This window comes from Rutidosis leptorrhynchoides, chromosome 8, assembly GCF_046630445.1.
Source record: "Rutidosis leptorrhynchoides isolate AG116_Rl617_1_P2 chromosome 8, CSIRO_AGI_Rlap_v1, whole genome shotgun sequence".
NCBI lineage: Eukaryota > Viridiplantae > Streptophyta > Magnoliopsida > Asterales > Asteraceae > Rutidosis > Rutidosis leptorrhynchoides.
The window spans coordinates 188,914,118-188,986,206 of NC_092340.1; the positions used below are offsets into that span (position 1 = coordinate 188,914,118).

The 72,089-nt window shown below is 32.7% G+C and overlaps 1 protein-coding gene across 1 annotated transcript; it reads left to right on the plus strand.

Annotated features, from left to right (window-relative positions):
• The first annotated feature begins 21,433 nt into the window (after positions 1-21,433).
• On the plus strand, positions 21,434-36,314 carry LOC139863974 (uncharacterized). Its single transcript, XM_071852569.1, has 3 exons — positions 21,434-21,619; positions 21,668-22,153; positions 36,015-36,314. The coding sequence occupies exons 1-3, from the start codon at positions 21,434-21,436 to the stop codon at positions 36,312-36,314; spliced, it is 972 nt and encodes a 323-aa protein (XP_071708670.1).
• The last annotated feature ends 35,775 nt before the right edge of the window (positions 36,315-72,089 follow it).

The window sequence follows — 72,089 nt, forward strand, 5'->3', positions numbered from 1 at the left end:
GTATTTTTTTGATTTTTTTTTTATAAATCAAACAAGGGTTGTTATGGTTTCTGAAATTTGTAATTGGTATTGTGATATCATATCGTACTCGTTATCACTGGATTGATTGGGTTTATATATATTTAATCGACAGAAAGGTTAACCAGTTACAGAAAAAAATAAAAAAAAAATTAAAAAGCTGTTTGGGTTGTTGACAGGCTTTGTTTTATAGCAGATGGGAAATCTTTAAATATCAAACATGGTACAAATTAGGAGCAGAAAAATGGTTGTCAATAGGAATCAAGTAAGAATAAAAATTAGACTCGGATTGGGACATGAAACAGATTTTCGGGGTATATGGAAATGGGATTCGATTGTTGAGACAAAGAACAAAAATCAGAATAGTTTTGATAGCTATGGAAAACTGAATTGACTCCAAATTGTACGTATGATCCTTTTTTTTATATAATTATTGTCATTAATTAATAATAAAAATTATATTGATAATAATTTAAATATAAATAATAATAAAATGTCAAAATAACACTAGTAATAATAAAATTAATGATAAAAACAATAAGAGTGATGAAAATGATAATAATAATAATAACTAATATTATTTACACTACCATTAAATTAATTTTAGTTATAATAGTAACTAAATTCATTATTTTTCTACTACTAATAATAATAATAATTATATAACAAGTCAATTATATCAACTTAATAATACTGATATTAATAATATTTATAAGAGTAATAATATTAATATAACAATTATGTTTTAACTTGTATCATATATTAATTATGTAATATTTATTACTCATATAATAATTTTTATTAAATATTTATTATTTATAAATTATATATATTTTACAATATAATAATAATTATCTATAGAAATCATATATGTTTATATATGATTTATTTTAAAATACACATAGTTATTTTATATCTTATTTTTACATATTTCATTTTAATGTTTAAGTTATATTTTATAATTTCAAATTACTATATATATATACTTACTTATATATATATATATATATATATATATATATATATATATATATATATATATATACATATTTATTTACAAATAATTCTTCGTGAATCATCGGGCATGGTTAAAGGTTCAATGAATGTATGAACACATTTTAAGATTTTTGAGATTCAACTTAACAAACTTTGCTTATCGTGTCGGAATAATATAAAATAAAGTTTAAATTTGATCGGAAATTTCCGGGTCATCACAGTACCTACCCGTTAAAGAAATTTCGTCCCGAAATTTGAGTGAAGTCGTCATGGCTAACAATAAAAATGTTTTCTTGACGAATATGAGTTGATAAATAGAGTTTTATCATTATTGAATAATACAAATAAAATAATTCGATTATTCGAAGAGCACGAATGAAGCTATCACAAAAGAGTGAAATGAATAAATGAAGTTTCGTTTTAACTTTTGACGTTGTCTTGGTTGAATTCCTGAATTCAAGGGATTTAAAGAAAATCTTTGAAATCTAAAAGATTTGATTCATCGGCGAGTAAGGAAATTAAGATCTCTATAATTAAATACGGTGATCTGCCTCGACAACTCTGTCTGATATTTTCATTATAAATGAAGCTCTTCCTTTCTATTATTCTCACCATTCCTATACTTTCTTTCTTAGTTCATACATCCAAAAGATTGTGAAAATGCTTAATCCAGTTCTAATCCTTGATATTTTCCTAATTATCATTTCTGCCATCCTTCTTTTCAGTCTTCCACCAAAACATTTTTTTTACTTCTACTATTACCTTGGGTGATACTATTCTTAATTATACCGTGCCTTTATATTTTTATTCGTATTAATATCTACGGTTTGTAATTTCTGTGTTGTTGTTGGGTTTTATATCTTTCCTTATATTTCGATGTCCTTGCTTCTGTCTCCTATAATCATTGTCATCCACAGTTAATGTTCTCTCCTATTTGCTGCGATTTATACCCCCTTTCTATTTCGTAGCTTCATGCTTTTGTTTTCTTTCGCAAGTAACGGTCCAGAATTCATAGATGTGGAGTTTCGAATGAGCTTAATGTTCTAAATAAGAAAGAACGTAATAGCACGATTTGATTTGTCAAATTACTAGAATCACTGAGAATAGAACTATCAAGAATATATTTTCTTGATGTGTTCAGAAGTTAATCAGAATGAAAGAGTTATGTAACATGACACATGATGATGTTATAATCTGTGAATCATCATGTTCCATTTAGAAACTCAGCATGACTTACTGTAATATAATCACGTTGATCAAGTGTCATTATATTATACTAACTCATGCATCAGTTCCCAACATTACTTCATTAGCATTCATATTTTAAGCTCGAAAGTTTACAGAATATAGAAACTAACAGTTTCTATATGATGTAAAACTTATAGCACGAAGAGATTATTGATTTCAGTTAAGAATAGTTATGAAAATATCTTCGAAAATATGGAGGATATTTGTAATGAAAGATACGATAATATCTCGGAATATCTAAGATCAGAGGATGATAGAAACTATTGTCTGCAAGGGTTTAGAGTAAGGAGCAAGATATTCACTAAAGACTTTAGCAGACATTGAATAATTTGAATTCTTTGAAGTCAAACTTATTCTTTGTGATTTGTCCACGGCTTTCTTCATAGTTTCGCATAATCCGCTTTTCGGTACTAAATTTTCTATTGAATGTTTCCAATATAATGATACACAGGAAACACAATTAGGTATATAATTTCGGACAAGAATATTTATGAAAATATCCTCAGAAATATCAAAGATATTGATGATGATATTTTAGAATTTCTAAGTTCGATGGTTGATGAGGAAGATTTTTACGCAAGATTTCAACATGAGTACGGAGCAAAATATTCATTGAAGGTTTCATCGGATCCAGAATTATCTGGATTCTTTGAATATATGGCATGGTCCTTGTATTTTTCCTTGGTCTCCTTCGTGGTTAGCTCAATCCGTTTTCCAGTTCCAACCTTTCTGAGCTTTTCCAACATACTATTCTTTATCATCAAACTTCCAATGATTAAGGGCGTTTATAGTTGTCTATGGTTTCTGCTGCTTCATTCAGCTTTTTCAACATTCATAGTATTGATTTGTGACTGAGTGCTTTTCAGAATTTCAGAATGAGAGATCATAATTCTAAGCGATAAATGTCATACATATAACTGTTGATGTAGATATGCTGTAAGTTTTCAAAGTACTGATTACTGATTCCCGGTAATTGGTATGGCAGTTCTCGTTACAACATGTGGATGAGTATATGATAGAGTTTCAATGAATAAATATAATGATTTGTCAGAGAGATTTAAGTCAAGAAGCAACGAGGTTGCTGGTACGTCTGCTGGTAATATGGTGGAATATAAAAGAATTCTCCGGTATTAAAAGGGTAATCGTATATATATCAAGATTTATAGTAAGGTTACTTCGAATGAAAAGTCGAAGTTGAATTGCTGAAGATGTGACAAAATTGGCTAATTTCGAAAGGAATTGCAAAGTTATTTTCGGTGATAATAACGCCAAAGGAGCTAGCACAGATACGTGTTAAACGTTTATACAGGTTCTGAGAATTTTTCAGGTGTATAACTATATGCATAAATCTTTCCTTCTGTAGATGAAGTGCGGTTGGTTCATTCTTTCGATTGAGGTGTTTTCAAGGATTATGAAAGATTTGAACGCAGATTGTAATCGTCAAGATACAAATAAGGTTTAAGATGAAATCAAGTGGCAAACTTAAAGAATTGTTTAGTTTCATATGTTATAGTCAATATTTTAATTTATTTTAATTGTCCAATGTTGGTAGTCCACAGTTGATAGTCCACAGTTAGCAATTCAATAATTTATATATAGTTTAATATATAATATTTTAATTAATTAATACGTATCGTGACCCGTATTCGTCTCAGACTCGATCACAACTCAAACTATATATATTACTGTAGAATCAACCTCAACCCTGTATAGAGAACTCGATTATTACTGCATATAGAGTGTCTATGGTGATTCCAAATAATATATATAGATGCGTCGATATGATATGTCAAAACCTTGTATACGTGTCCCGATATTTAAAGTACGTAAAATAAATACAAAAATTAAATGACAATAAATAAAATTGCGAGAATGTAAATTGCGAGAATGTAAATTGCGATAATTAAATTGTGATAAATAAAATGTAATCAGTTAGCTAGGGACAATTAGCTAGGAACAGTTAGCGTGGATTCTTAACACAATTTCTCATAATTAATTAGTCTGTTTCTAACAAATTTTATTTTATCATATGTTTTCTTCATTATGCCACTTGTTGGATTCTGATAGGTCAAAATCCAAATATGAAATTGAAATAAAATGGTTATTCTATGGTGAACGGATTCGTATTTCTGTGGACGTAAGTAGGATAGTAGATGACTGTTGAATCAGATTCGAAGAATGTACAGTGTAACTTATTAATGTGAAATTTAAATATTCCTTGGGTATTACCTACCCGTTAAAATATTTTCATCATTAACAGTTTGTACAAAAGAATTTTTAATTACAATCCTTATGAAAATATATATACATATATATTTTCTTCAGATGTAGTCATGGATTTAATGAGTTAATATAATATTAAACTCATTTGATTTACCATTAGAATAAGAATATATAATCTCTAAAACATTAGAGATTATATAATCGCCATGTCGAACGAAGATAAATGATGTAGAACGATTCGTGGAACGATAATTATACTCGAGGTACAGAAAGAGATGTTGAGGCATGGATTGTTGATAGTACTGGTGCTTTTACTGATGGTACTGTTGGTGCCGGTGATGTTGCTGAAGCTGGTAGATTTTGCACCATATTCTCCAAATTGATTATTCGAGCGCGAAGTTCGTTGACTTATTACTCCAGGATGATTGTCGGTCGGAACGAGCGGATGAATAAGGTTCAGAATTATGGATAGAATATAATCTTGTCGAGTTACCCTGGAAATGAGACTGAAAATGGTGTCTCGAACAGTTTCGCCGGAAAATGCTTCAGATTCATTGTCAAGAGGTGAATTCAGCTGTTTGGAAGGGATTGCCTTCTGCACGTTTCCATTAATTAAGTAGACTACGAACCCATCAGATGAATTGATGATGGCTGGTTGGTTGATCCATTCCGGTCATGCTATTTTCAGAGCTCGGGTGGAAATCCATATCGGAATAGCTGTCGGAATAACTATCGGAATAGCTGTCGAAATCTGAAGGACTCGAACTGGTTGAGGGATTCATCTCATACGATCAGCTAAAGGATTTTCGATAAGAAACAAATTATAGGATGTAGATTAGTACCCTGCAATACATAAGTTACATATGCATATATAACACTAAAATCCCATAAGTTACGAAGGGATATACGGAGTATGTCAGGCAGAGTTTACAGTAATAGATATGCTAAGATATGAATTAGCGGATATGCTAAGATATGAGTTTTGTCTATACACGATTTATGCAATCAATGCAGTAAGATGTGTCTAGACTAAGAATGATAAGCAGGTAATTTTCTAAGGAGGATAAGCAGATGATTTTCGACTAGAAATGATAAGCAAAACTTTTGACATGCAGACACGGTCGAAGTCCAGACTCACTAACGCATCCTAAGGACTATCAGTTAGACTCACTAATGCAAGACCTGGTTCGCTAAGACCTCCGCTCTGATACCAACTGTGAAGACCCGTCCTAATCCATCCAGACAAAGTCCATATCGATTATAAACGATTCACAACAGTTGATTACATCGCTAGGTACTTGACCTCTATATGATACATTTTACAAACATTGCATTCGTTTTTGAAAAGACAATCTTTCATACATCGAAAGTTGACAAGATGCATACCATTTCGTAATATATCTTACTATAATTATCTCAATAATATTCTTGATGAACTTGACGACTCGAATGCAACGTCTTTTGAAATATGTCATGAATGACTCCAAGTAATATCTTTAAAGTGAGCAAATGCACAGCGGAAGATTTCTTTCATACCTGAGAATAAACATGCTTTAAAGTGTCAACCAAAAGGTTGGTGAGTTCATTAGTTTAACATAAATAATCATTTCATAATTTTAATAGACCACAAAATTTCATAATTCCATTTCTCATAATCATACGTCCCATGCATAGAGACAAAAATATCATTCATATGGATTGAACACCTGGTAACCGACATTAACAATATGCATATAAGAATATCCCCTATCATTTCGGGATCCACCTTCAGACATGATATAAATTTCGAAGTACTAAAGCATCCCGTACTTTGGATGGGGCTTGTTGGGCCCGATAGATCTATCTTTAGAGTTCGCGTCAATTAGGGTGTCTGTTCCCTAATTCTTAGATTACCAGACTTAATAAAAAGGGGCATATTCAATTTTGATAATTCAACCATAGAATGTAGTTTCACGTACTTGTGTCTATTTTGTAAAACAGTTATAAAAGCAGCGCATGTATTCTCAGCCCAAAAATATAAAGGGTAAAAAGGCAAATGAAACTCACGCATATAAGTATTGTAAACCAGTTAATAAAGCATTTGCATGTATTCTCAGCCCAAAAACGTAAAGAGTAAAAAGGGCAAATGAAACTCACGCATATAAATATTGTAAAACAGTTAATAAATCATTTGCATGTATTCTCAGCCCAAAAACGTAAAGAGTAAAAGGGATCAAATGAAACTCACGCATATAAATATTGTAAAACAATTGATAAAGCATTTTGCATGTATTCTCAGCCCCAAAATGTATAAAAAAGGGAATAATGAAACTCACCTAATGTATTTTGTAGTAAAAATACATATGTCGACATTAAACAACTGAACAATGCAGGGTTGACCTTGGATTCACGAACCTATTTTATTTGTATCTCTATTAAATCATATAATCGTAAACGAACAAAATATATGTATATTATTATTAGTGATATAATTTTTATATTAATAATTTTATAGGTTTCATTATTTAATTAAATATATTCATTTTATATATTTTAAGTAATTAAAGATATTAATATAGTTAAGTTATGTGTATTAAATATATTTTTATATAAAGATTCTTTATTTATTAATTTAACAATAATACTAGAGTAAGGATAGTAATAATAATGATAGTAATAATGGTAATAATAATAATAATAAAAATGTTAATTTTAGAAATGATAATTTTAATAAAGATAATAACTTTAATAATAATAATAATTTTACTAACAATGAGGTTTTTAGTAAAAAAAATAAAATGTTAGTTTTACTAATAATGATTTTTCTAATACTACTATAGTTGTAAAAATAATATCTTTTAATAATAATAACATACTAATAATGATAATAATAACTCTAATACTTATAACTATAATAATATTAATAATTGCAATTACACTATTTAATAATATCAACCATAATATTAGTCATACTACCAAATTTTAGGAGTAATTAACAACTATCATATTAATAATAACAATAATAATAATAATGAAATGATAACAATAATAATAATAATAATAATAATAATAATAATAATAATAATAATAATAATAATAATAATAATAATAATAATAATAATAATAATAATAATAATAATAATAATAATAAGATATAGGAAGTTACCTTCAAGGAAATAGGCCAAAAAAAATATTTCTGCCTGAACAAGGGCTTGAACCCCAGACCCCTCGTAACCCACTAACACTCAAGACCGTTGGGCTATTGCCCATATTTCTGATTTTATAAGCATTCCAATTATATTTATCATGTATTATTCTTGTCTCATATTTCATCTTCTTCGATTCAACCGTATTGACCAGTGATCAATCCAAGTATCCACAATTTAATTCTTCTGTTTTTTTTAAAACCCTCAACTAAACAGAAACAATTATAACTCGTTTGAATTAAATTCTATAGCAGAAAATTAAAGTTTATAGCTGCACAGTCGATAAAAAAAAAATAAGAACACCACATCGGCTTTTGAAATTAATAGTGTTTTAGACCTTGATTATAACATGAAAAAGGTTGATAATCCATATTAGAAACTTTCACAATCATCAATTTAATCTGAAACTTAAACACAACTTCGAATTTATCGATGAACAAAAACGTTGACCTTTGAAATACAAAGTTTGACTCAGGAAATTTGATTTCGATATCAACAATTAGCATTAGGAATTTTGTAGAAAGTTTAAATGAGATAATCCTAACAAGACTGCAATTCCACATTTTGAAAATATATTTGAAATCAATTCCAAAAAAAATAAAAAAAATGAACAGAACAGTACATCTGTTCTTCAGCGTATTTTTTTGATTTTTTTTTTATAAATCAAACAAGGGTGGTTATGGTTTCTGAAATTTGTAATTGGTATTGTGATATCATATCGTACTCGTTATCACTGGATTGATTGGGTTTATATATATTTAATCGACAGAAAGGTTAACCAGTTACAGAAAAAAATAAAAAAAAATTAAAAAGCTGTTTGGGTTGTTGACAGGCTTTGTTTTATAGCAGATGGGAAATCTTTAAATATCAAACATGGTACAAATTAGGAGCAGAAAAAGGGTTGTCAATAGGAATCAAGTAAGAATAAAAATTAGACTCGGATTGGGACATGAAACAGATTTTGGGGGCATATGGAAATGGGATTCAATTGTTGAGACAAAGAACAAAAATCAGAATAGTTTTGATAGCTATGGAAAACTGAATTGACTCCAAATTGTACGTATGATCCTTTTTTTTTATAATTATTGTCATTAATTAATAATAAAAATTATATTGATAATAATTTAAATACAAATAATAATAAAATGTCAAAATAACACTAGTAATAATAAAATTAATGATAAAAACAATAAGAGTGATGAAAATGATAATAATAATAACTAATATTATTTAAACTACCATTAAATTAATTTTAGTTATAATAGTAATTAAATTCATTATTTTTCTACTAATTATAATAATAATAATTATATAACAAGTCAATTATATCAACTTAATAATACTGATATTAATAATATTTATAAGAGTAATAATATTAATATAACAATTATGTTTTAACTTGTATCATATATTAATTATGTAATATTTATTACTCATATAATAATTTTTATTAAATATTTATTATTTATAAATTATATATATTTTACAATATAATAATAATTATCTATAGAAATCATATATGTTTATATATGATTTATTTTAAAATACACATAGTTATTTTATATCTTATTTTTACATATTTCATTTTAATGTTTAAGTTATATTTTATAATTTCAAATTACTATATATATATACACTTACTTTTATATATATATATATATATATATATATATTTTATATATATATATATATATATATATATATATATATATATATATATATATATATATATATATATATATATATATATATACATATTTATTTACAAACAATTATTCGTGAATCATCGGGCATGGTTAAAGGTTCAATGAATGTATGAACACATTTTAAGATTTTTGAGATTCAACTTAATAAACTTTGCTTATCGTGTCGGAATAATATAAAATAAAGTTTAAATTTGATCGAAAATTTCCGGGTCATCACAAAACCGGTGCAGATGTTGGTAGCAGGACAATACTCCCTGCTTCAATTACCGGTGGGCCGTACTATATGTATAGTCATTACTTGGATGCTCTTGCTATTTGTAGAGTATATGGAAATCCTCAGTTTTTTATCACATTTACCTCTAATGTTAAATGGCTGGAGATCGCTCGGTATTTGCAACCATACACGCTCCTTACTCCCTCGGATCGGGAAGATGTTGTTGCTTGTGTATTCCACTTAAGAGTCGGAGAGTTTGTCGCATTCTTAAAAGAAGAACAGCCTTTTGATGTATTCAGAGGAGGTATTTTTCAATTCAAACTATTTCTACTTATACCATTTTGTAAACATTCACATATCTTTGTTGTGTTGTATTGCATGGATAACATAGCTCATGCTTTCCTTTTTGATGTTTCAGTCCTCTATACGATCGAGTTTCAGAATTTGCCGCATTCTCATACGTTATTGTGGGTTCATTCACCTCCATTGTCTCCTATAAATCTTCACATAGATGATTACATATCAGTCGAGTTACCCAATCCTAGAACTGATCCAGTTGGCTATGCAGTTATCTGTGCAACTATGATGCACGGCCTTGTGGCCTGCCAAAGCCAAGTGCACCATTAATGGAACTATCTTCTTGCTCAAAGAAGTTCCATAAATTATATAATAGCAAAACTTATTTTGACGCTGATGGACGCGCTCACTATCGGCGGCGTAACACTAGGATTTATACCACCAGAGGCGGGGTGAAGATCGATAATAGTTACGTTGTCCCCTACAATCAGCTTCTATGTCTAACTTTTCATGCTCATATAAATGTTAAGTTTTGTGGTTGGACAATGCTCATCATCATGACCCGTCCTAATCCATCTGGACGAATACATTACATTTGGTTACATCGCGAGGTACTTGACCTCTATATGATACATTTTACAAACATTGCATTCGTTCTTAAAAGACAAACTTTCTTTGCATTGAAAGTTGACGACATGCATACCATTTCATAATATATCCAACTATAATTGACTTAGTATTAATCTTGATGAACTCGATGACTCGAACGCGACGTCTTTCGAAATATGCCATGACTGACTCGAAGTAATATCCTTAAAATGAGCAAATGCACAGCGGAAGTTTTCTTTAATACCTGAGAATAAACATGCTTTAAAGTGTCAACCAAAAGGTTGGTGAGTTCATTAGTTTATCATAATCAATCATTTTCATCATTTTAATAGACCACAAGAATTTCATTTCCAGTTCTCATAAATATACGTCCCATGCATAGAGACAAAAATATCATTCATATGGATTGAACACCTGGTAACCGACATTAACAAGATGCATATAAGAATATCCCCTATCATTCTGAGAAATCCTTTAGACATGATAAAACAACATCGAAGTACTAAAGCATCCGCCCCAACGGATGGGGTTCGTTAGGCCCAATAGATCTATCTTTAGGATTTGCGTCAATTAGTAGACTGGTTTACTAATTCTTAGGTTACCAAGTAAAAAGGGCATATTCGGCTTCGATCATTCAACCATATAATGTAGTTTCGATTACTTGTGTCTATTTCGTAAAACATTTATAAAAATTGCGCATGTATTCTCAGCACAAAAATATAAAGGGTAAAAAGGCAAATGAAACTTACCATACTGTATTTTGTAGTAAAAATACATATTACGATATTGGTCAAATGCAGGGTTGGCCTCGGATTCACGAACCTATATCATTTGTATATATATATATTAAAACATATAATCGTAACTGAACAAATTTATTTATTATATCTTTAATTTATATATTATGTATGTTTAATTTGTGTATATATCCATAATGGTTAATATTTTTATAGTTATATTAATATATCCATATTTATATACATAATTGTTTAATGTTATATTTAAAAGTCCATAGTTTGTTATTTATATGTATTTATATAAATAATATTTGTAGGTTTGATATATATAGTTATGTGAAATTTTAATATAAGTATAGTACGAATATATTTTATATACAAAATATCTTTCTGCTTAAAAAGGTAGCTTTTGATATTAATGTTTTACTAGTGATAAACATAATAACTTTTATTAATAATGATAATATTAATAATAATAATAATAATAATAATAATAATAATAATAATAATAATAATAATAATAATAATAATAATAATAATAATAATAATAATAATAATAAGAGTGTTACCCTTAAAAATTCTGCCTAAAAAAAAGTTGTCACCAGCCAGGCTCGAACCCAAGACCTCTCGAACATTAAACACTCCCTTAAACCATTGGGCTGTCGCCCTTTTTCTGATTTAATACCGACTGTAAAAGTATATACCCCGTATTTATTTTCTGTTAACCTTCTTCTTCTTAATACAATCTAGTCGATCAGTGTACCATTCCAAACACGATTCATTTACAAAATAATTTTAGGTTATTCAAACTAATTAGAATTATCAATAATTAGTGTTTATATTATAGAAAAACGAGAAAAAAAAATAAAAAAAACTGGGAAACCGCTTTTGCTGTGCGACGGTAACAAGAAGAAAAAATACAAAGTGAAATCGACGTGTAAATACATATTGTAGCTACTATAATTGATCATAACTACTAAGTGAAATCGACGTGTAACTAAAAGCAGACATGAAGGATAAGGAATAAGATAAAATACAAAGTCTCAATGAAACTGCTAACAAATTTTTGGCTGTTATTGGGATCTTAGAGTCGTGATTTGTACTAATATCAATTAGAAATAGGAACCGAATCTCCAGCAATTTGATTTATATCTGGAACTGAATCTAGTGATTTTTATTTTTTATTTTTTAAAATTATATTAATAATTAATATTAATATATATATATAATTATATTAATAATAATAATTCTATTACTAATAAAAATACTGAATTTTATAATAATAACATAATAATAATTCTATTAATAATAATTATCCTAATAATAACAATTTTTAAAATAATAACACTAATAGTTATAATAATGTTCATAATAATATTATTAATACTATTATTAATAAATTATATTATTTTTATGATGATAATAATAATAATAATAATAATAATAATAATAATAATAATAATAATTTTTATTATATTAGTATGAAATACTGATTCTTAATAATTTAAATGATAATTTTGATAATGTTAAAGTTAATAAGAATACTGAAGACATAATAAGTTACATGTTTATATAATGATATTAATATTACTTGTACATATTAAAAAAATAATAGTACAATTATTAATGTTAATATTAATAGTTATAATACAGATAATAATAACATTGTTAATATAATATTTATGTTTTAACTTGTAATTACATTTAATATTACAATTTATTAGTTATGTAATAACATACAATTAATATTTAATATTTATACATTATAATATGTATACTAATAATAATAACAATCTATTTAATAATATTATTGATAATATTGCTTAATAATAATACTAGTAATGATAATAATAATATAAATGATAATAATAATCTTATTAGTTATAATAATATTAGTATTATTAATGATAATAATAATATCATCACTTATACATATCAAATTTTATATATATTTATATATATATATATATATATATATATATATATATATACACACACACATTTATTTATAAATAATTGTTCGTGAATCGTCGGACATAATCAAAGGGTAATTGATTACATAAACACAGTTCAAAGTTTTTTTTTGAGATTTCAACATTACAGACTTTGCTTATCGTGTCGAAAACATTAAATCATATAAAGATTAAGTTTAAATTTGATCGAAATTTCCGGGTCGTCACAGTACCTACCCGTTAAAGAAATTTCGTCCCGAAATTTGATTGAGATCGTTATGGTTGACAATAGGTATGTTTTAATGTCTCACATGAGCTGATAGATAGAGTTTTATTACTGTTGAGTAATATGGATAGGATAATTCGATTACTCAAAGTGTACGAGTGAAGCTATCACTAAATAGTTAAATGAGAAAGACATGTTTCATCATAACTTTTGATTAGTCATGGTTGAATTCCGAAAATCAAGGGATTCAAAGAAAATATTTGAAATCTAAAAGATTTGATTCTTCGGTGAATAAGGAAGATAGAAACTCTTTAATTAAATGTGATGATCTGTCTTGATTGCTTTGTCTAATATTTCACTATAAATTTACCCCCTTCATTTCCTTATTTTCGCACTCCTACCTTCTATACTTTCTTTCTTAATTCATACTTTTGTTTTCTCTTCCCGCCTTTGTGTGAAACAAGTAATGGTTTAGAATTCATAGATATGGATTTCGAAATGAACATAGTTAATGTTCAAATAAGGAAATTGTAATGGCACAATCTTGATTGGTTAAATTATCAGAAGTTACGAGAAAAGATAGAACTATCAGGAAGATACGTTCTTGATATGTTTAGAGATTAGATAGAATGTAAGAGTCGTGTAACATGGCACATGATGACGTTATAGTCTGTGAATCATCACGTTTCATTAGAAACTCAGCATGACTTACTGTAATATAATCACGTTGATCAAGTGTCATTATATTATACTAACTCATGTATCAATTTCCAACACTACTTCAAAATCATTCATAATTCAAACTCGAATTTTAAAGAAATTTAGAAACTATAGTAGTTTCCTTTAGGATGTAATATAGATAGCACAAAGAGATAAATAATTTCGAACGAGAATATTTATGAAAATATATTCAGAAATATCGAAGATATTTATGATGATATTTTGGAATTGCTAAGTTCGATGGTTGATGAAGAAAGATTTTTTCGCAAGATTTTACCGTAAGTACGGAGCAAGATATTCGTTGAAGGTTTCATCGGATCCAGAATTACCTAGATTCTTTGAATATATGGTATGGTCCTTGTATTTTTTTTTGGTCTCCTTCGTGGTTAGCTCAATCCGTTTTTCGTTCCAACTTTTTTGAGCTTTTCCAACATACTATTCTTTATCATCAAACTTTTGGCCGTGTAGACCATCTACAATTTTTTAGTTTCCTCTGCATTTAATGCTACCATATCTGAATCATCGGTTATCAATCCAAGGTGGTTTCAAGAGAATTGTGTTTTTAGATGATTAAACGCTGATGGTAATATGATGGAATATAAATGGTTCCCCGGTAACACTAGAAGAGGAAGCACACACATCAAGGTTATAATAAGGTTGATTCGAATGAAAAGTCGAAGTTGACTTGCTGAAGCTGTGACAAAATTTGATACTTTGAAAGGGATTATCAAGTTATTTTGGGTAATAATAACACTAAGGAATTAACACAACTACATGTTAAACGTTTACTCAGTTTTCGAGAGTTTTTCAGGTGCATAACTATATGCATCAATCTTTTCTTCCGTAGATGGAGTGCGGTTGGTTCATCCTCTCGATTGAGGTGTTTTCAAGAATCATGAAAGGTTTGAACGCAGATTGTAATCGTCAAGATACAAATGAGGTTTAAGATGAAATCAAGTGGCAAACTTGAAGAAATGTTTAGTTTCATATGTTATAATTAATATTTTAATTCATTTTAATTGTCCAATGTTATTAGTCCACATTCGATAGTCCACAGTTAACAGTCCAATAATTCATATATATATATATATATATATATATATATATATATATATATATATATATATATATATATATATATATATATATATATATATATATAATATTCGAATTAATTAATACGTATCGTGACCCGTGTACATGTCTCAGACTCGATCACAACTCAAAGTATATATATTATTATATAATAAACCTCAACCCTGTATAGAGAACTCGATCATTACCGCATATAGAGCGTCTATGGTTATTCCAAATAATATATATAGATGCGTCGATATGATTTGTAAAAACCTTGTATACGTGTCCCGATATTTAAAGTGCGTAAAATAAATAACAGAAATTAAATGACAATAAATAAAGTGCGTAAAGTAAATAACAGAAATTAAATGACAATAAATAAAATGGCGAGAATTAAATTACGATAAATAAATTGCGATAAATAAAATGTAATCAGTTAGCTAGGAACAGTTATCGTGGATTCTTAACAAATTTTTCTCATAGTTAATTTGTTTGTTTCTAACAAATTTTATTTTTGTCCAATGTTTTCTTCATTATGCCACTTGTTGGATTCTGATAGGTCAAAATTCAAATATGAAATTGAATGAAAATAGTTATTTTGAAGTGAACGGATTTGTATCTTTGTAGATGTAAGTAGGATAGTAAATGAATGTTGAATCAGATTTGAAGAATGTACAGTGTAACTTATTAATGTGAAATTTAAATATTCCTCGGGTATTACCTACCCGTTAAAATATTTTCACCATTAACAGTTTGTACAAAAAAAATTTTAGTTACAATCCTTATGAAAATATATATACATATATATTTTCTTCAGATGTAATCATGGATTTAATGAGTTAATATAATATTAATCTCATTTGATTTATTGTTAGAACAAGAGTATATAATCTCAAAAGTATTAGAGATTACATAATCGCCATGTCGAACGAAGATAAATGATGTAGAACGTCATGTAGAATGAAGATAATCTATGTAGGACATCATGTAGTATGATGATTATGCTGGAGGTACAGACTGTGAGTGTGAGACATGTAGTGTTGAGGCTTGTGCTGTGGATGTTGTTGTTGGTGGTACTGGTGTTACCGGTGCTGTTGCTGAAGCTGGTAGGTTTTGCACCACATTTTCCAAATTGATTACTCGAGCGCGAAGCTCGTTGACTTCTTCCATTATTCTCGTATGATTGACGGTCGTAACGAGTGGATGAATATGGTTTAGAATTTTAGATAGAATTTAATCGTGACGAGCTACTCTGGAAATGAGAGAGAAAATGGTATTATGAACAGGTTCGCCGGTAAGGGCTTCAGGTTCTTCACCAAGAGTTGAATTTGGTTGGTGGAAGGGATCGCCTTCTTCGCATCTCCATTGATTAAATAGGCTATGAACCCATCAGATGAATTGGTTGATTCATTCTGGTGACACTGCTTTCGGAGCTTAGGCGAAACTCCATATCAGAATAGCTGTCCGAATCCGAGGAATTCGAACTGGTTGAGGGATTTATCTCGTACGATCAGATGAAGGATTTTCGATAAGAAATAGATTATAGGATGTAGATTAGTACCCTACAATACATAATTTACATATGCATATATAATACTAAAATCCCATAAGTTACGGAGGAATCTACGGAAGCTGTCAAGCAAAGGTAACAATAACAGATACGCTAAGATATGAATTTATCTATACACCGTCAATGCAATAGAGGCAATAAGACATGTCTAGACTTTAAGGATGATAAGCAAATAATTTTCGACACTAAATGATAAGCAAAACTTTTGACATGCAGACACGGTCGAAGTCCAGACCCACTAATGCATCTAAACAACTATCAGTTAGACACACTAATGTAACACCTGGTTCGCTAAGACCACCGCTCTGATACCAACTTTCATGACCCGTCCTAATCCATCTGGACTAATACATTACATTTGGTTACATCGCGAGGTACTTGACCTCTATATGATACATTTTACAAACATTGCATTCGTTCTTAAAAGACAAACTTTCTTTACATTGAAAGTTGACGACATGCATACCATTTTATAATATATCCAACTATAATTGACTTAGTATTAATCTTGATGAACTCGATGACTCGAATGCAACATCTTTCGAAATATGCCATGACTGACTCCAAGTAATATCCTTTAAATGAGCAAATGCACAGCGGAAGATTTCTTTAATACCTGAGAATAAACATGCTTTAAAGTGTCAACCAACAGGTTGGTGAGTTCATTAGTTTATCATAATCGATCATTTTAATCATTTTAATAGACCACAAGAATTTCATTTCCAGTTCTCATAAATATACGTCCCATGCATAGAGACAAAAATATCATTCATATGGATTGAACACCTGGTAACCGACATTAACAAGATGCATATAAGAATATTCCCTATCATTCCGGGAAATCCTTCGGACATGATAAAACAACATCAAAGTACTAAAGCATCCGCTCTAACGGATGGGGTTCGTTAGGCCCAATAGATCTATCTTTAGGATTCGCGTCAATTAGTAGACTGGTTTACTAATTCTTAGGTTACCAAGTAAAAACGGCATATTCGGCTTCGATCATTCAACCATATAATGTAGTTTCGATTACTTCTGTCTATTTCGTAAAACATTTATAAAAATTGCGCATGTATTCTCAGCCCAAAAATATAAAGGGTAAAAAGGCAAATGAAACCCACCATACTGTATTTTGTAGTAAAAATACATATTACGATATTGGTCAAATGCAGGGTTGGCCTCGGATTCACGAACCTATATCATTTGTATATATATATATATATATATATATATATTAAAACATATAATCGTAACTGAACAAATTTATTTATTATATCTGTAATTTATATATTATGTATGTTTAATTTGTGTATATATCCATAATGGTTAATATTTTTATAGTTATATTAATATATCCATATTTATATACATAATTGTTTAATGTTATATTTAAAAGTCCATAGTTTGTTATTTATATGTATTTATATAAATAATATTTATAGGTTTGATATATATAGTTATGTGAAATTTTAATATAAGTATAGTACAAATATATTTTATATACAAAATATCTATCTGTTTAAAAAGGTAGCTTTTGATATTAATGTTTTACTAGTGATAAAAATAATAACTTTTATTAATAATGATAATAATAATAATAATAATAATAATAATAATAATAATAATAATAATAATAATAATAATATTGTTATTAATGATACTTACGTTAATAATAATCATAATAATCTTAATAATTATAACAATGATGTTAATACCAGTATTAATGAAAATAATAAGGTTAATTTCAATAATAATACTAATATTAAATGATAATAAAACTAGTTTGTGTTATTTTTATAGTAATAATAATAATGATACTCCTAATCATAATAATACCTATATCAATGTTAATATTACTAATAATAACACTAATAATACTTAATGATGTTGATTAATAACAAAAGAGATAATGATATAGATCATATTATTAATGTTAACCTAATAATACTTATAACTAATAAATATAACAATAACAATAACAATAATAATAACAATAACAAAAATAATAACAAAAACAATAACAATAATAATAATAATAATAATAATAATAATAATAATAATAATAATAATGATAATAATAATAATAATAATAATAATAATAATAATAATAATAATAATAATAATAATAATAATAATAATAATAATAATAATAATAATAATAATAATAAAAATAAGAGTGTTACCCTTAAAAATTCTGCCTAAAAAAAGTTGTCACCCGCCAGGCTCGAACCCAAGACCTCTCGATCATTAAACACTCCCTTAAACCATTGGGCTGTCGCCCTTTTTCTGATTTAATACCGACTGTAAAAGTATATACCCCGTATTTATTTTCTGTTAACCTTCTTCTTCTTAATACAATCTAGTCGATCAGTGTACCATTCCAAACACGATTCATTTACAAAATAATTTTAGGTTATTCAAACTAATTATAATTATCAATAATTAGTGTTTATATTATAGAAAAACGAGAAAAAAATAAAAAAAACTGGGAAACCGCTGTTGCTGTGCGACGGTAACAAGAAAAAAAAATGATTTCTCTTTTGAGCTCGTTTTGGCAAAGATTGTAACACGAAATAGTTTGTAAATTGTATATGGAAACTATTGGAATCGTCAATTTACCTTGAAACATCAAAACGATTACGAATTTTGCTATGAACCAAATGTTTGACTTTTTGAAATAAAAGTTTGACTTCGAAATTTGAATTCGTTAGAAAGAGTTGGAACTTGAGATTTTATAGGGAGTTTGAGTGAAGGATTTCTAACAAGATTACATTAATACATTTTCAATTTTGGTTCAAATTCAAATTTTTGATGAACTCCTCAAGAACAGAAGAAACGAGCCTGAAACTTTTTAATTTTTCTGTTTTTAATTTGATTTGCAGTAGTGGCTTATAAAGAGTGATTAAATACATATTGTAGCTACTATAATTGATCATAACTACTAAGTGAAATCGACGTGTAACCAAAAGCAGACATGAAGGACAAGGAATAACATAAAATACAAAGTCTGAATGAAACTGCTAACAAATTTTTGGCTGTTATTGGGATCTTAGAGTCGTGATTTGTACTAATATCAATTAGAAATAGGAACCAAATCTCCAGCAATTTGATTTATATCTGGAACTGAATCTAGTGATATTTTTTTAAAATTATATTAATAATTAATATTAATATATATATAATTATATTAATAATAATAATTCTATTACTAATAAAAATACTGAATTTTATAATAATAACATAATAATAATTCTATTAATAATAATTATCCTAATAATAATAATTTTTAAAATAATAACACTAATAGTTATAATAATGTTCATAATAATATTATTAATACTATTATTAATAAATTGTATTATTTTTATGATAATAATAATAATAATAATAATAATAATTATTATTATTATTATTATTATTATTATTATTATTATTATATTAGTATGTAATACTGATTCTTAATAATTTAAATGATAATTTTGATAATGTTAAAGTTAATAAGAATACTGAAGACATAATAAGTTACATGTTTATATAATGATATTAATATTACTTGTACATATTAAAAAAAATAATAGTACAATTATTAATGTTAATATTAATAGTTATAATACAGGTAACAATAACATTGTTAATATAATATTTATGTTTTAACTTGTAATTACATTTTATATTACAATTTATTAATTATATAATAACATACAATTAATATTTAATATTTATACATTATAATATGTATAATAATAATAATAACAATCTATTTAATAATATTATTGATAATATTGCTTAATAATAATACTAGTAATGATAATAATAATAATATAAATGATAATAATAATAATAATCTTATTAGTTATAATAATATTAGTATTATTAATGATAATAATAATATCATCACTTATACATATCAAATTTTATATATATATATATATATATATATATATATATATATATATATACACACACACACACACATTTATTTATAAACAATTGTTCGTGAATCGTCGGACACAGTCAAAGGGTAATTCATTACATAAACACAGTTCAAAGTTTTTTTGAGATTTCAACATTACAGACGTTGCTTATCGTGTCGGAAACATTAAATCATATAAAGATTAAGTTTAAATTTGATCGAAATTTCTGGGTCGTCACACATCAAGTATCTGTTTAAGTACATTTCAAAAGGAACCAATCATGTTGCTGCTCGCATAACAAGGCCTGTGGGCAATACCGATGGTCAACAATCACAGGTTCCCAAGGCCATCGACGAGATTCCGAATTTCATTGACGCCCGCTTTATTTGACCTCATGAAGCTTGCTGGCGTATATTTAATTTCCCTATTCATCATCATGAGCCAACAGTCCAGATTCTTGGTATACATTTAGATAATATGCAACTGCTGACATTTCATGCATGTGAGCCGCTTGAATCCATTGTTCAAACAAATCAAACGAAGAAGATGATGCTCACTCAATGGATGCATTATAATGCTTCTTTTAGTGCAGGCCACCATCTAACTTACCTAGATTTTCCTCTGGAATTTATTTGGTATGATGGAAACAAGTGTTGGAAATAAAGGGCAAACCTGAAGAAGCCTTTTATTGGAAGGTTAACGTATATACATCCGGCATTTGGGGAGGCTTTTTTCTTGAGAATGCTCCTTTGCCATCAAAAGGGCTGCAAAAGCTTCGCAGATATTAGAACAGTCAATAATATTGTTCATTCTACATATCGATCGGCATGCGAGGCTATTGGCTTACTCGGTGATGATAAAGAATGGTCAACTTCTCTTGAAGAGGCTTCTATATCTGCGTCTTCGTCTGAGCTCCGCTCACTTTTCGTAAACATTTTGATGTACTGTTCGGTAACAAACCCATTAAATCTATAGGAAAAACACTGGAAACTTATGTCTGATGATATTTCTATTCGGGCTGCTGTTTCATTAAACATGTCAAAATTGCATATAAATACTAAAGAACTCCATAATTTTGTTTTGTATGAGGTTGAGCTTCTTTTAAATCAATGTTCAAGGTCAATAGCTGAGTATGGGTTACCTTCGTTGCCGCCAGACCTCCGGTTAGATCTTGCCAATCGGTTGATTATGGAGGAGAAAAATTATGATCGGGAATCACTTGAAATGGAACGCATACAACTTGAGAGCATAATGAATTCGAAACAAAAAATAGTGTACGATCTGATTACACGAGCCTCGTATGCTCAGGCAACTGAACTGATATTCGTTTCTGGGCATGGCGGTATGGCTAAGACATTCTTATGGAAGGCGATTATTACAGTATTGAGAGCAAGGGGTAAAATTGTTCTTGCTGTAGTATCATCTGGTATTGCATCCCTTCTTTTGCCATCAGGGCGAACGGTACATTCTTGATTCAAACTTCCATTGGTTCTCACTTATGAATCGATGTGCAATGTCAAGAAAAATACTCAAATGGCAAAATAATTACTGAAGACCGACCTAATTGTGTGGGATGAGGCACCGATGAACAATAGACAGTGTTTCGAGGCACTAGATCGAAGCCTTAGGGATATTTTAGACAACAATTACTAGCTGGATGCCTCCATTACTAGCTCATATTTGTGGCAAAAATTCAAGCTCTTTACTGTGACAACCCGGAAATTTCCAACCAAATTTAAACTTCAATCTTTATATATTCCCGACACGATAAGCAAAGTTTGTAAGTTGAATCTCAAGAATTTTAAACTGTGTTCATACATTCATTTAACCTCGACCAAATTCCAAAGATTCACGAACCATTATAGGAACGGATATGATTATATATGTATATATGTATATATTATAACTTGAAAACATTAACAAAGTATTAGACGTATAATACTTTACATAAACGTATTTGTTTCGAAATATATATTCAAATATGTTTATCGACGGAATTAGAAGATAATATTAAATGGTTGAATTATTGGATACATTGAATTATGATTACGAGTCTCTGTTGAGAGATCCACTTTAGGAAACCTTTCTTTAACGGTATTCGGAATATTTGGTAAAGTAATTTAAATGTAAGAACAAATGTGTCAATTGACAAAGGTTAGACAAAAGTTAGTGAAGAACTGGATTTCATAATATTCGCCTGGCATATTTTTTCAAACATAAGAAAATGATTTCAAAAACTGGGTTATTGTAATCTATTATTTATAGAGGTAAATTGATTATATAAATAATTAGCAGGAGTTAAGCTTTATATTATAAAGGTATATATATAGTGTTCCTTAAATGAAAACGTTTTTCGATATAATAGACTTCTATTAGTAAGAACGTATTATGACGTAACAACCTCTATTATTGTAACCTTTGTAATAAAATGATTTTTTTGATATAAAATAGTTTGATTATTAAAATGTTTTATGAACGTTTGTATATAAATGAACTATATCAATTTCTAAACCTTAAAATACAAATGTTACGAAATAGTAATTCTTAATATTTAAACGAGTTCTAAATATATAAGTTTTGAATGACATTAGCTTTGAAAAACTATATTAAGAAAATAGTTCAAACTTATATTTCGAAAAGAAAATATAAATATATATAACTTAGTCATAAAACGTCCTGATTTAAAATAATATATTCTGATAAACAGCGAGCCCCTGATTTATAGAAGCAAATGACCACAACACTCAATTATGTAAGATACATTTTTATAAAGTAATTTGTTGATGAGAAAGTCAAATTATTAATAAGGGTACGCGTCGCGTAACGTAAAAGGTTAGTTTTCTAAACGTACGAAAGTGCGCTCGAAAAACCGAAAGTGGTACATGAGTCTTGAGATCACGTCCGTGTCATTTTAGTAAAAATTACATTTTTACTACGCACGTAAATATAATATAATATTTAATTAATTCTAAAGATTAAATATTATATATTAAATAATATATAAAAACTAAATCATATGCGTAATATAAGGGAATGAAGAGTGTCGGCAATGGTTTATGAGCTGGAAGCATGCCAGCAAAAAAAAAAAAAAAAACTTCTTTAAATACTCGAAGTCGTCAGTTCCTTCATTTTCACCAACCTCTCTTATATTACTCTGTATCAATTATTTATTTATTTATTTATTAATTTTATTATTAAGATTAATTATCTTATTATTATTAGTATTAGTATTAGTATTATTAGGAGTAATATTACTAGTATTATACATAAAATACTACGACAAGGGTACGCGCGAGTTATTTTAAAAATGAGTTTTTATGAGTGGGATAGGGCTAAGGAAATTATGGGTTATAGCTATGGAGGTTATGGGTATGAATCATGGGTATGCTCGTGAGGTCAATTGGGTATTTATCGTCTCCGTTGCGTCTACGTACCTTTCCTGCAATATTGAATCTCAATATTGATACGTAAGCACTCGTAAATTAATTTTTACATATTAATATTGTATCCCTGACTAGTGCTCGAGTATATAGGATTATGCATGCTTGTACTTTTGATATTGCCCTTAGATAGGTTATGTTGAATCTTGAATTAGTTACACCTGTGGTTAAGATAAGGTATAAGATATGCATGTCGTTGGAAAGCTAGCGAAAAATAGTTGAATCTTGGTTTAAGAATCGCTTGAATCCAAGTAACGGTTAGAAAGTTATGAAATAAACAAATTGCAAAATAAATTTCGTAATTAAAATTGCTGATGATAATTAGTGAACTAATTTTTTGGGTTATAAAAAATGGTTATTTGGATCCTACTCGTCGAGTAGATGAATTTTCATATAAAGCACGTCTCGTTTCGTTGAACGGTTGTCAAGTTATGGACAAAAGAAGTTTTGCAAATTTTGATGAAATGTCAAAACGGGAACTGAAATTCTCGCTGATCTGCGTTGTTTCAGATAAAAAAAAATACCACTGAATTCTTTGCTGTAAGGTCTAACAAATAACTCTGGCCGTTTGTCAATTCGAGTCTCGACAATTTTTTTAAAAATCGTCAAAGTTGACTGTTTGGTTACATTTTAAAATCCTGAAAAGAGCTGAAACTTTTTATTTAAAAATGTCAGTTTTGTATCAGTTGTCATGGTCGGTCTGATGTGTGTTTACTTTTGCCAAAAATCATGTTATATCTTTGTGGTAACGAGAATTTGCAGGCTTTGACCGTTTGTCAATCCGAGTTTAGAGGAATTTTCTAAAAATCTCTAAAGTAGGCTACTCGGTCATTTTTGTAAATTTATTAAAGCTGAAAAATTAACTTTGAAACGCCAAAACCGCGTTGGCAACTATGAGTTGTCTAGGTTTGGTTTACTTCTGTAACATTTATGCTTAATCTTTTTGGTAATGTGTAACTTTTATCTTTGGCCGTTTATCAATCGGAGCTCCGATAATTTTTCTAAAAATCGCTGAAGTGGCCCGTTTAGTCATGTTTGACCGAAAATCATTTTTGTATAAGTTATTGTATATTTGCATGCGACCTCATTTTTACTTTGACCTTTGACATTTGACTTTAACCTTTGACTTTTGACTTTTAACTTTGACTTTTCCCGTTAACTTTTCAGTTAACTTTTTGTGTGACTTTCTCTAAAAACTAAAATACTATTTTATGATTATGAGACCATTTGCGTTACGTTGTTTCACACGTCACCTTTTACTAGAATCTTAATTGAGCATGAGTAATATAACATGTTACTATACTGTTGAGTTAGTCTCGAGCATTAGGATTGTGGTACACTATGACTTGACCTAATTTGTTAGACAAATATTGACCAACATATATATATATATATATATATATATATATATACATACATATATATATATATACATATATATATATATATACATATATATATATATATATATATACATATATATATATATATATATATATATATATATATATATATATATATATATATATATATATATATATATATATATATATATATATAATTAATTTAGGTTCGTGAATCCGAGGCCAACCTTGCACTTGTTCAATGACGTTATATGTATTTTTACTACGAAATACAGTATGGTGAGTTTCATTTGCCATTTTACCCTTTATATTTTTGGGCTGAGAATACATGCGCAACTTTTATAACTGTTTTACGAAATAGACACAAGTAATCGAAACTACATTCTATGGTTGAATTATTAAACCGAATATGCCCCTTTTTATTAAGTCTGATAATCTAAGAATTATGGAACAGACACCCTAATTGACGCGAACTCTAAAGATAGATCTATCGGGCTCAACAAGCCCCATCCAAAGTACCGGATGCTTTATATCATGTCCGAAGGAGGATCCCGGAATGATGGGGATATTCTATATGCATCTTGTTAAGGTCGGTTACCAGTGTTCAATCCATATGAATGATTTTTGTCTCTATGTATGGGACGTATGTTTATGAGAAATGAAAATATGAAATTCTTGTGGTCTATTAAAATGATGAAAATGAATGATTATGATAAACTAATGAACTCACCAACCTTTTGGTTGACACTTTAAAGCATGTTTATTCTCAGGTATCAAAGAAATCTTCCGCTGTGCATTAGCTCATTTTAAAGATATTACTTGGAATCATTCATGGCATATTTCAAAAGACGTTGCATTCAAGTCGTTGAGTTCAGTAAAGATTATGATTAAGTAAATGACATATTAGATCATTTATAGATAGATGTTATAAAATGGTATGCATGCCTGTCAACTTTCCATGTAATGAAAGTTTGTCTTTTAAAACGAAAGCAATGTTTGTAAAATGTATCATATAGAGGTCAAATACCTCGCGATGTAATCAGATGTTATTGTATTCGTTCTTATGGATTAGGACGGGTCTTTACATGTGGTATCAGAGCGGTGGTCTTAGCGAACCAGGTCTGCATTAGTGTGTCTAACTGAAAAGTTGTTAGGATGCATTAATGAGTCTGGACTTCGACCGTGTCTACATGTCAAAAGTTTGCTTATCATTTCTAGTCGGACTTCATCTGCTTATCATCCTTAGGAAATTACCTGCTTATCATTATTAGTCTAGACACGTCTTGCTACATTAATTGCATGAGTAGTGTATAGACAAAAATTTATACCTTAGCGTATCTGCTAAATCATATCTTATCGTATCTGTTACTTTAAACTTTGCCTGACATACCCCGCAAATTCCTCCGTAATCTACGATATCTTATGATTTATATATATGGATATTCTATGTAAATAGAATACCACCCGATAGCCGAAAAATCATTTTATATCGAAAAAAATCCTTTATCCAATCGTACGAAATGGAATTCGTCATCAGTTCAAGTCACTCGGATTTCGAAATGGAATCCCATTCAAGCTCCGAAAGCAGTGTGACCAGAATGGATCAACCAATCAGTCATCACCTATTCTGGATGAATTGGGGATGGGTTCGTAGCCTCCTCAATCATTGGATACAAGAAGAAGGCGATCCTTTCCATCCACCACATTGCCCTCTTGATGAAGAACCTGAAGCACTTACCGGCGAACCTGTCAGAAATACCATTTTCTCTCTCATTTCCAGAGTATCTCGTCACGATTATATATTACATCAAATTTTAGATTTTGTTTATCCGCTCGTTCGAACCGACAATCACCCCGGTGTAATAGAAGAAGTCAACGAGCTTCACGCTCGAGTAGTGGCTTTGGAGAATATGATGCAAAGATTACAAACACCAGCAGCAGCACCAGCAGCATAACCAGTACCACCATCATCAACGCCAACAGTACCATTACCACCCCTCAACCACAATCGCATCGTAAACTTCAACTTTACAATCTGTCCCACGAGCACCAATCCTGTAAATACCAAGAAATACCAACAACAACAAACGATGAAGTGTTGATTCATAACTTCATTGGAGAAACATTCTGTGACAATTATGTAGTCTCTAAAGTCTTAGAGATTATCTATTCTAACCCTAACCAAAATCAGATGAGTGAACCAAAATGATAGAAGGAAGAGTAGAAATCCTGACAAGAATGATGCGTGATTCACAAGCTAGACTTGTTTTACCAACAGCATCAACAGTACCGTTAACATCACCAGCACAGTCAGTGCCATCAACATCGTCAGAATCAGCAGCACCTATAACATCAAAAGCTCCGCCAGTTCAAGAATCACTGTTGACATCATTACAAATCAATAACACGTATATTGTATCGATGAGTTATGAAGAATTAACTCATTCCCTCTGAAGAAATTATATGTATATTTTATATATATATATATATTTTTTTTGAAATAAAAAAAATAAAAATAAATCTTTCCGCGCTAAGCTATTGTGTGTGAATCTTAACTACTCGGTTAATTCATATTACAAATATGCAATAATGTACGTCCTTCAGCTGCAACTTAACCAGCGTTAACTACAATCTCTGTTGCAATTTAACAAATTCCAATTCATAATAAATCAAGCATATATTTGATTTTACACTTTCATCATCGATGTACCCGAAACTTTTCAGATAACATCATTCGTACTCTGCGAAGTTCACAAGAATTTAACGAAAACCAACATCACATCTCAACAAATAACGAAGTATTGATTCATAATTTCAATATTATTGAAGAAATACTTATGTAATCTCTAAAGCCTTCAAGGGATTATTCAATTCTGGTTTCAACCATAAATCGAATGAGTTTAATTTAGTATTGACTCATTGAAATCTATGTTATATCTGAAGAGAATATATACATATATATTTTCATAAAGACTGTAATAAAATTCTTTTATATAAAATATTAATTGTGAATTTTTTTTAACGGGTAGGTAATACCTGAGATATATATATATATATATATATATATATATATATATATATATATATATATATATATATATATATATATATATATATTCACAATTAATATGTTACATTCTTCGAATCTGATTAAGCAAATTATCAACTATACTTCCTACTTTCTCAATAATATGCATTCTTTTATAGCAATCAAAACAACAATACTCATTCAAACTCAATTACATATTCTGAATTTGAAACCTCAGAATTCAATACGAAATATAACCGGTACCATCACTTTTAGAGTCTTACATCCTTCAAAGCTATACTTTGACTTCAAAACTATGTTAGAACATCAAATGTATATTAACGATTACAATCTGTGTTCAAACCCTTCGAAAATTTCTGAAGACACTTCAAATAATGAGCAATTGAGATGATGATCCAACCACATGTTACCCACAGTTATGTACCACAAAAACTCTTGAAACCAAAGTAAAAGTTTAAACAACGTATTCGCGTCAGATTCTTTGGCATTTATTAGCAAAAATAACTTTGCGACTCCTTTTCAAAGTAGCCAGTTTTGTCACAGCTCCAGCAAGTCAACTTCGACTTTTCAGTCAGGCTAACCTTATTATAACCTTGAGATATACACCATCGTTACCAGAGAACCTTTTACATTCCACCATATTATTAGTAGATGTACCAACAACTTCATTACCCTTTGACTTTAGCCTCTACAAAAAGTCATTATAATTATTCATTGAAACCCCATCATTTACTCATTCGCATCTTGTACCGAGAATTGCCATACGAATCATTGAGAATTAGCAATCAGTATTTTGAAATCTTGCAGTAGACAGGCCAACAGTTATATGTGTATATATAACGTCTATCTTCTGGACTTAATTTGAATGTGAAGTTTCTGAAAAACACTCCGAACTACGAATTGGTTCTCCGAAAATGGAAAAATGCTAATGAAGCAGCAAAAACTATAAACGACTTTAAATGGTAAAAGCTGGATGATAATGAAGAAGTGTGCTGGCAAAGCGCAGAAAAAGGGAAGTTTTGGAACTGAAAAATGGATTGAGCAAAGTATGAAGGAGGCTGTGGACAAATCACAAAGACTGAACCTGACTTCAAAGGATCCAAATGATTCAGTACCTGCTAAAGTCATTAACGAATACCTTGCTCCTGACTCTAAACCCCTGCGGACAATATTCTTCATCATCCTCTGATATTAGAAATTCTAAAAATATCATTGTATCTTTCATTATAAATATCCTCCATATTTCTGAAGATATTTTCATAATTATTTTTATCTGAAATTATTTATCTCTTCGCGCTATCTGTATTACATCATAAAAGAAACTATTTTAGTTTCTAAATTCTGAAACATTCGAGTTTAAAATAGGAATCTTTTTGAAGTAGTGTTGGGAGCTGAAGCATGAGTTAATATAATATAATGACACTTGATCAACGTGATTATATTATAATAAGTCATGCTGAGTTTCTAAATAGAATGTGATGATTCACAGATCATAACATCATCATGTGCCATGGTATACGATTCTTTTATTCTATTTAATCTCTAAAATATCAAGAAAATATTTCTTGATGATTCCGCCTTTTCCAAGGTATTCTGGTAATTTGACAAGTCAGGATCGTGCCATCACAATTTCCTTCCTAGAACATTAACAATGTTCATTCCGAAATTCATATATGCTAATTCTGGACCATTACAAGCGGTGCTTAATAACAAGAAGAAGAAACGAAAGGACAAAACTCCGAAATAGAAATTGGGGTATAAATTGCAGCAAAATAAAAGAGAGCATTAACTGTGGATGACAATGATTATAGAAGACATAAGCAGAGACTTTGAAATATAAAGGAAGATATAAAGCCCAATGACAAACCAGAAATTATAAACCATATATATCGATGCATATAGCAATATAAAGACACCGGAGAACTAGAAACACTATAAACCCAAGAGTATAGTAGAAGTAAATAGATTCTTCCGGCGGTAGATGAAAAAGAAGAATGACCGATATGAAAGTTAGAAGTATATCGAGAATCAGAACTGGATGGAGCATATTGATGAATACTTTAAAATATGAGTTTAGGGGGAAAGAATAGAAGGTGATGAAACTTGACTAGGAACTTAGAAATCAACAGATTTAACTCACACAATGGCGGAATAAGTGAATCAAACCCTCTAGTGAATAGGTTAAACTTTTTGGGATTAATTTAGTCAAACCACAACTAAATCAAGTGTGATTAGATCAACACCTAGAGCTATTATTCACCACCTGGGTGATTTGGATTGAGAGAGAATCGGAGGAGCTCACCAGATCTGAGTGTGTGTAACAAATGAGAGGCTTAACCTAAAATGAAGAACATAAGACTTTATATACCTCTGCTGTTGACTCACCCGTATGATTCATCCATCACATGTACGAATTGGCTTCATCAGTTGTACCGGTGATCACTCACTCGTGTCTTCTCATTTAGGTTGTAATTGTGACTTAGCTCAGCATCAACCGTGCGTATGAGCATGTCAGCCGTACGAGTGAGGCTTCACTCGTACGTCTGACCTAGTCTAACATAGTAAAACATCCAAATCTCATTCCTACAGTTCTTGTAACCACATACAAACACGGATAGGATAATAACGAGCGATCATGGTGGCCTGTAAACTGTTGTACCTGTAATGGACGTGGGTAGATGTCTAGGGACTTGCATAAAATGCATCAACAGAAGGTGTGAGTTGTAAGGAAACGAAGGAGGTGAATTTATAAAAAAAAAATCTCCGACAGAACAATTAAAATGGACGATCGTATTTAAAGCGGATCCTAATTCCATTGGTTACCAGAGAATCAAATCTTATTACGAAGATTTTCTTCAAATCCCTTGAAATCTGAAAATCAATCATATCTACGTCAAATGATAAGATGATTCTACACTTACTCATTTCACTCTTCTATGTTAGCTTAATTCGTACTCTTCATATAAATGGATTGTTTATCCAAATTATTCGCTGATGATAAAACTCTAATTTTCAGCCCGTATGCATCATGAAAACATACTTATTATCATTCACGAACTTTCCACTCAAATATCGAGACGAAATTTCTTTAACGGATAGGTACTGTGACAACCCGGAAATTTCTAACCAAATTTAAACTTCAATCTTTATATATTCCCGACACGATAAGCAAAGTTTGTAAGTTGAATCTCAAGAATTTTAAACTGTGTTCATACATTCATTTAACCTCGACCAAATTCCAAAGATTCACGAACCATTATAGGAACGGATATGATTATATATGTATATATGTATATATTATAACTTGAAAACATTAACAAAGTATTAGACGTATAATACTTTACATAAACGTATTTGTTTCGAAATATATATTCAACTATGTTTATCGACGGAATTAGAAGATAATATTAAATGGTTGAATTATTGGATACATTGAATTATGATTACGAGTCTCTGTTGAGAGATCCACTTTAGGAAACCTTTCTTTAACGGTATTCGAAATATTTGGTAAAGTAATTTACATGTAAGAACAAATGTGTCAATTGACAAAGGTTAGACAAAAGTTAGTGAAGAACTGGATTTCATAATATTCGCCTGACATATTTTTTCAAACATAAGAAAATGATTTCAAAAACTGGGTTATTGTAATCTATTATTTATAGAGGTAAATTGATTATATAAATAATTAGCAGGAGTTAAGCTTTATATTATAAAGGTATATATATATATATATATATATATATATATATATATATATATAGTGTTCCTTAAATAAAAACGTTTTTCGATATAATAGACTTCTATTAGTAAAAACGTATTATGACGTAACAACCTCTATTATTGTAACCTTTGTAATAAAATGATTTTTTTGATATAAAATAGTTTGATTATTAAAATGTTTTATGAACGTTTGTATATAAATGAACTATATCAATTTCTAAACCTTAAAATACAAATGTTACGAAATAGTAATTCTTAATATTTAAACGAGTTCTAAATATATAAGTTTTGAATGACATTAGCTTTGAAAAACTATATTAAGAAAATAGTTCAAACTTATATTTCGAAAAGAAAATATAAATATATATAACTTAGTTATAAAACGTCCTGATTTAAAATAATACATTCTGATAAACAGCGAGCCCCTGATTTATAGAAGCAAATGACCACAACACTCAATTATGTAAGCTACATTTTTATAAAGTAATTTGTTGATGAGAAAGTCAAATTATTAATAAGGGTACGCGTCGTGTAACGTAAAAGGTTAGTTTTCTAAACGTACGAAAGTGCGCTCGAAAAATCGAAAGTGGTACATGAGTCATGAGATCACGTCCGTGTCATTTTAGTAAAAATTACATTTTTACTACGCACATAAATATAATATAATATTTAATTAATTCTAAAGATTAAATATTATATATATTAAATAATATATAAAAACTAAATCATATGCGTAATATAAGGGAATGAAGAGTGTCGGCAATGGTTTATGAGATGGAAGCATGCTAGCGTAAAAAAAAAAAAAAAAAAAAAAAAAAAAAAAAAAACTTCTTTAAATACTCGAAGTCGTCAGTTCCTTCATTTTCACCAACCTCTCTTATATTACTCTGTATCAATTATTTATTTATTTATTTATTAATTTTATTATTAAGATTAATTATCTTATTATTATTAGTATTAGTATTATTAGGAGTAATATTACTAGTATTATACATAAAATACTACGACAAGGGTACGCGCGAGTTATTTTAAAAATGAGTTTTTATGAGTGGGATAGGGCTAAGGAAATTATGGGTTATAGCTATGGAGGTTATGGGTATAAATCATGGGTATGCTCGTGAGGTCAATTGGGTATTTATCATCTCCGTTGCGTCTACGTACCTTTCCTGCAATATTGAATCTCAATATTGATACGTAAGCACTCGTAAATTAATTTTTACATATTAATAGTGTATCCCTGACTAGTGCTCGAGTATATAGCATTATGCATGCTTGTACTTTTGATATTGCCCTTAGATAGGTTATATTGAATCTTGAATTAGTTACACCTGTGGTTAAGATAAGGTATAAGATATGCATGTCGTTGGAAAGCTAGCGAAAAATAGTTGAATCTTGGTTTAAGAATCGCTTGAATCCAAGTAACGGTTAGAAAGTTATGAAATAAACAAATTGCAAAATAAATTTCGTAATTAAAATTGCTGATGATAATTAGTGAACCAATTTTTTGGGTTAAAAAAGTGGTTATTTGGATCCTACTCGTCGAGTAGATGAATTTTCATATAAAGCACGTCTCGTTTCGTTGAACGGTTGTCAAGTTATGGAAAAAAGAAGTTTTGCAAATTTTGATGAAATGTCAAAACGGGAACTGAAATTCTCGCTGATCTGCGTTGTTTCAGATAAAAAAAATACCACTGAATTCTTTACTATAAGGTCTAACAAACAACTCTGGCCGTTTGTCAATTCGAGTCTCGACGATTTTTCTAAAAATCGTCAAAGTTGACTGTTTGGTTACATTTTAAAATCCTGAAAAGAGCTGAAACTTTTTATTTAAAAATGTCAGTTTTGTATCAGATGTCATGGTCGGTCTGATGTGTGTTTACTTTTGCCAAAAATCATGTTATATCTTCGTGGTAACGAGAATTTGCAGGCTTTGACCGTTTGTCAATCCGAGTTTCGAGGAATTTTCTAAAAATCTCCAAAGTAGGCTACTCGGTCATTTTTGTAAATTTATTAAAGCTGAAAAATTAACTTTGAAACGCCGAAACCGCGTTGGCAACTACGAGTTGTCTAGGTTTGGTTTACTTCTGTAACATTTATGCTTAATCTTTTTGGTAATGTGTAACTTTTATCTTTGGCCGTTTATCAATCGGAGCTCCGATAATTTTTCAAAAAATCGCTGAAGTGGCCCGTTTAGTCATGTTTGACCGAAAATCATTTTTGTATAAGTTATTGTATATTTGCATGCGACCTCATTTTTACTTTGACCTTTGACTTTTGACTTTAACCTTTGACTTTTGACTTTTAACTTTGACTTTTCCCGTTAACTTTTCAGTTAACTTTTTGTGTGACTTTCTCTAAAAACTAAAATACTATTTTATGATTATGAGACCATTTGCGTTACGTTGTTTCACACGTCACCTTTTACTAGAATCTTAATTGAGCATGAGTAATATAACATGTTACTATACTGTTGAGTTAGTCTCGAGCATTAGGATTGTGGTACACTATGACTTGACCTAATTTGTTAGACAAATATTGACCAACACATATATATAATTAATTTAGGTTCGTGAATCCGAGGCCAACCTTGCACTTGTTCAATGACGTTATATGTATTTTTACTACGAAATACAGTATGGTGAGTTTCATTTGCCTTTTTACCCTTTATATTTTTGGGCTGAGAATACATGCGCAACTTTTATAACTGTTTTACGAAATAGACACAAGTAATCGAAACTACATTCTATGGTTGAATTATTAAACTGAATATGCCCCTTTTTATTAAGTCTGGTAATCTAAGAATTAGGGAACAGACACCCTAATTGACGCGAACTCTAAAGATAGATCTATCGGGCTCAACAAGCCCCATCCAAAGTACCGGATGCTTTAGTACTTCGAAATTTATATCATGTCCGAAGGAGGATCCCGGAATGATGGGGATATTCTATATGCATCTTGTTAAGGTCGGTTACCAGGTGTTCAATCCATATGAATGATTTTTGTCTCTATGTATGGGACGTATGTTTATGAGAAATGAAAATATGAAATTCTTGTGGTCTATTAAAATGATGAAAATGAATGATTATGATAAACTAATGAACTCACCAACCTTTTGGTTGACACTTTAAAGCATGTTTATTCTCAGGTATCAAAGAAATCTTCCGCTGTGCATTAGCTCATTTTAAAGATATTACTTGGAATCATTCATGGCATATTTCAAAAGACGTTGCATTCAAGTCGTTGAGTTCAGTAAAGATTATGATTAAGTAAATGACAGATTAGATCATTTATAGATAGATGTTATAAAATGGTATGCATGCCTGTCAACTTTCCATGTAATGAAAGTTTGTCTTTTAAAACGAATGCAATGTTTGTAAAATGTATCATATAGAGGTCAAATACCTCGCGATGTAATCAGATGTTATTGTATTCGTTCTTATGGATTAGGACGGGTCTTTACATTTACCCTCACAGAAAACATGCGGCTGCAACGACCTGGCCTAACATTGTTAGAAATGAAAGAAATTTCTGATTTCTCTGACTGGTTCCTTAACATTGGCAACGGTCAAGTAGGGATACCTGATGTGGAAGATCCATAGAACGCCCGGTGGGTACAAATACCCGATGAATATTGCATCCCCGACAACGAAGACGGCCTTGCAAATCTGATCTCATTAATATATCCTCGTGAATCGTTACAAAATCTAACAGCTGTCGAGCTTCAATAAAAATCAATTGTCTGCCCAAAGAATGATGCAGCCGATGCAATAAATAAGACCATTGTCGATACGGTTGACGGGCCGATTAAAACTTACCATAGTTTAGACACTGCGACGCCGCATGGAAATGACGGTGGTGAATCAGAACTCCTATACCCTGTTGAATACCTGAATACATTAAATTTTCCCGGTCTTCCACCGCACGCGCTAGAGCTAAAAATCAGTGTACCATCTATTTTGCTTAGAAATGTTAATGTTGGTGGTGGGCTTTATAATGGAACAAGGATGATAGTTACTCAACTATTATCTAATCAGTTTAATGTGAAATAATTACAGGAACACGAGTTGGCCAGAAAATTTTCCTCCCTAGGATGGGCCTCATATACAAAGACACGCACTTCCTTATATTTTAAAAAGGCAGTAACTTCCGATTAAAATATCATACGCAATGACTATAAAAAAAATCCAGGGTCAATCTCTTAGTAAGATAGGGGTCTACTTACTAAAACCTATTTTTGGTCATGGCCAGTTGTACGTTGCACTATCAAGAGCCATGTCGTGGAATGGTCTTAGGTTACTTATAAAGAGCATGAAAATCAAGGTCCAAACATGACGAAGAATATAGTGTACAGCAATTTTCTGTCAACACTTAGCGATTTTGAGATCCACTTACCGTGCTAGCATTACATGTCAAAGAAACCCACAGCCATCGTGTTATACTACTTACTTCAAATGTATTTTTTTTATAGTCAGTACTAATATGATATTTATTTTAATAGTATGGAACAAATCACTCCACTTGCATAACTGGTAGCCAGTGAGAGGAATAGGATAATCGAAGCTAAAGTTTATCGCAAATGGATGACCCGTAATTACCACACTCAAGCTCCAACTGGTTACTACTGCATAATCCTTGGTGAAATGGTAATGTTCGTTTTCTTAAAATTTGCTACATTTATCTGTTACATTGTTTTTCATATAAAAATGCTACTGCTCCATACATTAAATCATTTTCAGAACTTCCCTATGGTGGTCAACATGAGGTTCAATGACATGGAGTTCCTCGATAGCCAGATGTAACTAAACGCAGTGTACAGGATCCGCAACTTCTCATGTCATGCAACAAGTAGATGGGAAAAAATATTGCATGGTCCAACAACTTTGGCCTTCGACCTTAATGCAACTTTTGAACATCTTCCTGATGCAGTCTTCCCTGACCATTATTTCCAGATTGTCGCTTACAATCAACTGCGATCGCATATTCCAAACACTACTTTGCTTGCTGGTAATTTTTTCTATTCTGCCTAGTAAATTAAATACCTAAATTATTTTGAATACTTACGTTGTGCTTATTAAATAGATTATATTGGATGCATTGATCGACTTGAGGATCCTGTCGTGACTGGGGATATTAACCGCAGTCAACTTATAAGGAGGACAATTGATCTCACAAACCTCAAGTAACAAAAGTTTTATAATTTTCGTAAAACTAGCTGCACCATAACTTGACTGTATTTTTAAAATGATCATTCAATTTCTAATTACAAAAAAAAAAAAAAAAAAAAAATTGACTGTATTTATTTGTAGTGGCGACGCCGTTCAGGTTACCCTTTGGAATGAACTTCCCACGAATTTTGATGCAGAAGCAAACGAATCCATGGAAAAACCTGTTTTCCTGGCAGTCAATTCTTGCCGACCAAAAATTTTTCTAGGTGCGTGACAACTCATGCAAATAACACTATAACTGTTCGCATCACAATTTCTTCTAACAAATTATTAATGCCACTCTTGCTGTTACAATTATTATCATTATTGTTATTATTGTTGTTCTTATTATTATTAGTAGTACTATTGTTATTATTAGTGTGATTCTTATTTATCACTTTTACTGTTATTGGTGTCAGATGATTGGATTTGGCCGTGTTTATATAACAATGATTCGATTTTTTAAAAATGAATATTCGACGATATTTGTTTAGTATTCTGCTCCTAACTTTTTTATGTATCTTTTTCATTACCTTTTTTGAAATTTGGTTTTATTTGTCCTTCTTGAAGGTGAACTTCAGCTTAATGCAACCCAAGCAACACACTGTTACTTCAATATGCTAATCGTAGAGTATCTTGATTGAATCAACGAGTAAGCATCAGTGTTAAACTAGCATCATTAAAGTTTCCAATTTGAGCACTAATAGATAACATAAACATCTCCACTAAACAGGCACACGGAAAGGTATTTAGCAAACCCACAACTGGAAATCAACCTACAAAGGTCACCGAATATGGAGCTAGAGCTCTATCGCAACAGATACCCAATATCTATTCTGCTCACTCATAACTTGAACAATTACAGGGTACGTATAGCAGTCAATTACTTATTAACCTATTGAACCTTTGAAACCAGCTGGTCATTACATGTTTGTTTTACAGAATGTAGAATTCACTTATGAAGCAACCATTGAGCAAGTGGCAGGAAATAGAGATTGGTTTTATAAATCCTGCAATGATTGCTCTTTTAAAGTCGAAGAAACCCTTGAAGCACCACCCAAGTTCAGATGCAGAACCCATGGGACACAACCAACTTGTAGGCTCGGGTAAGTAAAATTCAATGTAACATTATATTCTCTTTTTCCATCAACAAATTACATTTATTTAACCTGTATTACAGTTACCGCTTTAAGGCACTTGTGAACGACACGTCGAGCCCTGCATCCTTCACCTTTTTCTCCGATGTTGGTAATGCAATTGTTGGGCACACATGCAATGACCTTGTGACAATCCAAGGTTTTGATCAATCTCATAAACTCCCTCCAATCATACAAGATATTCAAGGACAGAAGCACACTTTTTAGTTTCGATACAATCCGCAATCAAGAAAATGATACCCCGAATTTGTTGTGGTCAGGCTGCTTGATGAACCTGCTCCAGAAACACCGAACATTCAAACCTCTAACAACTCAACAGACATCGGAACACCACCGACGGGTTACACTTTTGTCTTTGATGTCAACATTTTTAGATCATAACACGCAATCGCATAATCACTTTTCTGTATTGCAGTCACACCGACAGACTCCACACCTCCACCGAAAGATGATCTGCAGGCTCCAGAACAACCAAAGGAGGGGCCATCTCGAAAATCAGCTAGGCGGGTTCTATTTCCTCCAACTCCAGCACAGGTAGATGAATCAACAAAGAATAAGCGTGTTTAGTTGCGCACACTAGCAACTTCCAGGCATTAGGAAATTTGCCTCTTTTGTGTACTTAACGGCAAAACTTGGAATGTTTGTGCCTTCTTTTGGTAGTGAATCTCCCACTTACTAAGCCTGTAGTTTTTAAACAATTTGTCTGAATTGTGGATGAAACGCTAGAAAACATCACAGTTAAGTTGTATGTAGTAGTAGTGTTGTAAAACCAAAAAAAAATATGTATGTAAATTATGTGTGCTTTTACGTTTTCCTATCGCTACCTCAGATTGCTTGTTAACGACCATCTATCTTATGCAAATCGAAAAAAAACTTAATATCTTTGTAAATATAATTGGTTGGAAAATACAAAGTTTAGATTGGAGGTTAAGTATATACTTAAATATTTAGCTTTTGATTTATGAGAAATTAAGTAACTAATATGTTCAAATATTGGGCCAACTCAAATAATCCTTTTTGATCCAATTACACATCCTGAAGCATAAACTCATACGGTTTATTATTATTATTATTAATTATAATTATTATGTATTATATTAATATTATAGTAAACCCAAAAATATCTACCCAAAAAATTACTGTATTATTTAGAAGATCAAGATATCTTTCTTCACCTACTCCACACCTCCACTACCCCTTTCAACTTACCTGCACACTCCACCATCACCTTACTTAGCAAAACACGTCGCCTACCAACACACATCAACAGCAATGGAGAAATCAGGTTAGTCTCTTATCTTTGAATGCATTTTGGTTACTTTACTGTAAATGTAGTGCCTAATATATATATATATATATATATATATATATATATATATATATATATATATATATATATATATATATATATATATATATATATATATATATATATATATATAATAGGGTTTATCGATTTCCAAACCTGATATTCTTTAGAGTTTATATGTAAAGAAATTGAGTCTTAGAGGTTAAAATTACACACATAAACCTGCAATACCAACAACAATGATATACTTAGAGTTTGTATAATGACAAGTTGTATTATGAACTTTAAAGCTGAGAAACTGACTCATTTTATTTAGGGTTTCTAATAACACCGTATCTTACTCAAAACTTTTGAATAAACCAACTCTTATGCGGCTTAATTGCATTTTTTCTTTCTTCATATGCACAGATTTTAAGTGTGTACCTAAACTGACGTGCCTTTTTCACTCACATTATATATGTATTATTTTATAAGTGTTACCTTTGTTTCGATTTTTAGTAAGTGGTTATTGAGATCTTCATAGCTTTACATCTTTTCTGATGCTTCAAGGTTTATTTGAAAGTTAGGGTTCGATAAAATATAATTATAAATTGCATGATCTGCCACAACAGATTTTATCTGTAGCCCAGCTTGCTAGAGCTGAAAGGTTCAATATCTGGAGCACCATCTTCAACATGTTTGTGTTCTTCTCAATACCAGAGGGACCTATCCTGGTGAGTTACTTAATTGTAGTTTGACCCTATTACCTCTAATGCTCGTATTTCTCTGAAAGACTAATTAGATATTCAGTAGCATTTTTTGTATTTTTCTAAGTACTTGTCTTTTTTTGCCATGAATTGTACTCTGTTATATGATAATATACCTGATAATTCCGATCAACATTGATTCAGATTAAATCAATAACGTGACTGCCTCTAATACGACACAAAAATTATATTCATAATTTATAGTTATATTTATATCTACCATCAAACAAGAACAAATCTAAGTGTCGTAATAATTAATCCATTTTATATTTTATGTTTTTACAAGTTGTATATTTTGAATGATGTAACAAATATAATGCCAACATTATTTAGGAATTGTCTGAGGATCTTAATAAAATCCCGGAGCTGAAGGCGAACTGCAGATACCAGTGTCTCGATCTCAATGGAAAAAGGCATTTGTGGGGTTTGAGGCAGGCGGTAGGTGTAGACAGTAAGCATTTGTTAGTTTCTACTGGATGGCATGACTTTGTGGCGGAGAATGGGTATGATGTCGGTGACAGGTGTATGATTGGGTTTTCCCGGGAGTTCTTCACGCTCTTCATGGTCTTGGATGAGTATCACCCGTTGTAATCATTTGTTTAGGTTTCAAACTCTTTTGATGCTGCAAATATTGTATCTTTTGTGCAGATGTAATCGTCAATAGCTACAACAACTGATGACAATGGTTGGATTTTTTTGGGTGCATAATAAGAAGGCAGCACCCAAAAAACAATTGCATATTTTTTGTAACACTGCAGCTATTACAGCCTACTGTTTTGTACTCCTTATGTGACGACCCGAAAAAATCGCCATTGACGGCGCCGTCAACTTAGGTCCCGTTACATGGTCATAGTCCCTAAATGAGACGCGTTTGACCAAAATTATGTCGCATTCATTTGAAACGTACATGACTTGAAAAGTTTTAAGTTACCAAACGGTTCGACAACGAGTTTAAGTTTATAGAAGTTGTAAAGTATAATTGAAATAACTTGCGACATAATATAAGTTGAAAATCACGAATGCTATCAATAGCGTATGCATGTAAACGTTAAGTTTGAATCCAAAGGTGCTATCACTAGCGTATGCATGTATGCTTGACCCCAAGCAAGTAATCAAAGTGTGCGGAAGCATGTATCAAATAGCCAAGTATGAACCTGAGAAACATATAGAAAATTGTCAACGAAAAACGTTGATGAAATCATAGGTGTATTTGTAAACGTTGTTTTTGAATCAAAAGTTTTGTATAAGTTGATTATCTAAATCGTTTGCATTCCAAAGTTGTTATACATTTGTGGAGCACCCAATTATCAAGACTTAACTATATACGAACCCCGTTATCATAGTGTTAGAGCCTACACTATACCCGAAAATATATTTCATCCGCTAACGGTAGCGAACCATCCGAATGAGGGCTCGTCAAGCCCGTATGGATTCACATAACATAAGTTCACGTTTACACCCTGCAAGTGTAACTAATGATAATTGAATTGAGGCTTTTTGTTCTAACTCCACGTGGAATGTTTGTTTTCATACTTGTGTTCAAAGAATAAAAGTATGATACGTATATGTTTCTCATCCCATGATTTAAAGCATAAAAGTTGTTTCTCACCGTAGTTGCGTGCCAAAGTACTTCATTTTAAACATTGTGCAATGAAAGTTGTTTAGTCTTGACCTAAACAAGTAAGTTATAGCAATACCGGGTAAGACACAAGGTCGATCGTAATGTGTTCAATTAGTCCTATGGCTCGTTATGACTCGATTTTATAGCATGCAAGTCACGTTGTCAAGTTTCATGCAAGAATCAAGTATAAAAGAAAATTAGAACGATTGCATAAGTTTTTGGTTAAGTTTGACTAAAAGTCAAACTTGGTCGAAGTCAAAGTCAAAGTCAACGGGGTCGGGTCGGGTATCCGACTATTGTTTTTCAATTATTAGTCATATATAAACATGTTGGCCAAGTTTCATGTTAATCGGAGTTGCAAGTAAGCGGAGGTGAAACTGTGAAATCACAAAGTGGTCTTTGGTCAGGGACTTTCTTTGCACAGGAGCGGCGCACCAAGACCAGGTGCGGCGCTCTTGAGGACCCAGAAGTGACGCTCTTGTCTCCAGAAGTGGCATTCCTGGTGCCTGATGAAAAACTCCACAAAAGATTGACCAGGAGCGGCACTTTTAGTAGAAAAGCGACGCTCCTGTACCTGGGAAAATGCTGTTGCTGAATTTTGTTATGTGCACGAACCAAACTTCATTCAAACCCAAATTATGAACCGAAAACACTCAAAATGCATATCATACATCGTTGGAAAGGTATTTTAACGAGGAATACAACTAAACACATATCTTCAATCAAGTTCATCATTTAAAATAATTAAATCCTCATCGAATGATCGTTAAATGTTCATCATTAAAGTTTCAAGTTTATAAAATGCAAATGATGATTCGGGAACTTAATACACACATATAATACGCCGTTTCATAGTAAAATAAACATACAATACAACTAAACACTTACAAATAACATCTCATAGCATTCAAGACATCAAAAGTTCATTTTAAATGCTACCAAACCCTAACCAAGAATCACCAAATCAATAATCATGTTAATGTAAGGTTTTCATGTTATCCAACATACAAAATCGAAGCTTATGAAGCTAGTAACACATTTAATACATGAACTTTAACATCTAACAACATTTCATTAACCAAAATCAAGGATTAAACTAACCTATTTTTCATATTCAAGCTAGTTGCTCATACAAGCAAAACAAGCAACCAAAATTACATATACATCAACCTAATGAGCCATAGACACTAATTAATACCATTTCAAGTTTATAAATCGAATTAGAGAAATCTAGAGTTTTTAGAAAGTTACCCAAAAGAGATGAAGTTAGTATCAAAACGTAGAGAATGAAGAGAGGATTCTAAAAGTACAAATTGTTTTGTTGGAAGCTTGCTAGACTTGAATTAGATGATGATTCTTTGTTGAAGATGAAAAGGATGCAAAAGTGGAAGTAATACTTGAAAGGAAATTGGAAAAGAAAAATAAAATAAAATGAATGGTGGTGGTGGGGGATTGACTAGTTGACTAGTCACTAGTTTGCCCACTTGACACCATTAGTCCCTTGAGTTTAAAAGCGGGTGCGTGAATTAACTGAACGAAATATTTTAAATACGCTAGGGTAACGAGAGATGTTATAATTAAATAACGAGAAATAGTAAAATGCTAGTCAACGGAAGATACAAATTTAGATAACGAAAGATATTATTTTTTTTTAAAAAAGACGGCGTTAAAATAAATTAACGGAAAAAGGTGGGTTATTACATTACCCACACCTTAAAAGAAATTTCGTCCCGAAATTTAATTAGAAGTAGTAGTCGTTGTTTCTTCCTTGAGACCTTGCGTTGCCAATTCTATGAATAAGTGAGGGTACTTCTTTTGCATTTAATCTTGTCTTTCCTATGCAAACTCGGGTCCTCTTTTGGCATTCCAACCAGCTTTGGCAATAGGAATTTTACTCTTTTTTTTGTTTTTTTGTTTTTTGGTTTCACGATTCATAATTTCAACCGGTTTTCCCATGAAGTGGAGTTTGTCATCGATAGTAAGCTCATCGAAAGGAATGACAAGTTCTTATTCGGCGAGACACTTTTTTTTTCAAGTTCGATACATAGAATGTAGGATGAACAGAATTTAATTGAGTTGGAAGGTCTAAACTGTAAGCAACGGGTCCAATGCGCCCAAGATTTCAAAAGGATCAAAATATCATGGATTTAGCTTTCTACATTTCTTGAAACGGATTACACCTTTACAAGGTGCGACTTTTAACATTACACGGTCACCCACTTTGAATTCGAGAGGTTTACGTCTAACATCGGCATAGCTCTTTTGGCGACTACGGGCCGTCTTGAGCCTTTCTTGGATTTGAACAATTTCTCGGTTGTTTCATGAATGAGTTCGGGTCCGGTGGTTTGCTTGTTTCCTACTTTGGCCCAACAATTAAGAGAACAACATTTACAGCCATATAAAGTTTCGAAAAGGTGCGGCGTTAATACTCGAATGATAACTATCGTTGTAAGAGGAATCAATTAAAGGCAACAATACAAGTTCATGATATATTTTCCAAGGTTTGAATCGTATGTTTGCTTGGTCCGTCGGTTTGTGGATGATACGTGGTACTCATGTCTAAACGTGTTCCCAAGGCTTCTTGTAAGGCACTCCGAAATTTAGAAGTGAAACGAGTATCTCAATCTGAAATAAATGACAATGGCACACTGTGTCGAGATAGATTTCCTATAATGTATATTTGTACAAATTTTTCCCATCTTGTCGGTTTCTGAAAACGTTTGTTAGAGCAAGTTTCTTATCGGTTTCTGAAAACGTTCGTTAGGACTATTCAACCTCGTGGCAAATACTAGTATAATGTGAAGAGTCTCTCTCTCCATTGAGAATTTAGATAAAAGATTTCCTTATACATAAGTACGAGTGTAATGCGAGAGAAGTTTCCACCTCGATGTGAGCATATCATGCATTTTGGTAGTTCGTCGATAAAACTGTGCGAAAACAAGATAGTATACACGTGTAGCATATGTTTTGAAGTTGAAAGAATTGGTCATTTATTTAGAAGCATCAATATGATTTGGCAATAACCAAAGGTGTGTCATTGGTATGGTTGTTATCAATATTCTCGGAGTTTTTGAATGTTCAATAAAGAAAAATAAAGTCACGTACATGGCACGTGGTGGTGACTAGGTTGATTGAGTCCATCCACCATCACGTGTCATTAGAACTTTGGTATGACTTACTATAATATAACCACGTTGATTGAGTGTCATTATATTATACTAACTCATACCTCCATTCCCACATCACTCCATAGATTCAAGTTCGTGTAATCATGAAGATTTAAAATGAACAAAGTGTAATGACATCTCTAACGTGACTCGTATTTAATCAAAAGAATTAGTGCAACTCTGAAGTTGCGTTTCTCGAGGGAAGTGTATAACTGGTTGTTCACGTCAATGCGGTTCAAGTCAAACAATAATGTCTTTAGGTACAAAAAGAGTAACGAATTATGATAACGAGTAGTACGTAACCGCAGTGATAAGTAGTGATGACGATACACACCTAGAGTAGTGGTGGTAGTAACAAGAAGTGGTAGATAATGAAGAACACCGGTGTAACATCGGTAGTGGTTAATGATTGCCATAGTGGTGGAAACTTTATAGCACTTGTGGATAGTAAGCTGGAACGGTGTGAATAATAACCTGGTAGACAGAGTTCCTGAACTAGTATAACTAATGAGATCGTCGTCATCCTAACGTGAATTACCAGATTGTGGCATGACGAGATTTAGGTACAATTAAGAAGTTCACCTAAGAAAGTTTCAAGTATAAATGCACAAGTAGTCAAGTGAGTGCTATCTATAGCAAATGCAAGTCAGAATGCAATGGTTAACTATCGGCTGTTGTCTAGACTCACTAACGCGTCCTAACGACTCTGTCTGACACATTAATGCATATCCTAGATCCCTACAACCAACGCTCTGATACCAACTGTGACGACCCAAAAAAAATCGCCGTTGACGGCGCCATTAACTTAGGTCCCGTTACGTGGTCATAGTCCCTAAATGAGACGCGTTTGGCCAAAATTATGTCGCATTCATTTGAAATGTACATGACTTGCAAAGTTTTAAGTTACCAAATGGTATACAACGAGTTTAAGTTTACAGAAGTTGTAAAGTATAAAAGAAATAACTTGAGACGTAATATAAATTGAAAATCACGAATGCTATAAATAGCGTATGCATGTAAACATTAAGTTTGAATCCAAAGGTGCTATCACTAGGGTATTCATGTATGCTTGACCCCAAGCAAGTAATCAAAGTGTGCGGAAGCATGTATCAAGTAGCCAAGTATGAACTCGAGAAACATATAGAAAACTGTCAATGAAAAACGTGGTAAAATCATAGGTGTATTTGTAAACGTTGATTTTGAACCACAAGATTTTGTATAAGTTGATTATCCAAATCGTTTCCATTCCAAAATTGTTGTACGTTTGTGGAGCACCCAATTATCAAGACTTAACTGTATACAAACCCCGTTATCATAGTGTTAGAACCTACACTATACCCGAAAATATATTTCATCCGCTAACGGTAGCGAACCGTCCGAATGAGGGCTCGTCAAGCCCGTATGGAACCACACAACATAAGTTCACGTTTACACCCTGCAAGTGTAACTAATGCTAATTGAATTGAGGCTTTTTATTCTAACTCCATGTGGAATGTTTATTTTCGTACTTGTGTTCAAAGCATAAAAGTATGATACGTATATGTTTCTCATCCCATGATTTAAAGCATAAAAGTTGTTGAAAAAGGTGGGACTATGATCTCACCGTAGTTGCATGCAAAAGTACTTCATTTTAAACGTTGTGCAATGAAAGTTGTTTAGTCTTGACCTAAAAAGTAAGTTATATCAATACTGGGTAAGACACAAGGTCGGTCGAAATGTGTTCAATTAGTCCTACGGCTCGTTACGACTCGATTTTATAGCATGTGAGTCACGTTGTCAAGTTTCATGCAAGAATCAAGTATAAAAGAAGATAGAACGATTGCATAAGTTTTTGGTTAAGTTTGACTAAAAGTCAAACTTGGTCGAAGTCAAAGTCAACGGGGTCGGGCTGAAATGTCCCGTTCATATTGATTATAAACGTTCCATATTAATTGATTTCGTCGCGAGGTTTTGACCTCTATATGAGACGTTTTTCAAAGACTGCATTCATTTTTAAAATAACCATAACCTTTATTTTATCAATAAAGGTTTAAAAAGAATTACGTAGATTATCAAATAATGATAATCTAAAATATACCATTTACACACGACCATTACATAATGGTTTACAATAAAAATATATTACATCAAAATAAGTTTCTTGAATGCAGTTTTTACACAATATCATACAAGCATGGACTCCAAATCTTGTCCTTATTTTAGTATGCAACAGCGGAAGCTCTTAATAATCACCTGAGAATAAACATGCTTAAAACGTCAACAAAAATGTTGGTGAGTTATAGGTTTAACCTATATATTATCAAATCATAATAATAGACCACAAGATTTCATTTTTCTATAAATATACATCTCATATCAGGCATTTCGCAAACTGCATAGAGATAAAAATCATTCATATGTTGAACACCTAGAAACCGACGTTAACTTAATGCGTAGAATATCCCCAAAACAGAACCTCTCATCTGTATAATAATCTCGAAGTACTAAACCATCCATAACCTGAATGGGGGTTGTTAAGCTCAATAGATCTATCTTTAGGATTCGCGTCAATTAGGGACCATTTCCCTAATTCTTAGGCTACCAGACTTGAAGGGCGATATTCGGTTTAATAATCCAACCATAGAATGTAGTTTTGTGTACTTGTGACTATTTTGTAAAACATTTATAAAGCTGCATGTATTCTCATCCCAAAATATTAGATTTTAAAAGTGGGACTATAACTCACTTTCACAGATTTTTACTTCGTCAGGAAGTAAGACTTAACCACTGGTCGATTCATGAACCTATAACAAATATGTACATATATATCAAAGTATGTTCAAAATATATTTACAACACTTTTTATTACGTTTTAATGATTTAAGTGTATTAAGTCAGCTATCCTCGTTAGTAACCTACAACTAGTTGTCCATAGTTTGATGTACAGAAATAAATCGATATATATTATCTTGAATCAATCCATAACCCAGTGTATACACGTCTCAGGCTAGATCACAACGCAAAGTATATATATTTTTGGAATCAACCTCAACCCTGTATAGCTAACTCCAACATTACTGCATATAGAGTGTCTATGGTTGTTCCAAATAATATATATACATGGGTCGATATGATATGTCAAAACATTTGCATACGTGTCTATGGTATCCCAAGATTACATAATATATTAGAATACATGTATAATACAATATAAGTAAGCTAGGATATGATTAATATAGATTTGTTACAATATTTCCCGTAATTACAACAATAAAAAAAATATCCAATCTTGTTTTACCCATAACTTCTTCGTTTTAAATCCGTTTTGAGTGAATCAAATTGCGATGGTTTCATATTGAACTCTATTTTATGAATCTAAACAGAAAAAGTATAGGTTTATAGTCAGAAATATAAGTTACAAGTCATTTTTGTAAGAGGTAGTCATTTCAGTCGAAAGAACGACGTCTTGATGACCATTTTGAAAAACATACTTCCACTTTGAGTTTAACCATGATTTTTGGATATAGTTTCATGTTCATAATAAAAATCATTTTCCCAGAAGAACAACTTTTAAATCAAAGTTTATCATAGTTTTTAATTATCAAACCCAAAACAGCCCGCGGTGTTACTACGACAGCGTATGTCCGATTTTACGGTGTTCATCGTGTTTCCAGGTTTTAAATCATTAAGTTAGCATATCATATAGATATAGAACATGTGTTTAGTTGATTTTAAAAGTCAAGTTAGAAGGATTAACTTCTGTTTGCGAACAAGTTTAGAATTAACTAAACTATGTTCTAGTGATTACAAGTTTAAACCTTCGAATAAGATAGTTTTTTATGTATGAATCGAATGATGTTATGAACATCATTACTACCTCAAGTTTTGTGGATAAACCTACTGGAAAAGTGAAAAATGGATCTAGCTTCAAAGGGTCCTTGGATGGCTTGAAAGTTCTTGAAGCAGAATCATGACACGAAAACAAGTTCAAGTAAGGTTTCCACTCGAAATAAGATTGTTATAGTTATAGAAATTGAATCAAAGTTTGAATATGAGTATTACCTTGAATTAGAAAGATATCTTACTGTAAATAAGAAAGATTTTTTGAGATTGGATGATCACTTGAAATGGAATTGCAAGATTGGAAGTAAGCTAGCAAGATTTCTTGAAGTGTTCTTGAATGGTTGTTTTTATGATGATTAAAGCTTGTAATTGAAGCTAAAAGATGGTGAAAATGCTTGGAGATGATCAAGTATGATGTTAGGAGTATTTTGAGAGAGAATTTGGAGTGTAAGTATGAGAAAATGGAATGGAAAAATGGGGTGAAATCATAAAAGCGAAATTACTTGTTATAAAGAAAAAAAATCCTTAAGTTTATTTTTTATCTCATTAGTCATACAAGTTGTTAAATAATGGTTCCACATGTTTTTGACTCGAATATGGCTGTTAAGAATGAATGATTAAAGGTGTATATACCAATAGTAAATACATCTAGAAGCTATGTATTGTACGAGTACAAATACGGATGTACACGAGTAGAATTGTTGATGGAAACGAATGAGAATGTAATTTTGAGCATTTTTGCTAAGTAGAAATACTTTGATATATGTCTTGAAGTCTTTCAAAAGTGTATTAATACATCTTAATACACTACATGTATATATATTTTAACTGAGTCGTTAAGTCACCATTAGTCATTACATGTAAGTGTTGTTTTAAGACCTTTAAGTTAACGATCTTGTTAAATGTAATTAATCCATTGTTATTATACTTAAATGAGATGTTAAATTATTACATTATCATGATATTATAATGTATGAATATATCTTAATATGATATATATACATTAAAATGTCGTTACAACGATAATCGTTACATATATGCCTCGTTTCGAAATTCTTAAGTTAGTAGTCTTGTTTTACATATGTAGTTCATTGTTAACACACTTAATGATATACTTTATTATCATTTTATCATGTTAAACATAGTGTATCAATATATTAATATGATTCATATGTATTTAGTAAGACGTTGTTATAACGATAATCGTTATATATATATCGTTTCGAGTTTCTTAATTAAATAAGCTCATTTTTATGTATATCACTCATTGTTAATATACTTAGTGAGATACTTACTTATCATAATCTCATGTTAACCATATATATCCATATATATATCATCATGTAGTTTTTACAAATTTTTAACGTTCGTGAATCGCCGGTCAAGTAGGGTGGTCAATTGTCTATATGAAGCACATTTCAAATAATCAAGTCTTAACAAGTTTGATTGCTTAACATGTTGGAAACATTTAATCATACAAATATAGTTTTCATTTAATATATAACATGGAAAAGTTCGGGTCCCTACACGGGTCGGGTATCCGACTATTGTTTTTCAATTATTAGTCATATATAAACATGTTGGCCAAGTTTCATGTTAATCGGAGTTGCGAGTAAGCGAGGGTGAAACTGTGAAATCACAAAGTGGTCTTTGGTCAGGGGCTTTCTCTGCACAGGAGCGGCGCAACAAGACCAGATGCGGCGCTCTTGAAGACCCAGAAGCGACGCTCTTGTCTCCAGAAGCGGCGTTCCTGGCCCCTGATGAAAAACTCCACAAAAGATTGACCAGGAGCGGCGCTTTTAGTACAAAAGCGGCGCTCCTGTACCTGGGAAAATGCTGTTGCTGAGTTTTGTTATGTGCACGAACCAAATTTCATTCAAACCCAAATTATGAACCGAAAACACTCCAAAATCGTACCAAACATCGTTGGAAAGGTATTTTAACGAGGAATACAACTAAACACATATCATCAATCAAATTCATCATTTACAATAACTAAATCCTCGTCGAATGATCGTTAAATGTTTATCATTAAAGTTTCAAGTTCACAAAACGCAAATGATGATTCGGGAACTTAATACACACATATAATACGCCATTTCGTAGGAAATTAAACATACAATACAACTAAACACTTACAAATAATAGCATTCAAGGCATCAAAAGTTTATTTTAAATGCTACCAAACCCTAACCAAGAATCACCAAATCAATAATCATGTTAATGTAAGATTTTCATGTCATCCAACATACCAAATCGAAGCTTATGAAGCTAGTAACACATTTAATATATGAACTTTAACATCTAACAACATATCATTAACCAAAATCAAGGATTAAACTAGCCCATTTTTCATATTCAAGCTAGTTGCTCATACAAGCAAAACAAGCAACCAAAATTACATATACATCAACCTAATGAGTCATAGACACTAGCTAACACCATTTCAAGTTTATAAATTGAATTAGAGAAATCTAGAGTTTTTAGAAAGTTACCCAAAAGAGATGAAGTTAGTATCAAAATGTAGAGGATGAAGAGAGGATTCCAAAAGTATAAAATGTTTTGTTGGAAGCTTGCTAGACTTGAATTAGATGATGATTCTTTTTTGAAGATGAAAAGGATGCAAAAGTGGAAGTAATACTTGAAAGGAAATTGGAAAAGAAAAATAAAATGAAATGAATGGTGGTGGTGGGGGATTGACTAGTTGACTAGTCACTAGTTTGCCCACTTGACACCATTAGTCCCTCGAGTTTAAAAGCGGGTGCGTGAATTAACTGAACGAAATATTTTAAATACGCTAGGGTAACGAGAGATGTTATAACTAAATAACAGGAAATATTAAAACACTAGTCAACGGAAGATACGAATTTAGATAACGAAAGATATTATTTAAAAAAAAAAAGACGGCGTTAAAATAAATTAACGGAAAAAGGCGGGTTATTACACCTTAACTTGTAATCGTAAACACATTGACAATGTAAATTATCGTAGCTTGCTTAGTATTGCCTTATCTTACGTACAACATGCTTTTTCAATTCCTATCCTTTTACTATGGTAATGTTGTTCAGATGTTTCTTTATAAGTTTGCTTTAGGCATTTTTCTTTAGCTGCTACATTTTTTATTTACATTACGATAACCTTTTAACATTTTATATTTTCGCAACAAAAAAAAACTTTGTAATGAATATCGCATACAATTTTAAGCAGCAAAGCGCGCATGCCTACGCTCTTATTGTATATATAATCAATTCGAAAAAATAAGTTTAGGCCCAAGCCTAGGCTCGGATGCTACATGTCAGGCTCGGGTTTACTATTCCTTAACCTTTAATTTTCAAACTGAAAATTGTCAATTTAATCCCTCCACTTTCAATTGTCTACTTTTAGTCCCCGCCCATTTTCATTTACACCCCTCCATTATTTACAATTTACCCCCTTCTACTTTTGTTGTCCATTTTTAGTCCTCGGCCAGTTTTCATTTATGAATTACCTCCTCCAACTTTGTTTGTCTGCTTTTAGTCCTCGAACATTTTTCATTTACGATTTACTCCATCCTACTTCTTTTGATCCAATTTTTTTAACAACTTTCTATGAAAACAACCGCGTCAACGCGCTGAAGCTCTCACAGCGAAGCGCGAACCACCATGCTTGTATATATTCAAATAGAAATTTATGAAGAGTAAAATCCAATTGGATTTCCAATTTTAAAATCGATTTGTTTTACATGTTAAATATTAAATCCCGAAACATCAACATAATTGCAAGATTATATAATGGTCACAACATTACATGACTCAAGGAAGAATTACTTAGGACTGATGAAACTAATTCAAACTTTGTAAGGAATCGATCTACAAGTCGTGAGGTAAGATAACAAGAAATACGAAATAGGAACATTCATGACCAACTTCGACATCATCTCACCGAACACATTTGGGCCCTTCCACCAAACTTTAGAAGTTTAAATGATTAATTACTTTCAATTTGTAGTACGTTTAATTTGAACGTGAGGTAAGAGAACAAGAAATATGAAATAGGAACATTCATGACCAACTTCGACATGATCTCACCGAACACATTTGGGCCCTTCCACCAAACTTTAGAAGTTTGAATGGTTAATTACTTTCAATTTTTAGTACATTTAATTTGAATAAATTATAATGGTTGGATTTTTAATTTCAATAATTTGTATTATGTTTAGTTTCACCATGTCTTCTAAAAAATTGTAACCGTGTTTGTGTTACTAATAAAAGTGTCGTTAAAAAAATTTGTTACACTGTTAATATTAATAATAATAATAATAATAATAATAATAATAATAATAATAATAATAATAATAATAATAATAATAATAATAATAATAATAATAATAATAATAATAATAATAATAATAATAATAATAAATCAAACAAAAATGAAAAAGAAAATAAAATTGAGGGATCAATTAACCCAGCAGACGACCATCAAGCCATCTCCTTTGTCAAATCATCATTATACCCTACACAAATACCCATCACACCCCATCACCAGTATATATGGTCTAAGGGTATAATTATCATCAATTTAAGATATTAAATATTAGTTGACATTAACAATTTTATTGTATTATATAATATAATTTGAAAGTTACAAGATTGAATTGAATTTTAAATGTATTTTTATTGCTTTGTCATACAATAGTTTTTTATATTGCTGTAATTTTTATCAATTATTATATAATATAAAAGAATTTTTAAATCAAAATTGAAAAGGGAATAAACTTTCGAAAACAAAACAATACAATAATGTAGAAAATATTTAATTTATAAATAAATAAATGGGATACTCTATACACTAAATTCCCTCTAGTTAGTTTTATAAATAAATAAATAAGATACTGAATACACCAAATTGCCTCTAAACTAAAGACTCCGGGGCAGAGTGGCGAATCTAGGATGAGATTTTATGAGTCCCAATTTTTTTCACAGCTTTAATCATATTTAAATGGTACTTTAATAGTTGGATCCCTTAAAAAAACATAAATTTTAAATATATATGAATCCTATAGCTACATTTATTGGTGTCGTTTACAATTTGAAGTGTATATAATAAAAAAATTCCTAGCTAGTGGGGTCATAGTACCCCATGACCAAGCATGTAGATTCGCCATTGCTCGGGGGATACTTTGCTTTGGCATATATTTCTTCTACATTGGAAAAACCTTAAATCTCAAAACTAATTAAAGGTACCGAGATAAAAAAGCGCCACATGATGAAGTATTTGTATGATAACTTTATTACCCTCTCCATCCTATATTAATAATCCAGTATTTTATTTTGAGCTGTTTTAAATTAATAGTCAATTTCATATAAATAAGAACAATAAGGTAAATTTTTATTATGTACTTAATGTATGTGGATATGATTAAAAGAGAAAGAAAAAATAATTGTAAAACTCGAAAGTAAACAAAAGTATAGTACTTTTATAACATTTTCTTCAACTGTGTATTTTTTATCTGTGCACTATTAATATGAGACAGAGGGAGTACATTTTATACTTCTTTTTAGCTATTACCCCTTCAGTCCCATATTAATAGTCCTCAGACAAAAAATACACAGTTTAAGAAAATGCACAAAAATACTGTACCTTTTTTTACTTTCAAGTTTTACCCTTTTTTTTCTCCTTTAATTATATCCACATACATTAGGGGCATAATAGAACTTAAGCTTATTATTATTTTCTATTTATGGAAGTGGACTATTGATTTGGGACATGATAAAATGGAATAGTAGACTATTAATATGGGACGGAGGAAGTACTATGTTATTTCAATAAAAGTAAATACGATAACACCACGCCAACCACAAAAAGGTTATCATTATTCATTACTACATTTCGGCACAAAAATACGTGTGGAAAATCCCTTTTAGATGTGTTGTACAACATGTCTACATGTGACGGCTTCAATTGAGTGGTGAAATTTAGTGCGGTTCAAGGAACCACTCTAAAAAACTCACTAGTAGACGTATTGTCAAATCGTTAGATTAGGCTGTTTCGTTATGTCTTTTAGACGTGTTCCGTTATTTACAATTAGACGTGTCCAGTTAGTTGCAATTAGATGTGTTCTGTTAGTTGCAATTAAAGGTGTTCCGTTAGTAGCAATTAGACGTGTTCCTATATGTTCTGTTAGTTGCAATTAGACGTGTTCATCTTGTTGCAATTAGACGTGTTCATCTTGTTGCAACTAGACGTGTTAATCTTGTTGTAATTAGACGTGTTCATCTAGTTGCAATTAGACGTGTTTCGGAAAATTTTATATAACCCGCCAAAATCTTTAAAATATTCAAAATTTAAAAATTTAAAAATTAAATATTTCAAATTGTCACCAAATATAACAGACTTTTGCAAGTAGACGTGTTGCATTATAACAGAAATTTAAAAAGCAATTAGACGTGTTGAATTGGTTGTGCTAGTAGACGTGTTGAATTGCATAGTAAATACATACTGGTAATGATAAATGTAAAAGATCAACAACAATAAAACAAAAATTAATTTTATTTATAAAGAAAACCTAAATATACATATAAAATATCTTTATAGTATTTAGAAACGAAAAAACGTCATAAATCTAAATCATCTAGTTATTAAATTTTTAAACCAGTAACAATAAACAAACAGATCACCACCCTATACTACACTATACTAAAAAATTCATCTGCTCTAAAGCAAAGAAGCCTATAGCCTGCAGCTTATTTTCCTTTCAAAGCAAAGTAAAGCAGCCTGCAGCTTATTTTTACATATTCCCTTTCAAAGCAAAGCAGCATGCAGCTCAAAAAAATCCACGTGCTCTTCAAAAAATCCACCTCAAACTCAAAAAGAAGCGTCTTATGCAATACATTAATCCCTTGATTTGGTTTACCTGTTTTGAAAGAAAAGTATATTTAACATGATGAATATATGGACTTTAACAATAATACCAAATCTCCAAGACCATTGACATGCAATATCATATCACACAAAGGTTACACATACCAGACATCAAAAAGGAGACCACAAATGCCATTTTTTCGTAATATTGCCGAGATCGATTGTAGATAAACAACGTTCATCCCATGTAAGCTGTAAAATTTAAATATAGTATAAAAATATACATATATACATATACATATAAAATATAAGCTTTTTGAAACATATACCTAAAGATAAAATTTAATAATTCGTAACTTAACATACTTACTTCGTCAATATTAATAACTTCCTTTTTGATACGACTACTTATGATCGAATGCATCCAGGTGAGCACATAATATCCACACTCCCAGCTGCTGGGTTGTTGATTGCACTGCATTATAACCACACGTTTATACACATGTATTAGTTTAACAGGTAACACATAACATTAACATGAACATGAAAACATGGATGAACAACATGGAGGATTGTTTGTATACAGTTGGGATGACTAACCTTAACTACATTCCATTGCAAAGGACCCCAAGCCCTATTTAAAATTAGATAAAGAAATGAACAAATGATATTGTCTAATGTGACATAATGTAAATTTAATAAATAAAGAAATAAATCTTACTGTGTTATACAGTCTGTGATCAGATAATCATCTTTTGTCTTCTTTTGATTCCTATTTACTGACTCAAGTAAAATTCCTTTATACTCTGTGTGAGATACAAAAACCAACACCCAATGGCCACTAACAAATTAAAATACACTAGTTAGATGATAACATTTCTGTAAACAATAATATATAAGAAATGATTACATACTTCTGATTATATGGTGCAAAGAAAAAGTGTTGAGTAGAGTTGAAGATGGTCCTCAAGAAGTTTATTACAACTGGAGAAACAACTGGAGTTGTATCAACGGATGTATCTTGAATTGGTTCAAGATTATCATCAGGAGGTGGGAGGGAGGATGAAGAAACCACAGGTGAATCAGTTGGTGTTAAATCTTCATCAAAGAGACTTGGTTGAGTCTCCAAGGTAGTCAATTGAGTTGGTGTTGCAGATACGACATTAACATTTGAATTCCGTTGAGGAGTATACAAAGAATCAAATAGTAGATCCAGTTCCTCTATTGTTACCGTAGGAACACCCTTCTTCGAGAAAATTGAGTTTTGTGCGAAAGAAGTGGTCGCCAGGTTAGGATCGGGTTTTGAACCGAGTTGTTCAAAAGCCATTCTCGATAATTCATCGAACTTGACATTGATGCTTTCCTTGATCGTCTTTGTCCGTTTGTGATAGACACGATAGGCAACTTTGTTCGAAGAATAACTTAGAAATACGGCTTGATCGCCATGAGGATCAAACTTTCCAAGGCTGTCAAAATCGTTAAGCACATGTCATATACAACCAAAGACACAGAAATATTTGACATTTGGGAGTCTACCGTATAATAACTCATAAGGAGTTTTGTCAAAATGTTTATTAATGATACAGCAATTTTGGGTTTAACATGCAGTTTAAATGGCCTCCCTCCACATTTTCGAAGGTAGTTTGGAGTAGGTAAGCATCGTTCGAGCTGCCTCGCACAATGTACGATTACGTCGTTCGACTACTCCATTCTGTTGGGGGGTTCGTGCAGCAGAGAACTGATGTTCAATGCCTTGGTCTTTCAACTAACTATCAAGCAGGTCATTTTTAAATTTCGTCCCATTATCAGTTCGGATGCTCTTAACATGTTTGTTAAAAGAGCGTTGAGTCTTTTTTGATGAACTCAATGATAATGGCGGGAGTTTCTGACTTAGTTCTCATAAGAAAAATCCATGTAAATCGGGTATAGTCATCTACAATGACAAGCACATGTTTCCTGCCACCGAGGCTAGAAATTCTCATGGGTCCATATAAGTCCATATGCAATAAATGCAAAGACGATGAAGTACTGGGGTTTTGCTTAAGCGGATGATTGGTCCATTTCAGCTTACCCATCGCACATGATTGACACACATGATGCTTATCATATTGAAAGCTGAGAATACCATCAACTAAGTCTTTAGAGACTAGTCGATTAATACCCTTATAATTCAGGTGTGACATCCGGTGATGCCATAACCATGAATTTTCTTTTGTTGAACGAGTGGCCAATCACATGGTTTCATGTGATGGTGCATCATTGAGGTCAATAGTATATAGTGAAACACAACGTTTACCAACAAGAAGATCATTTTCATCGATGGATTGCACTTAGCATTGACGAAGTTCAAACAGAACTTTGAGATCTCCATCACAAAATTAGCTGACACTAAACAAGCTTCACCCCAAACCCTCAACATATGAGACCCGTTTGATCGTTATGCCATTTTTCACATAATCTCCATAACCCGTTATCGTTGCAATCTCGTCATTTCCAAAAGTAACCGTTCCTAGGAATTTGTCAAAATTGACAAGCAAGGTTTTATCGCCCGTCATGTGTCAAGAACAACCAGAGTCGATGTACCATACTCAGACGTCGAAACCCTATCAAAGTTAATTTTCATAGAGTTTAGGTACCCAAAGTTTCTTGGGTCCTCTACGGTTAGTACCAACAAAAAACTTTGGATCACAGATTAATGTATCGCGTAAAGCAGCATGCAATTTAGACATTAAAGCATCATCTAAAGCCACATTACATGAAGCATCATAAGTGATATCAAGTTTTACATCATCATCAGAAATCTCTACACACAATTTATTCCAAGTAGATGTTTTGTTCACACAAGAGAATTGAAAAACATGCGATGACTTCCTAGGTCGAATATCAAATTTCTTGGTTTGGTTTGCTACTTTCTTAGTCGTGGACTTAGGAACCCATACAGACTTGTAATTCAAGTTAGGATTATAACCTGTGACATGAAAAACACCTTTGTTAGTTAGACATCCAAACTTTTCAGTTGTCACTTGAGTATTTCTATTTTGCAAAATTTCCATTTTTATTTTACGTTCCTTTGCATCATACTCACTCAAATCAGGTTTTGGACTCGTGGTTTGTTTTGAAGACTTCTTTGGTTTTGGTAAAAGACTTTCCTTTGTATGCTTTATCATTAACATCAGAGGAAGTTTTTCACTTGAACATGAACCATCTGGATGATGTACCTTCTTCACAATGAATTGTGGTGAAGGTGTAACCTTTGAAACTCTTTTCTCAAATTGAGATCGTAAAGGATTTTTAAGAATGGTAATGGGTGTTGAAACTTTAGAAACATTTGATTGTGATTTACCCCTAACCGTCTTATCAATCTCGCCATTACATTCAGAAATAGTATTCATACACTTAGTAAGCATTTGTGATGTGTGTGCTTGCATAGCAATCTGTTGTATTGTTGCCTGTTTTAGTTGAACTATCTTTCGATTCAAGCTTTTAATCTCAAGACATAAATCTTCAGCAGATATTAAAACTTCTCCTTTATAACACCCCGTTTTCCCCATATATGATTTATAGGTGTATCGTGTATATACGATAGGTGTATGAAGGCTTCGGGACATGTTCGAGTGTTAAAGTCTTGTATACGAGAAAATGATTCAGGTCATGTTGTATGTCGCGGCACGACATAGGAGGCCGCGGCGCAGCAATTAACTAGAATCAGGATCAGGAGGCATGTAAACAAGGGCACCAGACCACGGTTTATCTCGCGGCGCGGAGAAGGGTGCCGCGGCGCGGCATTCAGCTGTTTTCAATTCCAGGAGGCATGTTAATGAAACCACCAGAATACGTTATAGGTCGCAGCGCGACGATTAAGGCCGCGGCGCGGCATTCTGGGAGAGGTGGTACCAGATTTGCAATTTTAAAGGATGTTCGAGGGCATTTTGGTCATTTCGCGCATGTGCCAGATTTGGGATCTTAAATCTCATCCACTCATCTCTTTTCCTTTTATCTTTTTCCTTTTCTTCTTCATTTTCTCTCAAAAACTCAAACACCGCAATTGATTCAAAGGGATTTTTTGAAAAGGAAGAAGCGGGTTTTGATCAAAAGCGTATGAGACAAGTTTGTTCTCCTCGTTCTTAGCTACAAGGTGATACTAGCGGTAAGCTCAAACTCCGAATTTCATTTTTGTGTTCATCTTAGGGCTTTTGATTGTATGTTCCTACATGGAACCCATTAAGTTGTTAATTGAAGATTAACACCAAGATTCGGGTTTTTTGTTGTTATTGGCGGGTTTTGGATTTAGTGAACAAGTGTAAGTTTGTAAGACTTGTAAATGGGTGTAATCACTAGTATTGAGTGATTATTGAGGTGTTGGAAGTCTTTAGGGTTCATTCGGTTGACTAATTTTGAAATGGGTCAAAATTAGGGTTTTGGTGTCAAATTGGGCAAGACAAGTATTTAACACTTGTGTTCTGGTTTAATTGGCTTATTAGGACCATTCTCACTTGTGTTAGTAATTATTGGTTAGTTTTGGCGCGGTTTGAGCATGGAAGTGCAATTTGGGTCAAAATTGCACTAATTGTCAATTTGGGTTGATTTGTAAATCCACCCTAATTGTGTTATTGTATTTGTGATTAATGGAATAGGTACTTTCCTTTGGCGAGTTGAGGAATTGGATTGCACTTCATCGAGGCGTTAAGGTGAGTGTAAATTTACTATGCACATGTGTATGTGTAAAATGGGTGCGTGTGTGTAGGGTGACCCTTGTTCGGGTTTACTCTATGTTCGTGTGGGAGAATGGGCCTTGTGCTTCGGGTCCATGTGATACGTTTATGCCTTGTGGGTTTTTACCCTTGGTGTTGTGAATTGGCTAGCATTTTGGATAAACCTTTTGGCGATGGGTTGCTAGCATTTGTTGAGGAAATGAATCTCGGTTAGTGCGGATTCATGATGACTCGGGTTGTTTCAGTCATCATGGTGATGAGGTGGTGAATTTCGGGTTGTGCGAATTCACTAAGGCTCGGGTAGTTCGGCCAACCTCGGTTGTAGAAGTGGTGAAGGAAGTGAATCTCGGGTAGTGCGAATTCATTAAGGCTCGGGTAGTTCAACCGACCTTCATGTGGTTTGGGTTAAGGGGTTAACCTTATCGTTATTGTTGATTATATTTGTTATATACGCGTATATACCTATTGTTGTGTTGTAGCTAATCTTGTGATGTTAGCTTGGCGGTTACGTAGCGTGTAGCTACTTGTGTATTGTGCTCTTTTGTAGTTCCTTACCATGCGGTTACGGTATGTGTTATTTTGATGCTTGGTGATACGTAGCCATTTTATGCATATGTATGTGTATTCACTAAGCATTAGCTTACCCTCTCGTTGTTGATATTTTTATAGGTTCGCATGCTTGGCGGCTCGGGTAAGCACGGGGATTAGAGATCTTGGCTAGGTTGCTTTAGAAGATCTTGCTTTTGTACTCGATTAGGATTTGGGTAACGTAGTCCCAAATCACCATGCTCGGTTTTGTGTAAATGTAACTAGTCGGGTCATAATGATTATAACTGATTTATGATTTAGCTAACATATTATTGTATTAAGAAGTTTAAATTATTGTCGTACGTCTTTAAGTTCGTTGAACTTACTTTGATCAAAATATGTTTTGGAAACTGTGTAATGGGACCTAAAGTATTATTTAACGTGTATTAAAAGGAAAATTTTTATGGGCCGGTTTTAATACGGGTTGGGTTGTTTCAAGTGGTATCAGAGCATGGTCTAAGGGATTTAGGCGAATTGAGATAGGTGCCTAGACTTAGACTTTTGTGTGTGCTTATTTGTTGCGGGACTTGTAGGTGAACGGGTCGGAACAGGTTATAGTTAGTGCCTTGTTTATAGGTGGACTAACGTTTGTGTTAATATGTGGATTCTATTAATATATTATTGCGTTGTGTTGGTTTATATCATCGAGCGAGGCGGTCGTTGTAATAACGAGTCGATACAGCGTGTGTGCGTAATAAGGACTTGCAAACCTTATTACGGGTGCAAATCGTGTATAGCAAGTGATGTACGATGAGTGTTTAGCAAGATGGGGGCGGTATTGTGTGAGTGCTTTTACGTTCATGATCTAATCGCTTTTGCATTTCCTTAGAATGGCGACGGGAAAGGGGATCGAGACGAACGATCTAGAGTTTAACGCTAGAGTTGCGGCCGCCGTTGCGGAACAAATGAGTGCATTTTGAGAAGAAATGGATAGGAAGTATTCCGAACGTCAAAGTAGTGGTGAAATGGAGCATTGTCTTAAGAGCTTCATGAGGACTAAACCCCCGATGTACGACGGAAAACCGGATCCTTTGATAAGCACAACTTGGATCTTGGATGTCGAAGGGTGTTTTCGTACTATTGAATGCCCTCCCGAGAAAAAGACGAGACTCGCTACTAGTTTGTTGCGGGGTAGGGCAAAGGATTGGTTGGATGGTAAGATCGATCTTTTCGGTGGTGAACTGTTTATGGCGTTGTCGTGGGACGAGTTTAAGAAGGAATTCTTCGAGGAGTTCCGGACTTCAGCCGATTTTTCAGAAATGCGAAATGAGTTACGAAATTTGCAACAAGGATCGATGGACTTGAATACTCTAAAGACGACCTTTATGTCGAAGGCTCATTTTTACACGGAGTATATTGGGAATGATCGGATGTTGATGGAAGATTTCTATCGGACTTTGAATGATGAGTTGCAGGGCAAAATTAGTGTAGGCCAAGTGAACTCGTTTGCGGAGTTATTTAACATGGCTAGGGGTTTCGAATCACATTCGCGATCGAAAGCTAGGGAGCTTTCAAATAAGAGAAGGGTTGATTTGTATGGTGCTCCAAGTAAGAAAACTAAGGGCTCATGTGCGAGTATGGGTAATGTAGAGAAAGGTTCGACGAGTTCTCGTGCGCCTAGATGTTTCAATTATGGTGTTAGGGGCCACAAGTTGTGGGAATGTACAATGCCGAAGAGTGATGACGGAATGTGCTACTATTGTCATAAAGAGGGACATCACAAGCCGGATTGTCCCGAGTTGGCTGCGGCGAATGCCGCAAGGAGAGGTTGAGGTACGTTTCATTTTAATAAATATGCCCTTTGAATATTTATTTATATGTCGATGCGTTCGGGTTTGTGGGTTGCATAGTGTTTTGCATGTTATTGTTATGGGTGACGTTCCTAATGGAAGTATCCTATGGTGACGTTTTGATTAATGGGCGAAGGGCGTACGACTTGGTGTGACCAAGCATTCCTTAGTATTGAGAAATGTTCTACCAAGCCTTGGGAATGGGCTTTGGTGTTCGGATGTTAGAGCGTGTTCGCTCTCGTGTTGAAATTGATGAACCGTGAGGTTCGTTGGGTGGTTGGAACCTTTGAGATCGAGTGTTTTGGATCTCAACGTATGTTAGTAATGGAGTCTACATGACGCGACATTAGGTGCCTTTCATACCTACTAGCGTAGTGTTCGACTCCGATGGTGTTGCGGTTACATTGTGCTTAGGGTACCGGAGAGACACCCTTAGGTACATGAGTGGCTGTGTGAAATTTGACAACCTAGAGCAATTGGATGATTGCGAGAGTATGGTTTGTGTAATCGTGGTACACTTTTCGTTCAAGTGTTTAAGGATTGGTTAAAATCCTTCGTATGCTCAAGGTTTGGAGCAAGATATGGTAATGGGTCGTATGAACCCATTTGTTGGTAAATTCTACCTTTGGTAGCATTGTACGGTTGTTCGAGAGGCGGTTATGGAACGTAGTTCCAAGTGGGGGAGTTACACTCCCGCACGAGGAAGTTTTAGTGTGAGACTTCGGATAATACTTTTGGTAGATCCGGAAGTTTGTGTTGGGACCTAGTTTTGGTCGATTTGTGGTAGAGTACAATTTTGGTTAAATTGTACTTATGATTTGGGCATATAAATTATCACCGAGGTGATAATGTGGTAATCTCGTTGAGAGATAATGGGCGTGTTTGGCGAGCAAGGTGAAATCCCTCGGTTAAGGGATGTTCGTGGTGGATTCTCTTGTAGAGAATTATTGTTTTGTGCCTATGTTCGATATAGGTGGTTCTCGCTCGATTGTGTGGATGGTTAGTGGTATTCGTTAGGGTTCACTATAGTGTAGCAGTGCGCAATGTTGCACTACTCGTTGTTTGAGGCCAAAAGTGCGTATGAGATTGGTGAAGCATGACCTTCGGGGTCTGCTGACTTCATCATGGTATTGTTGATTGGTGGAGCATGACCTTCGGGGTCCGCTGACTTCATCATGGTATTGTTGATTGGTGGAGCATGACCTTCGGGGTCCGCTGACTTCATCATGGTATTGTTGATTGGTGGAGCATGACCTTCGGGGTCCGCTGACTTCATCATGGGTTTAGTGTTATATCGGTATGGTATAACGTTATCGGAATGGGAGTACCATTCACGTGTTGTGTTGTGGGACGTGAATATCGGGTTGTTCGTATTCACAATAATTCGGGTAGTACGATTGTCCCTATTGGTTGGACTCATAGTTTGAGGTAGTGAATGTCGGGTAGTTCGGATTCACTAAGGCTCGGGTTGTACGGCCATCCTCGGTTATACTATGGGGTGGATGTAGTGAATGTCGGTTTGCGCGTATTCACGGTGACTCGGGTTGTGCTGTCATTTTGTTGTGGAAATATGGATTGGGTTGGTGAATTCGGGTTGTTGTGAATTCACTAAGGTTCGGGTTGTTTCGACCATCCTCCATATGTGTTTAGGCTCGGGTTGTTTTGGCCATGTGGTGTGAACTATTGGTTGTTTTATACACCAATGGTGGGGTCACGAGGACCATGTTGTGTGATTAGTGATGCGATAGCCGTGTTTCGCTCACATGTTGTTATGGGTGTGACAATAGTCGATTTTGTACACCTTGGGACTTGCGTTGCCATAGTCGTTTGGGGCGCTATCGGTTTTAGCCGTTGCTTATGATGTTACGTTAGTTGCGTATTGGTCGCATTGCGCACTACAGGGAATGTTTAGTGATTGGTGTTATCCGTAAGGATTTGTTTGGTTCGGTCTTCACCGTTCGGGTTGTTGACCTTATTTTGGTACGTGGTTACTGTAGCATTGTACTTGTAGGGGTACGCTAGGAGTTGATATCTCGGTACGAGATTTGGTCGAGTTTTTCCCGATGTGGGGGAATCAAGCAAGCTTTGGTTCTCGGATTTGTAGATTTTAATAAATCGCGGGTGACGATTTAGTTGTTAAGGGTAACTCTTTGAGAAGAATTGCCTAGAGGAGTTGGAAGAATACGTGGCAATTTCGAGTATTCTGAGTGATCGATATAGACTTCGATTGTTACGTATATTGCACGTCTCGGAATGCGTGCAAGTGTGTATTTAGTTAATGGATTTACCTTCGGGTTAATGAGTAATGTGGTGGAAGTCGGATTAGAACGATTGTTTGGGAACCATAGCGTGTAGGTTCGGATTGGTTAAGTGATTAGGATCATGAGGACGTGATCGAATCTAAGTGGGGGAGGGTTGTAACACCCTGTTTTCCCCATATATGATTTATAGGTGTATCGTGTATGTACGATAGGTGTATGAAGGCTTCGGGACATGTTCGAGTGTTAAAGTATTGTATACGAGAAAATGATTCAGGTCATGTTGTATGTCGCGGCGCGACATAGGAGGCCGCGGCGCGGCAATTAACTGGAATCAGGATCAGGAGGCATGTAAACAAGGGCACCAGACCACGGTTTATCTCGCGGCGCGGAGAAGGGTGCCGCGGCGCGGCATTCAGCTGATTTCAATTCCAGGAGGCCTGTTAAGGAAACCACCAGAATACGTTATTGGTCGCGGCGCGACGATTAAGGCCGCGGCGCGGCATTCTGGGCGAGCTAGTACCAGATTTGCAATTTTAAAGGATGTTCGAGGGCATTTTGGTCATTTCGCGTATGTGCCAGATTTGGGATCTTAAATCCCTTCCACTCATCTCTTTTCCTTTTATCTTTTTCCTTTTTCTTCTTCATTTTCTCTCAAAAACTCAAACACCCCAATTGATTCAAAGGGATTTTTGGAAAGGTTGAAGCGGGTTTTGATCGAAAGCGTATGAGACAAGTATGTTCTCCTCGTTCTTAGCTACAAGGTGATACTAGCGATAAGCTCTAACTCCGAATTTCATTTTTGTGTTCATCATTCAAATTTAGGGCTTTTGATTGTATGTTCCTACATGGAACCCATTAAGTTGTTAATTGAAGATTAACACCAAGATTCGGGTTTATTGTTGTTATTGGCGGGTTTTGGGTTTGGTCAACAAGTGTAAGTTTGTAAGACTTGCAAATGGGTGTAATCACTAGTATTGAGTGATTATTGAGGTGTTGGAAGCCTTTAGGGTTCATTCGGTTGACTAATTTTGAAATGGGTCGAAATTAGGGTTTTGGTTTCAAATTGGGAAAGACAAGTGTTTAACACTTGTGTTCGGGTATAATTGGCTTATTAGGACCATTCTCACTTGTGTTAGTGATTATTGGTTAGTTTTGGCGCGGTTTGAGCTTGGAAGTGCAATTTGGGTCGAAATTGCACTAATTGTCAATTTGGGTTGATTTGTAAATCCACCCTAATTGTGTTGTTGTATTTGTGATTAATGGAATAGGTACTTTCCTTTGGCGAGTTGCGGAATTGGATTGCACTTCATCGAGGCGTTAAGGTGAGTGTAAATTTACAATGCACATGTGTATGTGTAAAATGGGTGCTTGTGTGTAGGGTGACCCTTGTTCGGGTTTACTCTATGTTCGTGTAGGAGAATGGGCCTTGTGTTTCGGGTCCATGTGATACGCTTATGCGTTGTGGGTTTTTACCCTTGGTGTTGTGAATTGGCTAGCGTTTTGGATAACCCTTTTGGAGATGGGTTGCTAGCATTTGTTGTGGAAATGAATCTCGGTTAGTGCGGATTCATGATGACTCGGGTTGTTTCGGTCATCTTGGTGATGAGGTGGTGAATTTTGGGTTGTGCGAATTCACTAAGGCTCGGGTAGTTCGGCCAACCTCGGTTGTAGAAGTGGTGAAGGAAGTGAATCTCGGGTACGGCCGACCTTCATGTGGTTTGGGTTAAGGGGTTAACCTTATCATTATTTTTGATTATATTTGTTATATACGCGTATATACCTATTGTTGTGTTGTAGCTGATCTTGTGATGTTAGCTTGGCGGTTACGTAGCGTGTAGCTACTTGTGTATTGTGCTCTTTTGTAGTTGCTTACCATGCGGTTACGGTATGTGTTATTTTGATGCTTGGTGATGCGTAGCCATTTTATGCATATGTATGTGTATAGTATCTTTACATTCACTAAGCATTAGCTTACCATCTCGTTGTTGATATTTTTATAGGTTCGCATGCTTGGCGGCTCGGGTAAGCACGGGGATTAGAGATCTTGGCTAGGTTGCTTTAGAAGATCTTGCTTTTGTACTCGATTAGGATTTGGGTAACGTAGTCCCAAATCACCATGCTCGGTTTTGTGTAAATGTAACTAGTCGGGTCATAATGATTATAACCGGTTTATGATTTAGCTAACGTATTATTGTATTAAGAAGTTTAAATTATTGTCGTACGTCTTTAAGTTCGTTGAACTTACTTTGATCAAAATATGTTTTGGAAACTATGTAATGGGACCTAAAGTATTATTTAACGTGTATTAAAAGGAAAATTTTTATGGGCCGGTTTTAATACAGGTCGGGTTGTTTCATCCTTCCTTAAAATCATAAGTACATTCTTTCTTAGGAAGTTTAGGCAATTGTTCACACAATTCAAGCATTTGTTTCAAGTGTTTGCATCTAAGTTGCAATTCTATGTTCTCTTTTTCAAGTTTGTCAACTAGGTGAAACAAATCTAATTCTGCAGGCTTTTCCTCTTTAGGTTCTACCTTAGGTTCAACTTTTGATTCTACCTTTGGTTCTACCTTAACATCAAAAGCCGTGTGACCTAGTGATACTAACTCAAACAAGACAGTAAGTTCATGTGCTAGGTCTTCACATATAAAGTCATCAAAAACAGAACATGCAGGTAAGGCCGGTAGCATTGGTTTTACATCAAAAGTTGGTTCATCAAACACTTCATCTATGGTAATAATACTAGAACTAGGTTTGTTAAACACTTCATTCTCAAGCATTAAAATGTATTTCTCTAGCATGAGTGTAGGAATATAAACCAGTCTACGTTTAGGCACATAGTTAGCACGTTGCATATTCTTTTCAGATTCAACAAGTTCCTTCAAGAAATCAGAATTTGATTTACCCATTTTAGCATTAATTTTCTCATACATTAAGCTAATTTGATGGTATTTTTTAAATTTGCGATTAACAATAATATCATCAAAATCAGCATCAGATGCATGCACAAAATGAGATGGTAAACCAGCTTGAAAATAATCAGAATGATATAATCCTAGAATCTTTTTGGAAGCAGCATCTAAAATCTTAGGATCTTCATAACCCAACCCCCACTTATCACCATGAATCATTTTTGGTCTATTCATGAAAATCGTTTGTTTTGAAAGTTCCATATCAATGATAGCTTTAGATTTCTCTGTTCGATAGAGTTTTTCTCATATCAAGCAAGTTGAGCTTTCATTTGAAGAGACTCTTCTGACAATGAAGAAATTTCAGTGTTCTTCTCGATTATGGTGTCTTCCAATTGAACATTATTCTTATTTAGCTTTGAAAGTGTGAGTTCATGTTGGTTTTTTAAATCAAAAAGATCTTTTTAGAATTGAACTTTTTCCGCAAGACATTCTGATTTTAGACTATAATCAGTCCTTTCGACTTTAATCGAATGAATTATTTTTTTAAGATCTTCCAACTCAATTTCCGTAGAGCTGAGTTGGACTTTCAGTCTTTACATCTCCGATTGTAATTTAGATGATGAAGGTTTGGTCTCATTAAGTTTGATTTTATCTTTTAAAACCTTGTTTTCAGATTTTAAACCTTTGACTTCTTTTGACATTGAGACCAGATTCTTCATCAAGTCATTTTGCATTTTTATAAAATCAGGTGGGATTTCAGTTGATTGTACCGCATCATCATTAGATGGTGAGTCAGAATTCTCCATTGCTTCCTTTGCTTTGATGAGCTTAGTCACCTTGCAAACATTTGCATGTTCCACCTCTAAATCTGAATCATCAGTCCAGTTAAACGAAGTATCATCAACCGGTTTCAGCACTCCTCCAGTTTCCACAATCTTTGCCATCAACATTTTCTTCTTGTAGTAAGCTGCATCCTTTTTCTTAGGCATCTTGCATTCACGAGAGTAATGACCAGCTTTGCCACAATTGAAACAGATTGAATCTTCCTTCTTGGAATCATCAGCACGTTGATATTTTGATTGATTAGGTTTCTTGTAGTAGGAGGAAGAAGATGAGTTCTTGCGTTGATTGCTTGATTTGCCTTTGAACTTGTGTTTGTTCAAGGCTTTATTGAACATGGCGGCCATCTTGACTAATTCAAGGCGAGAATCATCAATATCAGAAAGATTCAACTCTTCAGAATCAGTTGATTCTTCAACAAACACTTTCTTGGATAAGCTTTTGGAAGTAGTAAATGATTTGCTCTTCTTTTTGGCAATTAGAGCAAGTGGATCACTCAGAGAAGACTCTTTCCTTCCCTCTTGATGTTTAAACAGCTCTGGTTGATAATGCATAAGAACTCCAACAAGCTCATGAATAGTCATCTTGTCAATCTCTTTGGTAGATCGAATGATGGTTCCATAAGGAAGCCAATCAACATTGAGCTTTTTGAAGAACTTCACGTTGATTTCAGCATTTACTTTTGTAATCTTGCACCTTTTCAACTCATTGAGAACACCATTGAAACGACGGTAGGTTTCCTTGAGTTGTTCTTCGGGTTCCTGCTTGAAATCTTCATAAAATCCAAGAACCTTATTCAGTTTAGTAACATCGGACATGTCATAACCTTCTTGCAGTCGTTTGATCTCATCTCATATGTCTTTTGCTGTGGTGTTGCTATCAACATTTTCAAACAATTCATACGGGATAGCTTGCATAACAATGTTCTTAGCCTCTATGTCACCCTAAGCTCTCTCACGTCTATCACCAGAAAGTTCATAGACTGGAATTGGCATACCAGTATCCGGATGATACTCTACAACTGGAGCATCTTTAAGAGAAGCCCATATGTATTTTGCTTTCTCACCCTTGTAGCATATGTACTGAGTGATCCGGTAGAGCCACTGAGTGTACTTGCCATTAAAGAACACTGGAGGTCGGGAATCTGATCCAATGATCAATGTATCTTGTGTAGACATCTTAAAATTGAGGTAGATTCGGTAAAGATTCGGTATTAAACACAATCTAAGATGAGGGTTCACAAAAATCTAACAAAAGTGTCAGATTCGGTAAATGGTTCGGTACTGTAGCAGATTCGGTAATTGGTTTGGTACTGTAGCAGATTCGGTAAATCAGATTCTGTATCAGAAACTGATCAGTAACACAAGTATCACACCCAGATTCGGTATAGATTCGGTAACCACAAGACTTGAAGCCTCAGAACACTTAAAACCAAAGGATTAAAAGTAACCGAGATTCTGGTTCGGTATTTGACTCGATAGTCAAATTCTGTAAGATTTTGAATGCAAACACAATCCAATTCCTTTGAATTAGATTCGGTAACCTTGCTGCACAAGGAAACAAGTTAGTAACATACAAAATATCAATGATACCGAATGTAAAGGATACCGAATATCAACTGTAGCAGTTGACAATCCGCGTCTAAGTATAGAACTTAGAAAATCAATCGAATGCTATCTCAAACCATACCAATTAGCTGCGTATGATCAAACTGATTGTGATAGAATCACTAACACAACACAATCTACAACACTTAAGATGAATTTCCAACTATGAAGCAGATTCGGTATGGCAGTTAAGATACCGAATGTTGATCGAATCTTTAAAACTTGAAGAATTGAAGATATTGAACCGTCAACAATGTGATTAATCACCTCACAATCATTACTGAATCCACAAACCTTCACTAAAATACATAATCAAGCTGGAATTGAACAATACTGAGAGTTTTAGCCGCGAACTCTAAAAATCAACTTGATTCTCCATAATTGTTGTTAAAAAGTTGTAATGATGATCGAAACTCTTTCTAATCAATCTAATAAACCTCCGCTGAACCTATCACGAGAATCTGAACGTCAGATTATCAAATTCGATGTTACCGTATCTGATTCAATCTAACCGAATGTGATCAGATTCTGTAATCTTCCATCTCTGGATCGATATAGTGATGTAATATCACTCCCTGGGTGATCTGATACCAAATGATAGGTCAGATCATAGTGAGATTAGAAGATGTGATGAGTTAGAATGAGATTCGATAAGAGAAGAACATATTCGGTATTAGAGAGAATCGGTAAAATTACATTCCACAGCTTCTTAAACTAGTTTACAATGCAATGGCTATCTAATTAGGACTACTTAGGTTCCTTATATAGCCCTCTTCTAAGGAATCTTCATTTATGCATGTTTCACATTAACACTATACATACTTCGGGGTCCTAACACTCTCTTTGTTCACCACCGGAGTAAGTCTTCACTTCACGGTCAAATTCACCACCAAAATCAACCTCTAAAACAACACATAACTGACTCATTTGAACTGGAAAGTTCTGCTGTTTAGGAAAATTAAAAGTTGTGGAGAAGTAGAGGAGGTGTGATATGTTGAGAAATATTGAAATATTTAAACAAAAGATTTCATATTTAAGTTTGTGATGCGTAATTATGACTTTAATAACGCAATTTGGAACAAGCTTTCTTCACACAACAGATCTGAACACGAAACCCCCAATTTGTAACAGTAACAGTCCCAAAACAGAGTATAAAACTCTGAAATAAGAACAAGGATAAAAGAATCTAAACCCCAAATTGATAAAGATACCACCACAATTAGAGATCTTGAAACACTCCAAACCT

What these genes read in the sequence shown, in the direction of transcription:
- LOC139863974 (XM_071852569.1), top strand. Translation starts at nt 21,434, where the DNA reads ATGCTCCTTTGCCATCAAAAGGGCTGCAAAAGCTTCGCAGATATTAGA. An exon ending in CTGAGCTCCGCTCACTTTTC is followed by an intron (nt 21,620 to 21,667) that starts GTAAACATTTTG and finishes TTAAATCTATAG; the next exon opens with GAAAAACACTGGAAACTTAT. An exon ending in TTTTGCCATCAGGGCGAACG is followed by an intron (nt 22,154 to 36,014) that starts GTACATTCTTGA and finishes GTCTGCCCAAAG; the next exon opens with AATGATGCAGCCGATGCAAT.